Source organism: Mytilus trossulus, chromosome 7 (assembly GCF_036588685.1).
Source record: "Mytilus trossulus isolate FHL-02 chromosome 7, PNRI_Mtr1.1.1.hap1, whole genome shotgun sequence".
In the NCBI taxonomy this organism is placed as follows: domain Eukaryota; kingdom Metazoa; phylum Mollusca; class Bivalvia; order Mytilida; family Mytilidae; genus Mytilus; species Mytilus trossulus.
In genome coordinates, this window is record NC_086379.1 from 40675205 (window position 1) to 40747293 (window position 72089).

The 72089-nt window shown below is 31.3% G+C and overlaps 2 protein-coding genes across 2 annotated transcripts in view; both read right to left on the bottom strand.

The window, feature by feature from the left end:
- Positions 1–11369: 11369 nt before the first annotated feature.
- On the bottom strand, positions 11370–45121 carry LOC134726401 (protein draper-like). Its single transcript, XM_063590801.1, has 13 exons — positions 45115–45121; positions 44818–44829; positions 43892–44023; positions 42448–42594; positions 40819–40932; positions 39938–39993; positions 22088–22154; positions 20704–20838; positions 18237–18383; positions 16439–16582; positions 14351–14497; positions 12751–12876; positions 11370–12050 (listed from the first exon to the last, which is right to left on the bottom strand). Exons 1-13 carry the CDS (start codon positions 45119–45121, stop codon positions 11968–11970), a joined length of 1317 nt encoding a protein of 438 aa, XP_063446871.1. The 3' UTR covers positions 11370–11967.
- Positions 45122–66694: 21573 nt separating this feature from the next.
- LOC134726402 (slit homolog 1 protein-like) overlaps positions 66695–72089 on the bottom strand; it is a 6744-nt gene continuing 1349 nt past the window's right edge. The window contains exons 3-5 of the mRNA XM_063590802.1: positions 69502–69648; positions 67772–67903; positions 66695–66855 (exon numbers count right to left, since the gene is read on the bottom strand). Coding sequence (XP_063446872.1) covers positions 66773–66855; positions 67772–67903; positions 69502–69648 — 362 coding nt within the window. The 3' untranslated portion in view covers positions 66695–66772. The remainder of the gene's footprint in view (positions 66856–67771; positions 67904–69501; positions 69649–72089) is intronic.

The following is a 72089-nucleotide window of genomic DNA, read 5'->3' on the forward strand; positions in this document are numbered from 1 at the left end:
AAGAATTTTTCCTCAAAATTAAATAATTGAGATTGTTGTTTCTTTTGTTACTTTTCAAGATTCCTTGTGTTCCGTTTCTTTTTTAAGAAATCTGAGAAATATTCAAACTGATAATTGTATAGTTTAAGTGAACTTTTGATAAGCACATGCTCAACATAAATACATACTAGCATCTCTTATCCATAACGATAAACATTTGATTAAGGGCAAAAACGTAACGGAAATGCTCCTCATGGCTATAAATAACTTTTATATCTTATAACTGGACCAGGTTGTACTAGAAAAATGCATTTATATTTTTAAGTTATCGGCAAAACAAACATATCAAAATAAATACAACTGCTTCCTTGTGAGTGATTTATTGTTTGCATTTTATTATCTTATTCTTTTTGTTAAACTCCTATATTTATGAATAAATTTGAAATGCTAGTGACCTCCTACCACGTTATATTTAGTCAGATAAAACAATACCTTTTATATCTGATAACTGGACCAGGTTGTACTAGAGAAATGCATTCATATATCAGTTATCTTTCAAACAAATATATCGAAATAAATACAACTACTTCCTTGTGAGCGACGTATTTTGTGCATTTTATAATCTTATTCTTCTTGAACTCCTGTATTTATAAATGATTAATAATGCTAATAACCTCATACCACGTTATATTTTGTCAGATCAAACAAAAGTGGATCTTCACTTATCTTTGAACTGTGTCGTCAATTGTAAACTTCCATCTTCTCTTGACAAAAATAAATATTAAAGTTTGAAATGTACACATTTTATGTCAATTAATCTAATATCTTTACGATTTATCCTATTTAAATTTGATCATATGAATTGATCATATATACAAAAGAATTAATCAAAGTGGACATGGATATGTCAAAGATACAACTAAAAATGATAACTTTTTTATAACAAAAAGGTTACTGTAATTAAACCGATACTTTATTTAATGTTAAGCGCTTTCTTACTAATTTCGCGGCGTATTATTTATTGAACTTCAAATTAACTTGATTAAGTTGGATTAGGAAAGATTCAAAATGTTTGCGATAATTCATATTCACTTCATTTTTCTACTCGCGAAAGTTACAAATATCAAGCGCTAGCGGCTTGCAGTATTGTTTGTTTAACCCTCAACGGTGGGAGTATGATAATCGAATACTTCTAATTTCTAGCAAATTCTTATGAATTTACTATTCAAAGAAAGTGCATCGCCAAATATATAGAGCAAGGTAAAACTACATTACTTCGTTTATTCCACAATTTTTTATTTGTTATAAAACCAGCGAATGATCTGTTCCCTTTGAGTCACAGAGATAATCCACAATATTGAGTCCAACGCGCCATTAGTTTTAATCGGAATGCGGGTGATCGTTTGAGGGGATATGACAGGTGAAATAAATTTAGTTGTATTGTTCATATATAGTATACGTTGATGTTTTTACAGTGTTTGGTACGGGTTAATGTGTGAGCACGTCTGCATATGTTTTTTTAGTTTGAAGATAAGAAGATATATCAATCTATTTAAAGCTATTGTCAATAATCTGTTCTGTTTTTTTCGAAATTATTATATTTGTTTGAGTTGAACGTTTTGTAATCTTTCATTTTTTTACATCAATGATCAAAGGAATCGAGAATATTTTTTTTTTATTTGAAACGAAGGATTTATTTCGTGACAGTCTGGATAGTTAACTACTAAAGATATGATATGCATAAGGGAGAAAAGCATTAAGAATTAAAAACACTCGTTCCAAATCATAATGACCAATAAGTTACACAAATTAAACATTATTTTGTTCAACATGTCGAAATGATATTTGAAAAGCTTTCAAAAAATGACATGCATTCAATATGTTTTATACGTGTTGGTCTTTATTAGATCGATTGTGTAATTCTACGTTAGTATTGGCGCATTACTATAAAACAATATAGACTAGCATACACCCGTCACATTTAATGTTCCTATCCTAAGTCAGGAACCTCGTTAATTTAGTAGTTGTAAATCATATCTTTAATTGCAGAATATGCTTTAAATAAACTCATCATAGATACTATTATTAAAACATATGTTAGGTTTATATTAAATTGTTCCTGACCTGTTTTATCGTGTCAATAGTGTAGTCATGCTTGCATTGTCTATTTACATTGAGAATTTTTTATTTTAATTATTTCTATGTATTTGTCTGTGACAATCACATACATATAGGCTTATATAGCTCAACATGCAGACTTCTTATAGGTTCAGGTATTTCACATTCAATTTTTTATGGAAATATTCTTTATAACGCACAAAGGTGTCAGTATTCACCTCAGAAACTAACAAAACCTTTGAATAGACTTATTAAGAAGTGATATAGTTACGATACTGTTGTCAAGTCATTAATGATTGCATATGTTAGCGTAAATATTGATTCACTGATAAGGTCTTTGCATCGGAAGTAAACACATTTATTCTAAAACAGTTGTTGGCATGACACGGGTTATGTTCTTCTCATATATGTTATGATGGTATGATACTAAACCCATAACGGGAAGGATTGTGCCTAATGTTCATATGATAAAATCATAATACATCAGTCAGTTTAATTGAAGTCTGGAGCTGGCATGTCAGTTAACTGCTAGTAGTCTGTTGTTATTTATGTATTATTGTCATTTTGTTTATTTTCTTTGGTTACATCTTCTGACATCAGACTCGGACTTCTCTTGAACTGAATTTTAATGTGCGTATTGTAATGCGTTTACTTTTCTACATTGGCTAGAGGTATAGGGGGAGGGTTGAGATCTCACAAACATGTTCAACCCAGCCGCATTTTTGCGCCTGTCCCAAGTCAGGAGTCTCTGGCCTTTGTGAGTCTTGTATTATTTTAATTTTAGTTTCTTGAGTTCAATTTGGAAATAGTTTCTTGAGTTCAATTTGTAAATTAGTATGGCGTTCATTATCACTGAACTTCAATATATGTGATTAGGGGCCAGCTGAAGGACGACTCCGGGTGCGGGAATTTCTCGCTACATTGAAGACCTGTTGGTGACCTTCTGCTGTTGTTTTTTTTCATTTGGTCGGGTTGTTGTCTCTTTCCATTCTAAATTTTATTTGGTTAAAAAGAAATTAACAAATGAAAAGGAATTTGCTAAATAAATTTTTGTCAAAATAACCAATATTCTTGCAAATCCTGTTTATTTTCAACGAAGAATATCCAAATTTCCAAATTCTCTTCTGGATACGACCCCATTTGTAAATTATACTGTAAATATGCATGTAAAAACAACCCTCCCATACACATATAAAAACTTTTTATTTATATAATCAAAACATCGATTACCTTATTTTGCTTTTCATTTTTTGTTAATTCTGAAAATGAATAGAAGTTTGTTTCGTTGTATTTTTGACTTATAGATTGATGAAATAAGAAATTATGTTACATTTAAATAGAATTTTCTGAAAATTAAAGTTCAGTATCTAAAAAGGTCAAATATCATGAATATGGAACAAGCATTTGATTATGAAGTATTTAGCACTCAAATGTATCGGAAATGAACCTCAAAAATAAAAGATAAAATATTTTAAATTTGATAACGTGTCCACATTGTATAACAGTGATGTATGCACTTTTTAAAATGTTTTTGGTCTCTAAAAGACAGGCACTTCCTTGTTAGTGATTAATGGTCTGCATTTATCAAAAACGTTCAAAACATTCAAAATTCTGTCTTCGTACAAAGCATAATAAGTGTGGAAAAATTTAGTAGATTCGGAAGCCCTTTCTAATATATCTACTGTATATCATGTTATGACAAATATCACAAACGTCCTGCGTCATTACATAATCTTGTTTTGATATTTTTGACAAAAAGACAAATGTTAGGATTTGAAATTAATACACTGTGTCTCCTTTATCTGTAATATCCTGAGGATTTTTATTTTTTTTAAATCTTTCATATGACATAGAATGAATTAAGTAATTAATGATATACCATAAATGCAACTTAATAAACTACGTTAGAAAAATAATAAACCATAACTTTTTACACAGTGTAATAAACGGATTTAAATACAGAAATAAACAGCTATAGTTCACAGTACGGCCTTCAACAATGAGCAAAGCCAAAACCGCATAGTCAACTATAAGAGGCCTCGAAATGGTAATGTAAAACAATTCACACAAGAATTTATGTGTTTCTAGCTTTCTTTGTATAAATATTTTTTGCGTTTAAGATTTATCTAAGATTTAAATAAGGTTCTCCTCAATTCATTTGAATAATACAGGTTGTTCGACTGAGGGGTTCATCGTGGTTCAACCTAAGATATATACCTGGCATATATTGTCATATATTATACTCTCCGAAATCAAACTTTAAGGTTAAAAAATATTGAAACCCTTATGAATCATATTCTTGTAGTGAAAATATTTAAATAACATTAACGGTACCAATTTTCCTGCACCAGATGCGCATTTCGACAATACATGACTCTTCTGAGATGATCGAGGCCAAAATATTTGAAATCCAAAGCTAATATAAGAAAAGAAGAGCTATATAAATCCAAAAGGTCCAAAAAGTATAGCCAAATCCGTTAAATCTGCAAACTGCAATCCAATTTACTTATTGTGTTTTAAAAGATGACACTTGCAATCGAAAAATTTGCTTCTTGTATTAGTTAGTCGATATGTTGATAGTTAAACGTTCGAAAACTAGCAATGAAGTAAATAGCTCAGAGTTCATTTAATAAACATGATACAGGAAAATATTCTTACTTTTAATCTTGGCTTGGCAAATCTTCTTTGATTCTTTTTTTCTTTTTTCAAGTAACGATTTAAGGTTATTTTAAACACGCGTGCAAGTTAGGTGCTATAAAATCGTGGGTTGCAACATTTTAAAGCAATTTATGTATGATCGTCTCTGCTGATTTTGGAATAATTGTACACGGATTGTCTATACGGACATATTTGCAATTATGCAATGTTACATCTTTTTCATTCGTTCATAATATACGCTTGATAATACTTATGATTCAACATTTTTAATAATGTTTACTTTGCACTGTCGAGAATTTGTCCCGTGTAATTAACCTTCCAACCACTTGGTTTGGATAATACTATAAGGACTGTAGACCCAGAATCACAGTTGTGCTAATTGGCGTATAAGGTCATATGCTTCATCTATTATGCGTGAGCTTTAACGATAAATGTATCGTCAATAGTCTTCTGTCACCACGAAACAATAAACAAATATATTACCATAGACAATGATTCCTCAAGAATCTCATGGAATGCTCAACAGATGACTTTTAAGTTATATGATTATTCAAAGTCACCGGTCGAATCATATGAGTGGTGCGTTTTATAGTTATTGGTTTGAACGAAAACGAAATTAAAACAAAATGGGGCAATTCATCATGCTCCATGATATTGGTATTTGATCGGTTTTACAGTGACTTGAATTTTAATGTTACTATCAACCAATTGCAACTTATTCAACATTTTGACCAAATTGCAATTTGTTTGATTAAAGCAAATTGTTCAACTGGTCAGACATGTGAACCGATTGCTGTAGAAAACCACAATCAAGTCGTGAAAGTGGAAGGTGATAAAATAGCAATTAAAAATAACAAGTTCACCTTAAGCATGGTAATGACTATAATAAACATGTACCTATACAAACTGATAGACTGAATTTGTCACAACATCATAAAAGTGGAGTTAAAGTCTTATAGGATTGTAAGTGTGTTTTATTTATCACATTACACTTTCACATTTTGACTAAACAATGTGTTCAATATTCTGACCTGTACAACAATTTGGTTTAATAAAACAAATTGCAATATGGTCAAAATTTTGAATGAGTTGCAATTGGTGGATAGCAACACTTACAGTCAAGTCACTGTAAATATTCAGCGTATCAATTTGAAGCGAGATTATAAATTTCAAAAAAAAAATTGCATTGAAAATATGTAAAAAAACGTTCTCTGTTTTCGAGCTTTTAAGAAACGATGACACAAATTTTGGAAGTAATTGTTACCTGAAGTTCATTCAAATCGAAAACTAGACGGGTTTCATGTATTGGATATATGAAGTACGCGTGATTAAGTGACATGACAATAATGACAGCAACATAAATCAAAAAAGTCAAAATCCTTTCATCTTGGACTATATACAGCTAGTTCAGGTAATTAAGTCGATTTCACAGAGCTAATAACCGTAAATCAGTAAGCTGTTTAATACATGGTGGTTCAGACATGACGAAACCTCTTAATATTTCGACTACGCTAGGCATATCACTCTTAGTCACCTAAGTTATAGCATCGATCCAATTACTTGAAGTAGAATTTATAACTTTAGGATGCAATATCATGCTAATACATTGTATAAAAATAATTGATTTGGATATATACAACACTCAACTACGACAGTTAAAATGCAATGTAACAACGTAAAACATATTTGTTTGTTATCACTGTGTTCATCGATTTATTGCTTATTGATTAGCGTTTAATTCTTCTGCATATTAAGACTGTACAATGATTTGACAATATAATAGTCACGTTTGTTCTTAAATAAATTGCTCTTTTGCAAAGGAAGCGGATTTTCATATTTTCAACTTTAGATGTAGAGCTGGTTAATCTTTTTGTCTGGCACATATCGATTATTCACCTATGTCTTAAACTTGTACAATTAAAATGCCTACTAGTTTGACAGTAAAAATGAAATGAATTAAATTAATTGTTTTAATAGAAATGTAACAAAATTGGATGTTGAATTTATATCGACAACAATCTTCGTTGATACATAACTGGCTTGCAAGACAGGAATCTGACCTCATTCAGATCAATATACATGTCATGTTGCAGATTTCATACGGCTTGGCAATTTGATTTTTTCAAAAGAATGAATTCCTGTAAAATGAAAGCTAAGGTCAAACATAAAAACCGATCGGAGAGAAGATCACGCTTATACAGGTCACAAGAAGAAATATGATGTACATATAATTTGCTTTTTTTCAAAGATATTATATCAAACAGAAATACTTCTTTTCAACTTTGGTGCATCTGCCGTCTGTCGTATCTAATGCATTCTACTGACTGTTTCATTCACTTTTATACAGTATATTTCAACAGAGACATTTTTGACAGTGTCTGTTGATGAGGCTGTTAGTTATTAAGTATTACAATTAATCGACCAACATGAGTATTTTCCGCCAAAATGGGTGATGTTTGTCAAAGAACTTATAAAACATTTTTATGTCATTTAGGCTTGGTAAATATATCCACGAAACTAGTATTCATTGACTGTAAGGGTTATTCATGTCTGTTGTTACCGTATAGTTGGTCAATATATTTTTTGTTCGTCTTCAAAGATATAACAATCAGCAAATGTGATTGTTGATATTTTCAGAGGACAGTGATCAAAGGCATCAGCAGAAGTTATCAATAACGCATTTAAAATATATTTACCGATATTTTCCTATTGTCGATGTCGCGTTATTGGTCTTGAGTTCTTAGATTATGATATTTGTAAACGTATTTTAACTTGCCATAATGCATTATGTTGATAGTTTTGATAATAGTTCTTCTTTCAATGAAGTTAAAATGTCCAATTACTAGCCTCTGTCTCGGTGTTACACAGATGATTCAAGAGCAGAGGAAATAACTCAGAGAGGAAGAAGATAATATAAGACACTGTTGATTTAACATTTCTATGTGGTACTAGTATTTCTTTTCACTTTGAAAGCTACCAGTCAAGTTCTGTCTCTGTGTGATACAGGTTCTTACAGAATGGAGAAAGTAACAAAGAGAAGACAATCTAGACCTCTCTGATGATTTAAAACATTTCTTTCTAGTATATATATGTTCGAGTAATGCGAGTTTTGTCACTGTGTGACACGGAAGCTACGAGAAAAGAGGAATTTACACAGTGAATAAGAAATCAAATGAATGATTAAACATATCTATTCCAGTTTGTTATATTTCTTCTTTTTTGTTAATTGGTTTGAATTGGCAGTGGGCTTGGTTCTGATAAATTCAAGACAAATTGGATACAGAAATATTAACTATAGAATTGAGAGAGGAAATGGGGAATGTGTCAAAGCGACAGCAACCCGGCCATAGAGCCGCATGCTTACAAAACATAGACAGTAAGAAAACAGCTACGTATTTGTATTTGTAGTTTAATTATTTTAGCTACCTACACTTATTCAAGCAATCACTTTATGAATCTATAAAATTATATAATACTTTAGACGGTCGTCGACTCGGAACTAAAGCTAGATTCTTCGTGTTTGTTATATTTCTTTTTATTTCGTGGTGCGAGTCTGATAAATCAAGTGATGCAAGTTGTAATAAGTGATAATGGTTGGGTTGAAAAGTTGACTGTATGTCGAGTCGTCATAAATTCATGAAAATTAAATACAAATTAATTACCGCTTCATTTCAAAACGTAGCCTGTAAGGAACCAGCTACGAAACTTTATTGTGATTTTAATACATTACGGTACGCTATATAAAGCAATTAGTATATGAAGATGTAAAGTATATCACGTAAATACACTATTTATTATTGTATATTACTTTAGACGATCGTCGGCTCGGAGAAAAACTTGCTGAAAATATTTGGTCTTCAAATTTAATAAAATACTAGTAGATAAATTATTTTGTGACAACAGGCTCGTCATGTCAACAATATTTTGAGATAATATTGAAGGGTCATTGAATATTACAATTAAGATTACTCTTGTTCTTTTTGGATACAGAAGACAACCATCCAAATTTTTTTTATTTTCAAATTTAGTATAAAGATTACTTATATCTCAATTACCAGTACCTGCAAACCATTAAACTATGAACAAACAAACATTAATTAGGCCTAATTAACCTAACCTTTGAAAGCTAACTATGCTGTATGGGCTTTGTTTATGGTTGAACGCTGTACGGTCACGTGTGTCTGTTAATGTCTGTGTCATAGTGTTTCGTATGGAGTGTTGTCTCATTGGCTATACTGCCACACCTACTTTTCTAATAAAGGCAAATTCATATAATTGTAAGGCAACAATAGATATAATTGTTCTTTGCATGCGACAACGACTCAACAACAAAATTAAGAAAATGTTATGATACGAAAATGATCCGTAGAAACACTTAGTTCACTAATACAATTACATTTGTAGAAGCATACGTATATGCATGCATTGTTTTGTACGTTTATGCTCCTGTACTTCGCAAGTTGAAAGTAATGTATTTTTTTGTGTGGTTGTTTGAACAAAGAAACATGGTTTGACTCCAAAAAGATATTGCTAGTACAAGTAAATATTTTGAAAAACATAAGGAGAGATAACTCTGATTTTATAAAGATCTATTAATATGGCTCAATTTTTAAAGGGCATAATGTACATGTAACTATAACTTGTTAAGTATTACTCAAAGACTTGTAACGAAAATACATTAACATTGAGATGTGTTTTTGTTCATTTGTTTAGTCTTAAATTTCCGGGTTTGACTATTTTGAAACAGGAAATAACAATTTTTGTAAAATAATGAAGATAAAGTTACCTTGCTTTACTAACAAAGTTATTTTAAATGAATAGCTAGAGCTTCTTCGTATACATACCGAAGTTGATGAATTGTCTCTTTTTAGTCAATATTTATAATCATATAGCACTCATCAATATACATCATTTTTGTAAATGAGAAATATACGCACTTAGCCATTTATGTACCTAGTTTAAATGGTCGTTTTTGGTAACTTTCAATTTTGTGTCATCTTACCTTGACCTCATTTTTATGGTTCAGTGGTTACAGTTTAAATTTATGTTTTGGTCTGTTTCTTTTAAATACTGTATGCAATAGGTCAGCTATACTTTGTGTATGAACATATTTTACGATTTACATGTCAGTTTTGTATGCGTTTTATTTGATAAAATTGAGAAAGGAAATGGTGAATATGTCAAAGCGACAACCACCCGACCATAGAGCAAACAACAGCCGAAGGCAACCAATGGGTCTTCAATGTAGCGAGAATTCCCGCACCCGTAGGTGTCCTTCAGCTGGCCCCTAAAATATGCATAATAGTACAGTGATAATGGACGTCATACTAAACTCCGAATTATACACAAGAAACTAAAATTTAAAATCATACACGACTGACAAAGGCCAGAGGCTCCTGACTTGGGACAGGCGCAAAATTGCAGCGGGGTTAAACATGTTTATGAGATACCAACCCTCCCCCTATACCTCTAGCCAATGTAGAAAACCATGACCATGACCTCATTTATTGTTCATTGCTCAATGTTAAATATTTGTTTTTTGAATGTTTTCCTTATGCTGCTACCAATATGTCAATAAAATTTGGTGTCTGGAATGGCTTAAGAGTGTATGTGTCTGTCTGGCAATTACTATCTGACCAGGACCTCATTTTCATGGTTCATTGGTCAATATTAAGAGTTCCTAGTTTAGTTAGTTTAAATATGCCATATGCAAAAGGTCAACTATATTCAAAACATGTAATATTGTAATTAGCGTACATGTCTGTCTGGCAGTGTTCATCTGACATTGGCCTAAGTTTCAAAGTTCTATGATCAATGGTAATTTTACCTGGTTTACTTTGTTTTGTTGATGTACAATAAGTCAACTATATTTAAAGCATTATTAGTGTATTGAATGTACGTGTATTTCCAGTTTGGTGTGTCTGACCTGCAGCTCATTCTGTTGGACTATATTTACTGTAGAAAAGCTTCACATTTAGGACTATCAAAGTAATATAAATGGTGTAGTAAAGAGGGCGAGATATTTCAACTTCTGCGCACTTGTTCTTTACATTATTTTTTTTTCTTCGGTAGTATATGTAACATGGTTACGCCATCCGAACAGAGAAGTTGTGATTTATCAATTAATTATAGAATGAACGATACATAGAAATGATAATGACAATGAACGAACGGGATCGAGAGAGCGTATCATACTAAAGAAACTACATAAGCCCCCTTTTTTCCTCCGACAACATAAAATACACAGTGATACGTTGAAAAATCAACAGAAATACAAAGGCATAAAATGTGTAATAAAACTAGCAACACAACAGGTGTTACTTGTAAAGCAGAATCTGCTTTCCATTCTGGAACTCCCAGTTAATGGCGGGATACGTGTTTCTCAGTCTTCTATGTTAGGTGTGTGTACTATTGTTTGTCCGTTGGTATTTTTCTCTTTTACCATTGCATTGTTAATATATTATTGACTTATAAGTTTTAATTACTTTTTAGTACTTTCGGCTGTCTTTTACTCGGTGCCATTATGTTGAACAGAAATTATTTGGTAACTATGCTATGATGTAGTCAATCTTTATTATATGTGTAGATAAAATCTAATATTAGTCATCGTTTAATGTTACAACCTTCATTTATGTTTATTCCACTCTATTATGTTGTTCTTTTAAATACAAACAAGATCTGTTATGCTTATTTCAATAACTTTAGTGATATAACTGGGAAATCCTGGCCTTTCATTGGAGCGTCTTTGTCTTGAATAGAAGCATCATTAATCAAAGAATTTTTTCTTACTTTTTGTTGATTTCGTCAAGTTTCTACTAATATCTTGATTTTATTCTTTTTTAACTTTTGATTATGTTATGATATATTTCTGATGTTTATTTCTACTATGAATGTTAACCCTTTTTAATTAATGAACGCATAAAAAAGGTAAAATAACGTTTTAAATATGTTTATTACGTAGTCGTATGTACATCAAGTTGTATTGCTATAACAACCTTCATTCACATACGGCATGTAAATTAGTCGAGTATGAATAATTATTTGAATGTTTCACCAAGTTAAACATTATGTATTAACCTTTACCGAGAATTTGCAAACGCGGTTTAAATTGTCAGAAAGTCAAAACTTCGCTTTCTAAATTGAAAAAATAATCCATAAAACTTTCAAAGATGAACATTATAAAGTCTCATCAAATATCGAAAAACAAGACATTCAACGTAGAAGCAACAGCATTGATACAAGGCTGGGTACCAGGTACATGTATGGCTGAGTTATGATTTTGACAACACCACTACCTGCAAAAAAATATACCACAGAAGTTGAATTAAGATTAGATTGTACAATTTTTTTTCTATCTGATTAAATGTAATTTTGATCACGTAAATGCTTAAACGGACTTTACATTATTGATTCTTTTTTAAATATCGGAATTTGCGAGATTTTATTTTATTTTTGAACGAATAGGATACGTGTGTAGAAAACCTTTAAAAATTCATAACTACTCAACAAATAGAACATTAAGGTACATAAAGACATAAACATCATTGTATGGTCGTTGATAGTAACGGAAATAAACGTCAAATAAACAAAACACTACAACCTTAGTTGTAGCGGAGTTTGCTGCTATTTTTTTTTAAAAGCATTCGATTGAATTGTGTTTGTGTGTTTTAAAAAAATGTTAGAAAAAAGGACGGCATAAACTTGGAGTACAAAGGAAGCAAAGACTTTTAAACACTCATTCAATACATCAGTGTTAGCATTTTGTATACGCGCGTTTTGTATACATCAGTCTTATCAGAGACGCTAAAAAAAAACTAGCGGAAGCGATGTATGATATTGAGAATCGCCTTCTTGGAATTTTGCTAACTTGCTTACTTTAAATTACACTTAACTTACAGATCATAGAAATGAAATGGTTTAGTCCTAAATGTGCCGGTGATATCGACGAGTTGTTATCTAATGTTACCAAAGCATTACATTTTAACTTAAACTTACACATGGTAGGACTGATTGTTGGTGATGGATCGTAACCGGCATCACAAACACATTTACTAGTATCAGTGTCACAGGAAGCATGGGCTACACATTCACCTGACCCACAACTGACTTTTGGACTTTTTCCTGTAATAAAACACCAAAAACATATTAGGAATAGGTCATTGTGACAGTTCTCAAATACAGAGACGACTAATATTCAATTTCGATATTTGATTATAAACACTAGAACGGTGACATTATAGTACGCCAAGCTATCAATAGAGAATCGTCTACAATAGTCCATTTTCCAATAACCGATTTGATTCTGTTATTACACACTTTTAAAACAAATCACTTCCCTTTGTCAATCCTACACTGGTTCCATAGCGGACAAAATTGGCGTTTGCCAATGCAAAGCTTGATGAATTGAAAGGGATGTTTCGGTGGTTTAACTAATCTTTCATGGAAAATAATTGCAGTTGTCAAAAGTTTTAGGCTTACCAACAAATCAATGTAATCAAAAGATTTGTAAACCTTAAAGATTACTCACATTACGCACATGTAAATTTGCCCTTTCTGCTAGCTCTCCATTGTAAGTAAAAATTAATGTACCTCATAAGGGAGACAAATAAAAAAAGATGTATATAGTTACAGGGTCGATAACAGGAATTGGCAAACAGCCTATTCTGAATAGTACGTATTAACAGTGATTATATAAAAGATATATATACTGCAGCTGTCCTATTTGAGCAGTCAAATTGCATTGACAGTATTCATATGTGATATACAGCCACTGACTGTATATCACCTTGTTTATGACGTTGACAATGCGTTTCCGTATAGTTTGATTTATGACGTCAATAAAAAATACGGGTTCGCGGAAATTTTACGTCGTCCGCTTCAAATTAAAAACTGATTGTTTTTACCCTAAATATTTCATTTAGAACACTTATAAGAGTTGTAGTATATAAAGAATAATCATACATTGTCTCGAAATATCAATCGGTTATTTGTACTCGGCTCGAAATAGGTAAAAATGCTCGGCACAGCCTCGCTTTCTACCTGTTTCTACAAATTTAAGCCTCGTACAAATAACATTGATATTTCGAGACAATGTATGGTTATTCTATATGTATTATTCCCTCCTAATTCTCGAAAACAAATATAACACCGCTAAATGGACATGAAATAACCTTCTGAACAGGTTCAAAACCTGGAGGGCACAAATATAAATGACAGATTCAATTTCAAATCTCAAATTTGGATGAAACAACAATTACTGACTTTTACTTGAGGACTAAAACATCAATTTTAAAAATATCAGTATGCAGTTTAATATCCGCTGAATAATTACACAGTATCAGTATATCAACACATAATTAATAATCTACATAAAATTATAACAAAATGACAATAAAAAGAACGCGGCTTAAAATTGTTCTTTCCTTATAATATGCCACTAGAATCATAAAAGCATTTGTAAGCAGTCGGTTATCAAAGATATTTCAGAAAAAAAGCAGTAAAAAACGCACCTCTTGGTAGAGCTAGAATATATTCGTCATTTTATATTGATACACTCGTAATGAGTTACAAAATTAGTTAATATGTCTAGCCTTACTGATTGTACAAGCTGCTACATTCACATAATGGGTGACTTTACATTGACATTTAGCAGTTCCATCAGTTCTACATTCCGCGTTGTCTACAGCACATTGATCTGGAGCAGGTTCCGAGACGACGCATGTGTCATTCAAGGCAGCAATCTCTGCAATTTAGGAATGATATTTACAAGTATTTTCTATTAAGTGTTACAATAATTAGAAATTCTAATAATAAATAATTAATTCAAACGTGCAATTTTTAAAAATATATCAGTAATATACCTAGTACGTACAATAAATATTTACACCTTACCAAGTAAACTGCTGACAGATAGACTTACGACTCTAAACGATCCATAATTCTGTAATGAGGAGTACCCAAATTATATCCTTGCTTTAGTTCACACCCTTACGATTTGAATAACAGATGCTTTGTTTTATCTCTTCAAGTATTAAGACCAATTTGACATAAGTCAATGCTAATAAAAAAATGTACTTAGTATTGATTTTCAATTGATGATTATTTTGTGAACATTATACTGACATGGGTCCGTAGGTTTTACTTGTTAAGGGATTGATACATCAGCGGAGTTTTAATGTGACGTTTCGTGTATATTTAGATACATTCACGTACATTTAAAGACGTACATAATGTCAAATCATGACTCAGAATACAAATTGCTTTGTCTCAAATAGAAATTGTAAAATTTCCGCAATTATTTTTGTTGAAAACGTGTCAACAGTAAATTCACAAAAAAATACTCCGAGGAAAATTCAAAACGGAAATTCACCAATCAAATGGCAAAATCAAAAGCTTAAACACATCAAACGAATGAATGACAATAGGGTAATCGCATCAATTTGTGTGCTTTGACGTTATGAATTAGTATTGCAAACAATTTGTCATCAGTTTATGGTCGTTCTTCTGCAAATGTATTCTGTATCGAAATCACAGCTTACTCATGTTATTTTGTCAGTAAAATCATTTATTCAAATCGTTTAAGAGCTTCGTAATTCGTAAATGACTCAGTAACGTTTAATCGGAATTAAGCTTGCCGTTATTAGCGCACATTTATATAAACTGCTTGTGAGCCAAATAATCGGCAAGGGAGATATTTTATCGTTTTTTTAATTCATTTCACGTAAAACTTTTGAATATTTACCGGACAAGTGTAAGAATGTAAGCCTTAAGTTTGGCTAAGTAGGTACTAAAATGAAATAAAACTGTCTCAACAACTTCTTAATAGTTTGGCTTTATCCCGGCAAACAAATTTATTGAAGAATGACACGTTTTTAGAGATTATTGTTCGTTGCTGCAAACGCAACACTTAAGGAATAACAGTACTGCAGTTGAAGAGTTGCCACCGTCAATTGTAGATTTGACGGTCGCAAATGCAGTTTTACTGGCGACGCGGAGCGGAGACAGTAAAACGGAGATTTGAGACCGTCAAATCAAAATTGACGGTGGCAACTCTTCAACTACAGTACTGTTATTCCGATTCTAATGCATTACAAAAAGAAAAAAATACGATAAAACTTAAAAAAATGTCTAAATTTGTCAAATAAAAAAAATCAGCGAAACTTCATGAATAATTTTGGCACAAAGACGTCATGGTTAAACGTGACGTCATACAAACGAAAACTTACAAACTGGAGGTTATTTCGTTACCTGTACGCTTCAAATTTGGATAAAATTACATTAAAACGGCAAATTCGAGGTAGGTATTGTTTTATATTGGATTATATAGTAGTAATCGAACATTTGTTGATTCATTAATTCAAAATGGCGGGTCTCTCCTTAGTTACGCCTGGTCAACGGTGGATTTGACGGTAACTGTTAGCCAATGAAAAAAATTGTTACATCCAAATTGCATTAGAATTTCGGTTTAACTTATGAAATTCCCAGACTGCATCCTTGCATCAATGTAATTTCATATTTTATTAACCATACTAGACAATAATATGGTCGCATTGAATACTTTTAGAAAATCAAAAAGACCAACATATTAACCTCAAGACATAGCCCATAATAAATATAAAGTCAAATTCATCAACGTTTTTTTTTTTATTTATTCTGTCCAAATGTTAATTAACCAAAGTCTTACGTTTAGCACATGTTCCGTCTTTTTTTTCAAAGTTACCGGTTTTACATAAGCATTTAAATCCGCTATTATCTTTGCATTCTGCAAGAGTGTCTTTACACTGACCAGCCGGTAGTCCATTGGTACATGCTGAGTTAAGCGCTTTTTCTAAATTAAAAAAAAATCTGTATAACATTTTTTAGACACTTTCAACTTTAAAATGTGTATGATGTTGTATCAAATTTTATAAGGAGACGACATTCAATGGAATACGAATAGAGAGTCGATGCTTGCTACGGTCACAAACATAGGAATATGTCTATGTAAAACATGTTTGCGGTCATAATCCTTAACAGATTGTAACAGCAGAACAAAAGAAGAACTGACGATTGTCAATTGTGTTTTTTTCTGATTTATCGTCAAAGATTGATTCGAATTGATAATGAATATTGATTATTATGCAATAATATTAGAATGTTTAATCGATTCCGTTTAATATGTTTACGATTTCTGATGACAAAACTGATATCGGTATTTGTTTTTACAATATTTTTTATATGTTTGCTTGCTTTGAAAAAAAATCTAGTAATGTTTAATTGTGTAACTTGTAAAATGATGTTTTAACTTTATCTTTATACAAGTCGAAGAATACATTAGCATTTTCATAGTATTGTGCCTTCAGACCTGTAAATAGCAGTAAATAAATTAACATTTTCAAACACAAAAACAAAATACACATTTACACTTAGAGAATAAAATATTGTATTATTATTTAGAAGACATATTAATTTGACAACAGTTCAACAAACTGTTTTAACATTTAGTTTTCCATATTAGTCTTAAACAGTTTATATGTTGATAACATAAGTACCCTATCTAATTATTATTTTCATACTATTTAAAATCTTAATGTTTGAAAATGTTATAATATTATGCCCTTTTAAGTCATGTGTGTAAAGGAAGTTAAACATCCATGCTTTTACATAGTTGACTATAAACGTTCTAAATAAATTCCAGATATCCGCTTCAGACGCAAGAAATTCATTTGGTGTTATTTTAGTTTTGGGACACATGGTTTCAAATACACATGTGAGACAACATAGATTTCACTTTTTAACGATTGGTTTGCAGTGACATCGCAGATTTTATATAATTGACTCTAACGGTAAGTGTTTGGTAAATTTGAATAATTCATGAACACTCATAGTTGTTTTAATTTTTGTACATCCACAATAATTTAAGACGTCCGCTGAATTTTTACTGAAAATAATCATGTGTTAATACCAAATGTATAATTCAGTCAAGTTTAAGGCGAGTTCAAAAAGAGGAAGATCATAAAAACTGACAAATTGAAAAGCTATAAATCAAAATATGTAGAGCTATATGGTCAAATTGGGTTATGTGGAATAACCATTTCTTTACGTATAGATATAAAATTAGATTTGTTCTGTTCATGTTTTTAAGTAAAAAAGGAAAAAGAAAATTATATTTTTCATGGCTATATCGGATATTCTCCATAAAAATTCAATACGTATTTGTTAAAGCAGTTTAATTTTAGTTAAATAAGAATACATAATACTACCTGTAATAACTGTTGATTATAATATTGCCATCATAGAAAAGAGGCTAATTCAAAAATATTATTCAGAAAATATTGCATTAAAAAACAATCAGCATTTTCAGTAGTCAGATTTCAAATTCATTTCGGTAAAGCATGTCTAACAAATACAACTCTTAGAAGAGCAAAACCGAAAGGTATTGAATAATCTTTAAATCTACACGAGTATTAATTTGCAACAAAATAATTATATTCTAGTCTTACGAAGTACGCATGCGCCTCCATCTTCATAGTAAGTAGTTTCACAGAGACATTTATCAGTTCCTGAATCATCTCTACATTCAGATAGGGCTATACTACATTGATCTGAGGAAGTCTGTGCGGCTTCGCAATTTTGATTTAATGCAACCCCTATAATTTGTAAATATAATTAAAACAAATTATGAGAATATGCAGTTGAATCTAGGCTAACAAAGTCCCCTTATTTCAATAAATATTTCAAATATGTTCTTTTTGAAAAGTAGATAGTGGAACACAATCAGTAAAAAAACGTAGGACTTCTGATTCTCTACCTTTCATGTGCAGTTTATTATATCTCAAAGCTTAAACAAAGGAACTAATACAATTATAGTATATGATTTAAAAAACTGGTATCATTGATGGGTCAACTTATCTGTATTCTTGATTGTTGGAAACATATGATTTTTTTCACATGTTTTAACAGATGTACGCTAAGGATCAATATCATTTATATCTCCATTCACGACCAAAAATTAGTCCTGACAAATGTCATAAACAAATGCGATTGTCATTAGGGGCATGTTTCATTTCAAAATTTAATGAAAATGACAAACAACAAAGTATAGGTCATTAGTACTGCATATTAAAACAAAACATTTACTCCTACTATGCATTAGCAATTGTGAAAAGCCTCACTGCAGTACGGTTACTGCATAGATGATAATTTGGAGGAGATTTTTACGGTTTGTGTTTCTGTTTAAACTTTGTTAGACGTTAACCCTGAATCTCTATCGGTATCATCTGCTTAAGGGTTAAATAAGTCACGACTGGTAAATCATTATTATTATTTTTTTTATCGATAAAAAAAAATTGCGAATGAATATGAATGTTCCAAGCAATACGACATGAGCAATCAAGAAAGCAGTTTTATAGAATCCAACTAAAAATTATGAGGATATCCTTTTTTAAATTTGTTTGCAGAAATATCAGGGAAGAAAATGATGCCTGTGTGATAGTTCGAATTCTTTAATAAATGAAAAACTGCGCACTCATGCAAGGGACAAACTCAGTACTTCTGATCAATCACAAAAGGTCACATTCCAATAGGTCAATTTATATTTAGAATAGCTAAAGATAGTACCGAAAACAATGGCAGTTGTGTTTTTCTTCAAAGGGATTCTTTTGTTCAAAGAAAATATTTAGTTTACAAAACTGTACATGTTTGCACATCGCTAACGGTCGTACGATAACCTGTTTATGGTTACATTGTACATCTTTGTCATTTTATCTCAGAATTATAAAACATTTTCTGATTTGTTTTATTTTCATTTAAACAATTTTGCAATTGGTGAAGAAAATTTATTGAAATCTGTGTTATCTTGAAACGAATGTTACTGTTTTGTTGTAATTCACCACGGCACCAGTTTTTAAAAATTTGTTTGAATGCCTGATGTCAAAGTAATTATATTTTATTTACATCTAAAATAAGTTTATGCCAATCAGAGGTGATTTACACGGATAACAACATAAAAAATCCTGTCTTTACTAATGAGACAAAAATAGCTAACTTGACACCAAAAATAGTAAGGTACCTAGAAGCCTTACTTCTTAAAACTATCTATCTAATTATTTTCTAGTAAAATGTTAACTGAATTTATGAATTTACGAAGCGATCAAAACGGGTCTAGTTTTTTTTTTCTTCCTCCGAAAATCAATGAATGAATGCGGATTGATACAAGTCAAATTACATAGCCAGGTGGTAAAACTGTCAACAAATGAAACTCGAGTGTGGTGGGATTGTTCTCCTATTTGTCATACCATTAAGGTGTCTTGTCTTTTTATATAGACAATTTTTAATGTAATGTAATAATATCGAAATCCAAGAACACAACAGCAAGATGGTTTATATGAGAAGTTATCAAATTTGCGATAATTATATTTTGCCATTTTTTTTTTTCAAGATATTTATAGCACTCGTAATATTTGTTAATAGCTTGATTTACCAGTCTTTAGCTTCAATTGTAGGTATCATGAAATTGTTGGTGATATGTACCTACTAGTGTTTTAAACGCTTAGCCTATGAAATTTGACAGTGGTGATTATTGCACGTTTTTACCTGACTTTATCCTCAGTCGCCTGAACATATTATATTCATAGCGAAACATGGAAATATAAAATACGTTCTGGTTTAATATATATCTTCAGGCTATTGTGATTTGTCTTATTCATCTGAATAATTTACTTATAAAATTTATTTTTATGCGTGATTTTTTTTTTCTTTTTTTTTCTTTAACATTGATCTTTTTTGTTTGGTTTCGTTCAATTTCGTAATAACAGCTATTTATAACAGATATTGGTGACATTATGCATGCCTTTAAAATAGTTAATCGTCCAGAAGTTCAATTTAAAAAAAAAACACTATTACTGACCCAAGAGGGACATATGTCCATGAGACAGCTAGCAACTAGCATATTAAAATAATAACTCTTACGTGCGGCACACTCTGCAGCAGAAGTTTTTCGGAAAAACCCTGTATTACATATGCAGAGATCAGTTTTACCAGTATCACATATATTATTTGTGTCATCACAGGCTGCACTTGAACAATCTTCACCGTAAGCCGCTCCTAAAAAAATAGCATGGAGGGTTTTAATTTTGTTCATTATCACGAATCCTTGTTATTAAAAAAAATAATAACAAAAATGGGACAGCAAAGATATTGCCCCGGACAATATAGTTTACTTAAAATCGTCAAAAATCATATAATTTAAAATGCTTGTAAGCACACGTTTTCATACATTATCTGTACATGAAATAGAAGAAAACTCCCTCAATGCATCATGACTTCTGTCAGCGGTAAAAATTGCACACGAGTTTTATGTATGTTTGAATGTACATGTATGTCATATATGATTGGTTTGCAAATGTCCAATAACAAAAAGAACATTGAAAATAAAATCTTCTGCACCTGATTTTTTTTTAATTTAGAATGTTTATGAATACAGTGGTGGTAACGAACAAGGGTAATGATTTATGAGTAGTTGGTTGCTGTTTTGATTTGGTCAAATGAAATCAGTCTTAAGTATAACAAAATAATTTATAAACAATTAAAGGCAGGTTTCACAGTTATTGTGCATCTACCTTTGCGAGAGGGGTTATGAATCACTAAGTGGATACTACTTTCGCTCCTCTTTTAGAAAGACAACTAACATAGTTAGTCCTGCTTTGTTTTGAAAAAGAACAATGGCCAACGTTGATACAAGTATGCTTGTTTTCTGGATTGATAACATATTTGTAGAAAGCAGGTTATGGAGAATCATCGCATTAACCTTGCTTTGCAAAAGTCCAACTAATGACCAACAGTGTATTGTTTCCAGAGGTCTGACTTTCACGCGTGCATAGTGCTTGGCACTCCCACTCACAAGCCAACGGGGTAAATGTTCCACTTCGACCGAATGTGCATGCGTATTTATAGATCCCCAATAGACACGTTTCTGACAGTTTTGCTCCGCTCATTATCCTCTCAATGGTTACTTGAAAGACTCATGTGCGGAACGATAAGTCTTTTAACAAATATAGTACGTAAAAGTCTTACATTTATACCTCAATATCATCTAACTTGCAGTTGAGGAAAAAACACGTTACTTGTTTGGCTTTATACCTATTTTGATCTGAGTATCACTGATGAGTCTTATGGAGACGAAACGCGCATCTGGTGTATTAAATTATAAGCCTGGTAATTTTTGATAACTATAAGCATACAAGAAATATGATTATAACAAGAACAAGTATGGAGCAAAATCATATGTCAACTAACTTAAATTATTTCAATTTGTTTTACACAACCTATAGCTGTATCGACGATCAAAACATACCTTCAACACCTGCTGCAATATAAACAACAAACACAAGACAGATGCCAACGAACCGAGCTGTGAGGTCCTGTAAGAAACAAAAGAGTGTCATGAAAATTTAATCTACTGCATGTATGAAAGAGTTGTTTCCTCACACTAATCTGGTTTCAAAAGTACAGCAAGATTAATTCTAATGTTGTCGCTGGTAGAAGATATCTGTTTCCTCCTGTAAATCTCTTCTCTATCGGGAGAACATGATATATTTAACACTATGGTACGCACTTTAATAAGTCTATTTTTAACGCGATACCAACACAGATTTTGGTTAAGTAGTTAATCATGTCTTTAATGTATAGTAAGTTAATTGTAGTTAAAACAACCAAGACTAGTTTCATAATCACGAACGTTTTTGAAAAGATAAAAGAGACGGTTTATTTACAATCAGTATGAGTTTAATGGATAACAATACGAATACTTAATAAGACATAGATATATGTTGGTTTAGTCACGGACTCGCTGGTGTGTTCTAGTATTTTTTAACTCATAACAACCAAATAAGAAGACGCGTTACATCCAAAATTAAATTATTTTTGTTTGTTTGAAAAAAAAGGCATTTTAAGGGGAGGTAACTTTTAAAACAGTGCATTTTCTAAAGGATTCTACATGGAATTTTCCTATTTTGTATTCTAGCCGAAAAAAAACGTACGGTGACCCTATCTTTTTTTTTGCTATTTTCAAAGCATTGTCTGAAAGCTATCTTTTCCTTAAGTATTTAACAATTCTATCAATTTCATTAGTTTCTAATTACAAAATGGTGTTATTTTCTGTATAATCCATACAAAATGTGTCATTTTGTCACGCCCTGTAGCTTGATAAAATGTGCGGTGACCTATCATTTTTATTATATTTTTCAACATATATCAATAGATACTACACTTTGGCAAAGTATGAATAAATTCTTTCATTTTTTTTAAACTCCCATACCACCTTAAATCACGAGTTATATTGGTTTTAATTATTTGTCTTTTACACATCTAACCGTATTTTAAAATTTATAAAACCTAAATCGTTTGAAATTGAATTTATTATACAAATTGTACGATATTTGTCATCATGTAACTATGCAGATCCTTTGGTTATGGTTAGAAGTATTTCAACCTTTAAACATCCCGTTTCCTTTATTAATCAAAAGAAACCCATAATTTGCAATGTCAGACCGATAATGGTTCATAGAGAACAATACATGGCAAAATCCGTATCATTTCTGTCAATCATACATAACACCTGTGTTCACTATTACTATAAGTATGACCTCCCTGACAATCATAAGGCATGTCTTTTTAATTTTTTGTATTGTACAACTATTTGATAACGAATAGTATAATAAACAAAGTAAAAAAGGTAAATTGATGAGATAACATGATTTATACAAGAACAGAAATTATAGTTAAACCAAAACCATTGTACTATAAACAAACATTGCATGACCTTGATTTAGAACAATACCCAGAAAACCCTGTACATTGTGACTGTTCTCACTCGCCTTATATTAACATATCCTCTTGCAATGTTATTACTGCAGATCTAAACATAAATCAAAACGAACACCAACAAAAGGTGATATACCATTGGTCCTAAGTTTAGAGATCAAAAATGCATCGATTGGAACCATAGGTTCAAAATATTTATAGTAGATTCCAAGACTATGCAAAACGAGTAGAAGTTGAATGGGACACTTTGTAAAAATAGGGTTAAAACAATCAGTTCTCTTACAAAACGTCGCATTTATAAGTTGAAAAACTATGTGACAAGTAAAATAACAAAAACATCGAACTCTCAGGAAAATTAGAAACGGAAAGAGCAGAATCAAAAGCTCAAACACATAAAATGAATGGATAGCAACTATCATATTGCTAACTTGGTACATATATTTTTTTATGCAGGAAATGGAGGATTAAACCTGTTTTATAGCTAGATTGATCTCTCATGTGTATGAGAGTCGAATAACATGCATTATATCAACAACGATGTGTGAACAAAACAAAGAGACATAATTGGTAAAAAAAAAAAGTCAAAATATGGGTACAGCAGTCAACATTATGTTGTAATCTTACTTTTGAAAAAACAAGTGGAACGTATAAAGGGAGTTAGACTTTGACCAAAGTGTTTTAATCTAATTGATTTACTTATTTGTCTGTCACAATTTCTTGGATGACACTAGCTCATATTTCAGTAATCTCAAACTGTTAGGTCTAGTGATAATGAATATGAGCAAATACAAATTTAATCATTCATTTAAAAGTTTATTAAATTTTCAATTGATCTTAATACCTGTTAATTGGGTATAGCTAAGCCGTGGATATTTAGATTCACGGAATCTCTTTGACTTGTATTATAATCAATTTAAATGGATTGAATAACATATAAAAAAAGTTTACAAATTTTGTCAATTTGTCTTTATGTATGTTTAAAACCATTTTAATTATTATCAAATCATTAGTATGACAGATTTGTAAACACTCACTAGTACCGTAACTGCACTGTGTGCATTAATAACGTCGCCGAAAATTCGGAATTTACTCTTTAATTCAAAATATTCAAAGGATATAGGTACTTCTGTCCGTCAGATATGACAATTGTGTCGTATGGACGAACAGACAAACAATTATATGGCAGTATACACCCCATTCCTTGCGTGGAATTTTTTTTTACAAAGGAGGACAGCAACAATTCATAACTGCATTACACATAAGAATTGCTTTAAAAAAATGCATAACAAAGCTTCATCATTTCAGGAAAAAGTATAGAATGTATTGCATCATATGTTAATTGAGACAATAAAAGCTGGGGGGCAAAAAGTTTTGTAAAAACTATCTAAAAAAAACAAAAAGGCACCAACATGTGACAAAACCTGATAATAAACATGAGAGGAATATGAAATATAGCATTATACCATTAAATCGATAACTGTTTTGCAAACAAATACAAATATTTCACACTATTTTATCTCTTTCTAAATAAATATAGAATTAGTGCAATATATTACTTACCATTGTTTAGAGAGACCTGTAATCTCAAAATCTGAATCAGTTATATTGCATTTTGTATTTATATGACAATGTGACCAAAAACGTTTCCAGGTGAGGAAAAAAACACACGTGACATTGCATAGTCGGCACGTTGAATTTATATTAAAAAATATAACACTAATAAACTATGTGCGTCTACAGCGCCTGTCTTGATTTACCTTCAATATAACAATTGGTGTTATTATACTATTAGACTTATATAGAAAACTATCAAAATGCCATGCTATTTATAACATAATTTCAAACACAAACTCGCTAAGGGCATCTTAATAAAAACAGATTTTGGTGTACAATTTACAGATCATACGGCATTGCGCTAAATTTGAGATATGTATATACATGTAAAGTGTTGTGAAAGCCTTTTATAACAACAGGTCAAATTTGTAATTTCAATCTAACGTTGTATAAGTTTAGTGTTGACACCTTAAATGTAGCTAGTCAATCTGATTAAATGTATATGCCTCTTACTGAAATAACCAAGCGGCTAGTATATTTGAAATCAAGAAGATGTTCTATGATTGCTAATGAGACACCTCCCAAACAAAGATCAAATTACATAGAAGTTTTTTAACTGTAGGTCACTGTATGTTCTCAAATAAAGAGCAAACGCCATACCGCGTAGTCTGCTATATAAAGTCTTCGAAAAGACAAATGAGTAAAACAACCTCTTAAAATACATATACGGTATCCGACAAATACAAAATATAATCACGGCTTCATGATGTATTTAAACGAAGGAATTCAGAACTTGAAGACAGGCAGATTCAAACGATGAAAAAATAACAGAAGTTAAAGACATACAATACTATACACTATTTAACGGACGATTCAGGATCTGATTAAATGCTGAATCTGCCAGGGATTGTATAATACATACCAGTTTGACAAGATAATGACTATCTTTAAAGCATATAGAATATATTTCTTACGATAGTTCCGAAAAAAAGATTTCGTCTGGTGCAATATGTTTTTAATTTTAAAATTCAATGGTCAAGAATACAAGTTATCTACACACTTTTGGTATTTACTTGTAAGAAGGCACAGATAATTCTTTCCGTGCATTTCATATTTGAATTTGGTACAAATAATGAAACCATGATCAAAGAACGTGCACCTAGTTATAACCTTATTGTCAATAACGAACCAATGTCAATAGTTTTCCTTCAGATTAGGTACTAGTAATAAAATGCAATTGTTGAATGCAGTGTCATATACAAATATTTGCATATTGTGAAATGCCATATACAAATATTTGCAGATTTTACCAAATACAACAAACAAGGATATTTCTTTTTTTCATATAACTTATATCTAAAACACCTTTATTGTTATCATCTAGGTTAGTTATGTTGAAATGGACTAATGAAAATTTATATATTAGATACTCTTTTAACAAAGAGCTATGATTGGTTAACAAACATCTCTATGCAAAGTCTGTAACTGAAAATTGAGTTAATATAAGAACCTGACAAAACAAAACAAATTTCATCTTTTATTTCGTATTTGTATGTTCTAAATTAATCAAAGTCTTCTACAATATAATACATGTTCATGTATACGTGCACTTGCATGTGATCGATTGAATCCTACTCAGCTCATATAATGAACATTTCTAATTCCATAGTTACACTTAATAACCATTAAAGAGTAAACACAATAAATACCATTACAGGGATAAAATTTGATTTACCTATACATTAAATTAAGATCAAACAGATTTTAAGAATACAGTTTGATATTGTTTATACTTGATTGGTTTCGCTCAAAGTATATTAGTTAATTTACAAAAAGTAAAATCACAACAATACTAAACTCCGAGGAATGTCAAAACGGAAGGTCATTAATCAAATGGCAAAATTAAAAGATCAAACCCAAAAAACTAATAGATAACAACTGTCATATTTCATTCAAAACCGTTCTTACAAAAGATTTTAATTGCAATTAATATAGCAAACAATGATACTTTAATTGATTTTGAAATAGACTCCATATTATTTTTGAAAAACAATGGCAATATTTAATACGGGTTTGCTTTTTTTGTGTAAATTATAGTTTTTTTTATTTAGAATAATTATTTTGTATTATATTGGACAGGTGAATAGAAGTGATTTGAATTGTGCATTCTTATTTTACATTTTAACGTTTGTTCTGCTCTTATGATGCAAAATAATTTAAATTTAGAAAGTTTTACGTCATTTAGATAAATTTCATTATAATATTACTCTTGTATGTGACAAATCTATGAAAAGGCAAATATATCTTACATCCATATACTTTTAGATATTGTTAAGTGTATGCATGAGTTAGTGTCTCTTTTTTAAAATCTCTTCGGTATACTCTCATTGAATCTTGAATGTCATTTTGTTTATTTGTTTTCAATCGTGCAACATTTCTTTATTGTACTTTTATTGACTTTGGTCGTGCACATTTTTTCTTTGTTTACTATATTATAGTGCAGTTATGAAAAAAAAATGGTAAACTATAGTTCTCGAAATTTTTTTAATTTTTGTCAGTCTAATTGTTTCAACGATACAACAGCAAACCCTTAAGTGCAACAAAAAAAACGACAATGCAACTATAAGATAACAACTACAATATTTCCGACTTGGTACAGGACATTTAAAGGAAAAGAAAAAAATGTTGATCCAGAAGTTTTGGCTCACTAAATCTCAAGCGCTATGACAATGTTAAATATACCACTAAAATGAAAACATTACATGATATGAATACAGTATGAAACAATATACAAGAGCAGGATAGTTGATTTACTAAATTCTGTGATCGATTCATTAATTAGTTTATTGCTTTTTGGAATGATTATTGAACTGGTTGATTAATTCATGGAATAATTGATTGATTCATGAATGGATTGATTGGTTTATGAACTGGTTGATTGATTTAGAAAATTTATTGATTAGTTAATAAACTGGTTGCTTGATAAATGAAATTGATGTTTCAATTATTGATTGTTGGTGGGAGCACATAAATACATGTAAAAGACATAAAAAGATCGGCTGTTATAATTGATGATTGCATGTTTTTTAACGTTCAATCGCAAATATTTTAGAAATATAAGGATATTTATGACTTCCATAAGACTTCCATTAAAAATGTGCAGAAAATTCCTCTCGTAGGAAATTACAAACCAATATAACAATGTGAGCATATATTAAAGAAGTGATTTCATTAACAAAGAAGTACAAAGTTTCGCAGAAACTTCAATGTTTAATGAATGCTATATATGTTCAATAAATGAAGCAAACTATAATGTGTGTACAGTTTGGTTAACGTTCTCGTTTACGACTTATAAATTAATTAAACAACTTTAATTCACATTTCGATTCCTAATTGATAAAGTTATCACATATCTTAGTAATGCAGATTGGTTAAAGTATCATAAAAATGAAATGCAACGATTTTCTATTAAAATAGTTGCAAAAGCAAAAAGTTTTCGGAATGCTGTAAATTTCGATGGTTACTGTGCAATTTATTAGCTTTATGTATCAAGCAATTGTTTGATCTTTTTTGCATTATCATAACCAAAAAGATAAACGACAAAAATAATTGCAAATAAATGTCATGATTTAAATGTGTTTACCTTGTCTTGTATTCCCTTTTTTCAATTATAGGTTATCTAGAAGTGTCATAGATTTTGTGATATTCGTTTATTGCTTTTATGGTTCTTTTTGGCTAAAAAAAAGTTCTTGACCCGAAATACAATGAACATTTGAGTTCCTTTATACGATATTCCAGGGACTGTAGTGCCTAACATGATTTTTAAGAGGATTTCTGCTCACAAGGAACCTAATAAACCAAACGGTCAAAGTTCCAAACCATCCCATCCTTTTAATTTCGCCATTACAAGTTAATTGCCCGTTATAATATATCCGTTTCACAGTTGATAGCGGATATGTTCCGAATTTCGGAACGACAATACCGTTTTATTTTAACAAATGTGAACTACCGAGTTAAAATTATTACGGGTTTTTACTACATGAGTAAGACGACGGTGCATCATTCGCTAACCCTTCGGAGATCTGCTAAGACATTTTTAAAATAAAATATTATATCGACTAGAGACCCTTAAAAGTCTTTGTTTTTAATTTCGAAAAGAACCCACTGTGCATCAAGTATTAGGAGCAAGTTGAATATAATGGATGGGTTTAATGTCTCCTAGTTTATTACTAGTATCCAAAGGAATTGAGCAAAATTGTTTAATAAATTTGATACAAATAGTTTACTACTTCATAGTGATAAGAGTTTAAAAGCAACCGAAGTTTATGCATAAGCGCGAGAGCATAAAGAACTAAAACACTCGCCCGATTTCAATTCGATTAATAAGTTTCACAAAAACAAACATTATTTGTTTAACATGTCGGATTGTTTCGTATCGATTGCGTAATACTGAATTCGTAATATCGCATCAGTATTAAAAACAATATAGACTAAGGTACACCCGTCACACGTAAGGTGTCTGTCTTAAGTCTGGAATGTCATGAGCTTTTATCGTATCTCATGTTTTAACTTGTAAAAAAATGAAACACTTTGAATAATGTCTTGTGTTCGAGCGCCTTTTTTGGGTTTATATTCATCAGGAACGATCAAAGGCAAACATTTAAAATCCGAAGATGTATAAGTACCGAAACTGTTGAAGAACTACATACATATATGTCAAAGATACGTCAAATAAATAGCCAAACTCATCTAAAGCCAAGTTTACCTGAGGTATTTGAAACCTTAGTTTCTTAATAATTTCAAAATTTATAAACGGACAATTTTAGTAAAGTTTGCAACGTAAGATTCAGGCAGTCATAGATGCAAGAGATGGTCGAAAAGGGTTTTGACATGTTAACTTGAATTTTGTACATGCACTGCTCAAATTGTTCGAAAATGAGAAAACTTGTTAATGCTCTCTTCGAAATGATGAAACAGACTAATCGATAAGCTTATTGTTATATTATTTTGGTTTTTAGTTATCTAGATGATCCTACAGACAAATTGGTATAGTGTATGAAGACCATAGCACTTCAGCGTTATCTCTTTGGTTCAGAGTATAATCGCAATTCCCAGTACACATTTATACTAGTATATGCATTTCAAACAACCCTCCCACACACTTATAACTACTTGCATGTGTTTGCATGATCAAACTATCGGTTCCTCCATTTCTATTTTTTTTTAGTAATGTCTCAATTGAACAGAAATGAGTTTCAAATTAGTTTGACTATTAAATTCAAATTGAAATTATATAAAAACAGAATTTGCCGGAAATATAGTCTGTATTTCAAAAGGTATCATATAGGACAAGTATTTGATTGTTTACTTTATATGACTTGTATCGGAAAAGATCCTCAAATTTAATAGATAGACCTCTTAAATTTGATAACTGGTCCACATTGTATTATGTTGATGTTTGCATTTTTCAGTTGGGAAATATAATCGCTTTCATGTTACTGATATATACTCTGTATATTTTTTTCCGTAAAAGAAAAGTTTGAACTCTTTTTAATTCTAGTTACAAAACATTATAAGAAAGACAGATCCCGTACCATTTATGATCATGTTGTGACAGTAATCAATACGCCCAGTGCGGTTGTATTCTCTTAGTTTGATTTTATTGACAGAAAATAAATATTAGGATTTCAAATTAATATATGAATGTCTTTTATCCGTAATATATTAAGGTTTTGTTTGATTTTAATCTTTCATATCACAGACGAATGAATTAAAGGATCATAGATATGCTATAAATGCAACTAAATAAAACACGTTAGAAAATTTATTTAAACCATATAATTGTTTATGTAAACAAAAAGGTTATCGTTTATTTAAGCTTTCTTTGTAAAATATTTATTATGATATCTTATGTACTTAAGTTGTTTCGTCTATTCAAGCTCTAGAATTATGTCCCCCTCAAATCATTTGAAGAATCAATATTGAAAGACTATGCCGTTCATCGCAGTTCAACGTAAGATATGACCGTAAACAATATTATTCTGGGGACAATTTGAATGTACCCTTACCTTATAGGTATTGTCATAACTCGTGCTCTTCGAACTCAAACATCCATGTTTCAAAATATCATAACCCTTAATCGTAAGCATGTGGTATAAATATTTAAATATGCCATGAAGTAAAACTGCTAGAACATCTAACTTAATAGCGTTAGATTTCAAAAGAAGATACTTGCCATCTAAATATTTGCTTATTGTATTTGTTTTCAATATCTTAGAAGTTAAGTGTTTACAAATTACTAAAGAAGATTTGAATTTACAAATATAGGAAGATCCATGGAGAGGTATTTTTTACATTTCATCTAACCTAATTTTGTTTATTTAATTTGTTTCGCGTAATGAATTTAGCTTATTTCAAACAGGTACATGTTGGGCGCTTTAAAATCTCTGTAGCGTGTTTCAGGAACTTTTATTTGGTCATCTCTGCTGCTTGTAACTGGGCGCTTTGAAATCTCTGTAGCTTGTTTCCGCAACTTTTTGTTGTCCTCTCTGCTGCTTGTAACTAGTATCCGAAGAGAGCATCTGCCTTGTAGACGGGTTTTCTGTACGAACAATATCGAAATTGTGCGTTGTAATCTATTTTCTTTCATTCATCATACAAATGTGTTATTACTTACACTACACCATTTCTAACACATGTTTACCTTTAACAGTTTGTCATGTTGTATAAAGCGGGATTTGTTTTGCTGTTTTGCACATTGGTCTCGATCATAATCATAGGATGGTAACCACAGAACACATTTGTGCCAACCGACGTATAAGTAAATAAACGTTAATTTGTTATTAGTGAGCCTTTACAATAAACGTATTTTCAACTGACAACTTTAACCAAGAATCATTTTTAGCATAGTTATGGAAAATGAGTTCACAAAAATGTCTTTGAATGATCAACAGATGACTTTTAAGTTATATATTAGAATTTAAATTTATGTGCAGAATACTGTTAGTCGTCTGTGGTTACTGAAATTGATAACTTTTGTGTTATCGAGTTTTTGGCTTAGACAAATAAGAGAAAAAAAAACGCGGAATGGCCGGATACGGCCACAATGACATAATATTTTATTCGTTTTTGAATAAATTGATATTTGAAGTGAGATATTAATTGCAAAGAAAAAATATATTGACAAATTGTAATAAGCGATTTCAGATCCCGTGCGAAACGCCGAGGCAACTTTTGTTTATCTTAAGAAAGTAATTTTTACCTGGAGTTCATTACACTCGATAACTAAACGGCTGTTATGTATTGCATACATGAAGTACGGGTGATTAAGTTACACTTCAATAATGACAGTGACGTAAATCAAGCAATTCAAAATCCTTTCATCTAGTACTAGTTAATGAAATGCTGTCACTTCCAGCCAGTAACCTAAAATCCTAAATCAGTAGCTATTTCATAACGGGGGTCCACCATGCCAAAACCTCTTAATATATTCTCATATGCACCCCATATCACTCCAAGTCACCTAAGTGATAGCATCGGTTCAATCTTATGAAGTGGGATTTATAATTGAAGGATTCGATATGATCCTAATACATTGTATAAAAATAAATGATTTGGATATTTACAACAAAAATCTGCGACAGTTGGAATGCAACGTAACGAAGTAAAACATATTCATTTGTCATCACAGTGTTCAGCGATTTATTGCTTTGAGATAATTGTTAAATTCTTTAGTGTTTTATTACCACCGCATATAAAAAAATTGAAACAATGAGTTGGCATTAAAATCATTATGTATCTTTATAGGTTCCAATGAAAAAAGTGGTGTATATTCACATTGCTCTTCCTCATGTATATATGTCATGAAGAGGTACGCCTGTTTTCCTGTTTAATCTTTTTTTTTTCAATGTAGGCTATTATGATAAAATTTTCTTTGCGAGTCTTTGATATCACTTTTTTGTTCGTGTCAAAGCGAAATATAATGTAGCTTAAACTTTGACAGTGAACATTGTGTCATGTGTACTATTGTTTTTCTGTTTGTCTTTTTCATTTGTAGCCATGACTTTGTCAGTTTGTTTTAGATTTATGAGTTTGACTGTCCCCTTGGTATCTTTCGTTCCTCTTTTGAAATGATTCAAAATGCTTGGTTTTAAACTTCTATACAAATTGAATAATTCGTTGTGTTTTATCATGTCAAAATAAAAAATCGTCAGTGTACAGTTTACACGGTTACCGTTTTCTCAATATACGATATAAAAAAAATCACCCAAAATACTCAGAGGAAAATTCAATCAAAAAGTCCCTAAACAAACGGCAAAACCAACAGCTAAATTTCATCAAACGAATGAATATCAACTGCCATATTCCTGTCTTGCAAGCAGCATTTTCTTATGTAGAAATGGGTGGATTAAATCTAGTTTAAAGCTAGCTAACCCTCCCACTAACACGAAAGACGTATCATTTTCACTATATTGACAACGATGTGTGATAAAAATAAACAGACACAATTGGTAAATTATATCATCAGTCAACTTTTTACTAGGCCTTCTTTATCTTTTTTTGTAATGTGCAACCAAAAACCACAATACACATATTAAAAGAATGAGAAGAAATACAAATTCTGTTGAAAAATTTTGATACGAGGAATTCATCAAATGCACACAAAACATTGAACTATATTTGTCAAATATTTGTATATGGTATTTTTGATGTTAGAAAACTGTATTGTACAAAATGAGATATAATTTGGTATTAAATATCATTTCTATTCGAGTCGATGCGTGACAAATAGTTATCAAAGGTACCAGGATTATAATTTAATACACCAAACGCGCGTTTCGTCTACATAAGACTCTTCAGTGACGCCTAGATCAAAATAGTTAGAAAGCCAAACAAGAACAAAGTCACAGATACATGAAACTTTGGTTTTTTTTAATCGGATAATGAAACCTATACATGTGGATTTTTTTTACTGTCCATCTGTTTTGAATCAAGTACCATATAAAAATGCAGTTTATGTAGAGCATACCACTGATGACATCTTTTTCTTCTTTTTTTTAACTTCAAATTGTGTACTTGTTTTTGATGTTTTTGACAACAACAAAATCTCTCTTTTATTTCTCATTCCTATTTAGTTTTTATCTTTAAAATTTGACTATAGCAATTATCAAAACATAGACAAATTAGTTAGCAGCAGAAAAGTCAAAACTGTTCTTCAGAATAGTAGTTTGAATAATTGTTAAACATAACCTAATTAAAATTATCTGACATTGTACTATCTGCACTGTAAAGAAAAAAATATATAACTTTATATATTATCATGACTATGCATGATGTGTTTGGAAAATAATGATAAAAATATTTTTAAAAAGTACTGACACAATCGCTTCCGAAAGGTATTTTGCAAGTTGTATGCCACTACAAATTATTATAGAAGAATATAGACCTTATCAGGCTTACAACTGGTTTAAAAATAATATTGGATTTTGTTTTGTCTAAACAAAAACCCTATGAGTGAATTAAAAATACAAAATGTAATACAACAGAATTCTAGCTATATCCCTTCTGAATAAATTTGATAAGAGGCTTGGTTAGCTTGTTAAGGTCCATGACGATATGCGTGTGTGTGTGCTTAGAATATAGCCATAAAAGACGGTGTAAGACACCTGAACGTATGAAATGTCAACACTATCATTTATATTTATGATATTGTTAATGGGATATCGATTTTAAGATCCAAGAAAGTGCACTGTGCATTAAATGCGTTAGCTTCCACCTACAAGATACAATATTAAATTCTCATTTTTGAAAACAAGGTCTATTCTATTGCTTCACAAAAATTTCAACAAAAGGTTCATATAACAGCTGGATTTTTTTTTACTGATATCTATCTCATCTTTGTTCTGCTATTCCTATTTTCTCCTAACCTTTGTATCAACGGTAATCAAATAATTGGATAATATTAACATGTGATGAAGTCTCTTTCACTGTTATTATATACCTATATGGAGTTATTTTCTTTCAGAACGTCAGGTCATTCTTTTTCAGAATCAACCCGGACGATACCATGTTTCAATGGTATATGCTCCAAGGCATAAAATAGTGACCTGTGTTAGGTCATTATTTTCATTGATACGCATGCAATCTGTGATTTACTTCAAACTTTTATTCGTCTGATAGTTTTTTGTTGCCGATGTGGGAAATTTATTTTCTAAAGTTCAACCAATGATAGATGTAAAAGAAACCGTCATTGTAATGCCGCAATTTAATTTTGGAAAAAAAATCGTGAAGTTTTGTTGATTTATCGCTATAATAAAGAAACATTATCATATAGGTCAGAAGAATTTTAATGTAGACTTTCATAAAATAAATCCAGATTTAACATATTCGTGTGTAAGATTATGAAAATCTTATTGAGTCACACTGAATAGGTTGATAACTTAACGTCCAGTGGCAAATATTTCATGCATGTTCAGAACGATACACACTGAACAGGAAATCATACTGTGACCTACATGTATTTATTTTCGTCTTTGTGTCAGTTCGTAACTTTTTTAAATTTATGTATACCTTTTACTCTATCAAATGATCAACTAATAAAATAATCTTATATTCTATTGAATAACATTAACGTAACTCGCGAAAGGGTCGGGTGCGGAGGGTATATAATTTTATCCTGATTATCTTTTAATCAAATGTATTGCAATTCGAAAGACAATCTTTCTGAATTTTTCATTCGATTCAAGTAAAATTGTAAGATAAATAACAACTTTTCCGCGATAGAAATAACATAACAAAACGAAAAAAAAAACATACCCCCTCCCCCTTTTTCATAAGCTAAGTGATACAATAAATAACTAACTTACATTGTGTCTTGTATTTGTCATACACCGTTATCGGATGGTAACAATACATTTGTGTCTTACTTCATGCAGTAACAGTAATATTTGTATTGTGCATGGATAACAATTTTTGAATGGTTTATATCTAAATTATTTAGTGAGTTTTATTTCACATTTTAAATGAGCCACAGGGCGTATTAAAACCTGAACGCATTAGAAAGGAATATCCCAATTTAGTGTTGTCGGTAAAAAAGGATACTAAATTTTACAAATCTTTATAAAATTAATATTTTTTGACGGTATATAAGTCAGATAATGCATATTTTAAGGTTTTTCTAGTCGTAGAACACACCTCGGTTGTCAGGATTGTTCAAAGAAAGACCTCCCTCCGGTCGGTCTTTCATATGATCAATCCTGACACCCCTCGGTGTGTTCTACGACCAGAAAAACCTTAAAATATGCATTATCTATAACATATTTCTATCAAAACTTTAGATTTTCAAACCCTGTATAGGGATACATTCATTTAAACATTTCCAATTGACTTTTAGAAACTTTCATGAAGTACAAATGTAGCCCTATCTTTTGCAACGATAAAAGCATAGGGTCAAGCGGAATTTTAGGCATTCACATGACATTGTTTACAAACACTGTAGATTCGAACTTTATTTCTTTACATATCCCTATTACTTTTTACCCCTGAAAAAAATATAATAGTACATTCAGCATTTTTTTAACTCTAGTTTGGATTCATCTATGAAAAATATTGATTACAATATAATCTTCAAATCAGAAGAGGACAGGCTTTGAGTATTATACAGAAAGGTCACCCCAAAATGGGTGGTCCCTAATGACGTATATTTATTTACTGAATTCACCCCTATACCATAATTCCTAATGTAAAATTTTAAAAGGTTGTCAAAAAGAAATGATAACAATGATTTTCAACATACAAATGGTAGCATACTCTATTAATTGATTACTTTGGGATACAAAACGGTATAGTTTGTAAATATTGAATAAAAGAGTAAAACATGCTACACCAGGGTTATCATGGTTATGTCAAATAGTTCTGTTATTTTTCTAATGATAAGTTAAGCGGAAGATGTCAAGACTTTGTTGATAAATATTCCGTATCAACTTCACAAATAATACACGACTGTCTTAAAGTATAGATTCCAGGTATTGAAGTTGTTGTTCATCTAAATTACGTGTTATATGATTCTTTTGTTTGTCTTTGTATATTAATTATCTGCATTTTTAGTCTATATACATTTTTACTAATAAGGCTTGTCTGAACGCCTTTGCGGTTTACTTTGTTAAACTTGGTTCGTTTTTGTAGTGATTAAGATTATAACAAAATGTTGTTTGCTGCACTCCTTTTTTTGATATTTTAACCTAGTATGTATTTTTGTTTTGTTCACAAATCATTGTCAATGTCATTGAATTTGATGGGACTATCATACAAGTGCGAGATTTAGCTAACTATAAACACATGTTTAATCCATCGTTTCCTACCCAAGAAAATGTCTGTACCAAGTCATAAATATCTGTTGTTATTCATTTGTTTGATTAGGGACTTTACGTGTTGATTTTACCTCAGAGTTCGGTTTATTTATTTTTTATTTTTCCTATAATAATTTTCTTGGTAGAGGTTTGCTACTCACATGGAATCTAAAAACCAACAGACCAACAGCTACAACTACTAAAGTTAGTAATTAAACTAGTAATTTGTTTGTAATTTTGGGTCCTTAATGCTCTTGAACATTATTCTTGTTTGACCTTCTCACTTTTTTATCTGAGCGTCACTGATTAGTCTTATGAAGATGAAACGCGCGTCTGACGTATTAGATTATAAGCTTAGTATCTTTGGTAACTATTATAGCAAATATGTTCCAAATGGCGTTACTACAATACAATTTATCCGATTGTGAACTACCGAATAAGAAATATAACCGGGTATGTACTAAAATGAGCAACACAACGGAAACCACATTTGAATGATGATCTACTTGCCCTTCCACAGCACATGAAAACACCCAACATTTCTGGTGGGATTTTTTATTCTCAGTCTTTTCTATATCATGTTTTGTACTATATTTTTTGTTTGGTGGCATTTTTTTTTTGTTGAACATAGGGTGTTTAGTTTGTTTTTTTAATTATTGATTTGAATGTTCCTTTGGTATCTTACGACTCTCTTTCATAACGTGTCATTATATTGAAAAATGTATTGCTTTTGTTCTGATATTGTTTATTATTTTCCAAATGGGCATGTAGTGTGGGTTTTTTATCAGAAAATATGCATCAGACAATTCATGACGTAGATTTTAGTAATTATAAGTCATCGTACAGTTACAAAAATCTTTTAAAGTTTGGTTTAATCCCACTTCAAATGTTTTTTTTATACATGCTTTTATTCAAACAAAATACATGTATGTCATGATTGTTTTAATGACTTGCGCGAACTATCTCTGGAAGAAATACTTTTTATCGTAGTGTATTTTCTTTTTAATCGGAGTATCACTTATACAAATACAACTGATTATCCTCCTACATTTTGTTGATTTCGTCAAGTTTCTTTGTATTGTCTTTGTATTGATGTTTTTATACCCCCGCTTTAAAAAAAATGTGGGTATACTGTTTTACCTCTGTCTGTCATTCCGTCAGTCCGTCAGTCAGTCCGTCCGTCCCATGAATATTTTTCGTCGCATTTTTCTCAGGAACTACAATACAAGGATTTCTGAAATTAGGTTTCAGGGTTTATCTAAGTCAGCTATACCGTGTGATGCGTTTTCAGATTGATCACTCCACAACTTCCTGATTACCGAACACTTGCATATTTTTACAATATTAATATTATCCACTTGCGGCGGGGGTATCATTAGTGAGCAGAAGCTCGCAGTTTCATTTGTTGTTTTGTGTCTTTGTCGTTCGAACATGGGATTAGTCTTCTTCAAGTACTTTTGGTGAGAATTGTCATCCTTTTTTATTCTAGAAATCGGTTTATGAAACTAACTAATACCAAATCTTCAACTATTTCTTAAGTACTATATTTCATACAAAAAAGGTAAGAAATGTTTTATTTTTTATTTTGATATTACTGAAACGTATGTTCATCAAGTTGCATTGCAATTACAACCTTCATTAACATGCGTACATAACTTATATATATACAAAAACGAAAATCTTCTAAATATAACACCTTTCATATGCTACTATACTTGTTATTTAGCTCTAGAGACATTGACAATGAGTACTTCAAACAGAGAAAAAGACACATATTAGATAAAAGGTTATGTTTGCCAGGACTATGCCTTTTGATCAATATACAGTAAGCAAACATATATTATAGCTTATAAGCTTAAAAGTAGCATAAATCAGTATTACTATTAAATGCAGACATACACAAATGAGTTTTCTGAAAACAAAATATAAATACCAGAAAAAAAACAAGCAAATATGTACATCAATGTACTGGACGAATAATATTTGCTTTTCGCTGCCAAATAAACTTCGTCAGTTATTCTAATACCTTAGAACTTTTAACAGTCAGACAAAATGTCTTTCAGTATACTTACACTTTTGTTGAAAGCGAAATTATTTATTTACAAATAAATCCAACAATAACACGAACAGATATGAATTCAATATATTAATATACTTTTTTTATGATTTTTAAATATATTCAATTTCTCTTAACATAGTGATAATTGTTTGAACTGGAATTATACAATATAAATCATTCAAATAATGTATATTAAAATAGATTCTCAAGTTTTTTTAAGAAAAGAAATAAAAGAAATAAAAAAAAGCAAATACCAACAACAATAAAAACAAACAATAGGGTACCATTATGCACCGAACAGATTGTTTAAATGCTACAACGTATGATATAGATACCATAAAGAAAATTCAAATACCACAAAACGAAAATACATATACACTATACAAATAAACATTTATCGTAGAACAGACATCATGGATACAAAAATAGGTACCACCAACACGTACGACAGAGTTGCGACTTTAATAACACCACTACCTGAAAAACAATAATAAGACCGTAACTTAGAAAGCAGCTTAACACAATATTTTTTTCTAACTCATATGATACCATATCAATACAGAAAATGCTACAATGGATTAATGTTTTGTGTCATTGACAACATTTGCGAAACAAAAAATGTTATTTGTAATTTGTTTATACACTTGCCAAGTGTGCATAAAACCGTAAGTTTGTTCATGAATCGCAAACAATCAAGATTACAACGAGGATAATTTTAGACATAGTCACAACCTTTTCTATACTTATTTCGTGAGATTAATACAATAAAAACCTGCATAGACTTGCACTAAAATTACAAAAATACTGAACTCCGTGGAAAATTCAAAACGGAAAGTATCTTATCAAATGACAAAATCAAAGCTCAAACAAATCAACCGAATGGATAGCAAATGCCATAATCATGACTTGGTAAAGACTTTTCTGATGTAGAAAATGGTGAAATGAACCTACTTAACAGGAAGCTAAATCTCTCATTGGTTAATGGTCGTATTGAATTCCAAGTAAACATAAGTCGTAAAAAAAATTTCGCAATTCATGCGTTCTGTCTATTTTATACTCGTCAATTATGTGCGAAAGAAACAGTTAGGTGTTTTCTTCTATGCACTTGTGTAGCTTTTCCCCGAAGTGTCTTATTGTAATTATCAGGCTTGAATTATTTCAGAAACTCATTCTAGAAACTTGCATGTCGGCTACTTTGATGTTAATGATGAACTACGGATCATAGAAATTCAAAGACAAAATGACAAATGGAATGGGGCCATTGTCTAGTATTTCCAATTTTGCTATATAACTTAAACTTACACGTGGTAGGTGTCGCAGTAAAACTTGCATCACATTTACATTTATTCGAAGTAGTGTTACAAGTTGCATGGGTGACACACTGACCTGCAGCACAGCTGACACCTGGAACAATTCCTGCAGTAAATAATGAAGAAAACAAAATTTAGTCAAGGACACTCAATCGGTACATATATAGTACGTCAATCTGACAATCGAGCAGAGTGTTTCCTATGTAAATAAAACAAATAAGACGTGAGTTTATCAAAGATATTTCACAACTAATTCCTATTCTCAAAAACCAACCAACACCAATGAGATGAACTAGAATAAACCATTAATTAGCTTCATTTCTTGAAACAGGATCACATATAAAAGACTCAATATTTTCATATCGAAAAGAGAAAATCTGGAACAGACAAGTAAAATTGAGAATGGAAATGGGGAATGTGTCAAAGAGACAACAACCCGACCAAAATAAAAAAAACACAACACAAGATATACATGTATCGGTATGAAAAAAAAAGAATAAAAGTAAATGCAATACATTGATCGCATAACTTTACAACATGAGGTCTAAAACATGTGGACATAGAATGTTTTTGAATGTGTTGTATTTGATGCGGGTTTTTTTTATTGGCAGGCTGACAAGAAATATACCATACATATTAAACGCCAATGGAGTATTGATTTTATTTTTAGGCTATTTTGTGGCGGTCAGTCTTATAAGTGGAGGAAGACGGAGTGCCCGAAGAAAACCTCCGACCTGCGATAGAAACTGACTATCCTGGTCAATTGAGATTGGAGTCGAATGCATCGGCATGAGCGGTGTTCGAACTCACAACATCAGTGCTGACTTGTTACTGATTACAGTAGTAACTACTTAGACCACTCGGCAGCCGAGCCCCTGCCAATGAAGTTATAAACCTATCCAATTACATGAAGAGCTATTAGATCAAAAGGGCATACCATAATAATAGTAAAATAAGATATAAATCAAGATTTAAGTATTAATTAAACCAGTTTAGCCCTTAACTGTTTTAAACAGTATGTCTGTCAATTACATGCATGTACCCAAATACTCAATGTATATAATTTTATTCAAAATAAAGTCACTACTTCAAACACAAAAACTACCGTATAATCATACAAGTATATCACAAACAAAATCTCAGTCACAGGGATGCGCCTGAAACAAGAAATATTTTAAGACATTGAAAAAGGTCCATTAGCATTTAAATGAGTCGGTTTTCAAAACTTGTTTAATAAAACAGCCGATTGCAACTTTTGGTGCAGCAGAACGAAAAGTACGGATAAGTAGATGCCTGATGAAATTGTAAAAGAAAAACAGTAGATGTCAAAGTACGGTCTTCAACACAGAGCCTTGGCTCTCAACGAACAGCAAGTTCTAAAGAGCACAAAAAATGACTAGTCTAAGAGTAAAACCATTCGAACAGGAATACCAAGGGTCTAATATATATACCAAAAAAAGAAGAACGAGAAACAAAAAACAACTACTGAGAATCCGGACAGATGCAAACAAATGCAGCGGGCTTCATCCTTACCCGAAACAATTTAGTTTAATAAGCCTTTTAGGATTGATACAATACACAATTATTGTTTACAAACATATGTTTATATTCCTAATCTTACTCGGCTTGCAAGCTGACGACGATTCATAGTGGCTGGCTTTGCACAAACATTTCTTAGCACCATTACCATCATCCTTGCATTCCGTATCGGCTACACATTGATCTGGGGAAGTCTCTGTGATAACACAGGTTGCTTTTAATGCAAGTCCTGTAATTTGTAAATATTATCAAAAATAAGTCATGAGTTTCTACAATTGTATCGAGGAAAACAGTATTTTCAGAAAATGATTTAACAACTATTCAATCGGGTGGGGGGGGGGGGGGGGGCACTTAAAAACAAACAGTTTCAAATAAACTCATTAATAATATGATTCCTTGTCTGCCATGCTCGGTGATTTGATGATAAAATTGATAATGAAAATGAAGATTGTGTTAAAGAGACAACAATCCGACCAAAGATCTAGAGAAGATAACAGCCGAAGGACACCAATGGTCCTTTAACACAGCGAAAACATCCTGCACCCGGGGGCGTGCTTTACCTAGACGGTTTTGAAGACAAAGCCATGGTTCACTTCGAACAACAAGCTATAAAGGGATCTGAAAATGGCTAATATAAAACCTTTCAAACGGGACAACCAACAGTCTAATCTATATAAAATACGAGAAACACTTATAAACCACATAAACAACGACATCTACTGATCATCAGATTCTTGACTTGGGACAGGTGCCAAAAAATGCAGCGAGTTAAAAGTTTTGATAGGTACCAACCTTCACCCTAATCTGTTCCAAACAGTTGTTAACCTTTCGTTCAGTATTTGCGTGAATTTGTTTCCTACTCTACCTTAACGCCCTAATAACAGAATAAGAAGCGAATGTGTCAGTCAAATCTTAACAGAAAGTTGTGATAATAGTTGTTATCCAAATAAAGGCAACAGTAGTATACCGCTGTTCAAAATTCATAAATCGATAGAGAAAAAACAATTCTGGGTTACAAACTAAAACTGAGGAAAACGTATCAAATAAGAGGAGAACTACGACACAACACATACACAACACCGAAATGAAACACACACTGAAACGAACTATAATGTAACAATGGCCATTTTCCTGACTTGGTACAAAACGGAAAAAACGGACAAAAATGTCAAAATATGCAGTGTTTAATAGAATATTTATTTTGGTTCGTTGAGGCAAACATGTGCTCTGTATTGTGTCTTATACTGAAAGAGGCATCTCATTTTAAAAACAAATGTATTGTGTAAACCGAATAAATCTGATTCATAATTCCCCGTCGCATTTTCAGCTTAAAAGCTATATTATGTACATTTGTTATACCATTATGATCTTTACAACCAATTCTTAATTTGTATATTTGTATTTATATTGTAAGGTGTGAAAATTGAAAGTAACTTAAACTACAGGGAAACAAGAGATGACCAGGGACACATGTCAATTATACAGTTAAACTGACGAACATTGCAAGATTGATAAACAATTCTTACTTGTTGCACATTCTGTTCCACCTTTTCGGAAAGAACCGGCTGTACATTTACAGGTGGTTTCACACATTGTATTAGTTTTGTCTGTGCAATCTCCAGTCCCAGAACCTGTACAAGCGGCACCATAATCAACTCCTGAAAAAACATTAGCATATGATGTTTCTCAAAACATTTTGAATCATTTTATCACTTCAAACAAGACAATTTAATTAAAATTGTCAAATATCTCATTATAATGCCGTTTATTGGATAAAAGTTATTGCAGGGAATGTACAAATTTTAGATGTATTCAGGAATAATGGATGTCGATTTTTGAGTGAATGAGGTTGTTGTTGTTATATATCAATGAATGTGCAATTTGATTTATTTAAATCTTAACTCCGATTGAACATTATTATAATATGTCAATTCCGAACAAAGTACTTTGCATATCGATCCTTTTTTACGCAATGCTTTAGACATTTTCCGCCGCTCATTACGACCTCAATTCACCCCTGAATAACTAACTTGCAAGGAAAAAATAATGTTTGAACCACGTTACACGAAAGTCTAACATGATTAAGTGTTTGACAAACTCTGTTAAAGACCCGTTTGTGGTCTATGGCTGTTTCCTGCTTTTTTGGTCGGATAGGTGTCTTTGACACATTTCCGGTTGTCATTCTTAAACTTAAAGTTTGGCAATTAACATAATAAAAGCAAAAAATATACTCTTCTATTTTAATTTCCCTCGGATTTTACTTTTCATATGCGTAAAAACCATAGTCTTGCGAAAAAAACCTATCGCTTATTTTGTATTTTTATCCTATAACGTCAAAACGATTTTGAGAAAGTTTATGTATACGTCTTTTAAATTAAAATTCATATTCTGAAGGAAATTCGGAAACCTTACACTTAGTTGAGCTTAAGCTGTATCAATAATCAGAACATACCTTCAACATCTACTGCAATATAAACAAAACATAAGATACAGATACCAACAAACCGAAGTACGAGGTCCTGCAATAAAAACAACACATATCACGTATCATGAAATCGGAAAACTTATTAGACCATGTGTGCATAACAATTTTACTTAATGTTTGTTTCTTTGTGTTCTGGAATCAATAATACTTACACAGAAGACAAATGAAAGCCATTGATGTATCTAAAGTAAATGAAAGCTAAGCACACCAATATCAAAGAACCAAAGACAATGTGTTATGAAGTTCTGTTTAACGCTATCTCACATAACATTGCGAGGCTACTAGTTTCAGACGGTAAACAGGTTATCTGTGAAATTTTGCTTAAAAAACAGATTTTCTTGTCGGTGTGACTACGATTCTATTGATTTGAGTGAGTTATAAAATTGATAACTTATTAGTAGCCGTAGAAAATGTTTAAATATACTAATGTTCTGCCGGTATGGGTATTCGAGGGTTGATAGATGCATTATGTTGCTAAAATACACTCAATATTGTCAAATAAAATATTGAGCCAAATATCATTCGAAATATCAAAAAACGGTACCAAAAATGACATTTTTCATGATTTTATACGAAGCATTGGATTTCTTGTACTAATATTTACATTTGTGTTTGTTATGTCGCAATGTTAGAACATGTGATTCCTCAAATTCGTCAGCAACCAAACCTAACGGACATTGACTTATGATATATGATCAGCTAACTTTAACAACTTTAAAATTACAAATGATATCGAATTATTTTGCAATTAAGTTCAAATATCTGCCAACAATAGCTTTTAAATATTGTGTTGGGAACATGTGCAGAAAGATATCAATTTTTTGTAATCAAATGCACGAAAATACACGAACTTTATATTTTTACGATATCGTTGACCTGTCCTTTCAAAAGTAGTATTCTTATCTAACAGAATCAATGGTATCATCACTTTGTTTGTCGGTCTGTTTTTTCGTCTTTAACCTTCGGTACATATTCCGTTACATTAAATTATGATGTCGAAAACAAATCATGCCGTTTATGGTCAAGCTTCTAATTATGAAGATATTTTATGGAATTTATAAAATGCACTGATTCGTGCTGTTGTTTTACTGATCGAGCCTACTAGGGTAGGGTTCGAACCACATCAACAAGCGACGTTCATTGAACAACACACTTCTGACTTAGGACAGGCGTATAAATTAAATCGTTCAACCAACTCGTGATGGCGTCCGTAAAATTTAACGAAAGGACGCTTGTTAAAAGCATTCAAACATTACAAAATAAAACATGCATTAAAGACTAAAATCAGTTTAAACACATCCTATGGATTAAGTGTTTTTACATCGTTTACAGTCTAAAAAGACATGACTTGTGCAATGACAAAACAAAAGTATATGTAGGATTTAAAAACAAAAATAAAACAAAAAAACCGAACGCCGAGGATATTTCAAAACAGAAAGTCCCTATTCAAATGGCAAAATCAAAATCTCAACCACATCAAACGAATTTATCACAATTTTGATATTTCTCATTTAACCTTATAATAAATTTGTTTCAAGTTATCTTTAGATAATTAGATAATAATTAACGTCGTTGAACAATTCATCCATGAAAAAAACTTACAAAAAAATGCAAATTTGGCTATGTTTGAATTAGTGGCTAACATATGCAAATATTAACAATATTTAAAGACCTTCTTATAACATTAATTAAGTAACCTTAACTAATAATTGTGTTTACAGGTTCGAAGAGTTCACGTGGATCACGTAATGATTTTCGTGGTTTAAGAACAATAATTCAAGTGTGAAAGACCGTTTTTAAATAGTTTTTTTACAAAAACAGTCAAGTTTACAAATGAAATCTTGGAATCAAAGAACAAAAAGTAAATATTTGAAAAAAAATAATTGTAACGAAATTCCTGACTTGACAATTCAGAAGTGATGCTTATGTTAGTTGAAAAATATGACACAATTACAAACACTTAAGATATTAAGGTGAATTTGTAGACTTATCAATCTGTATTTAGTGCTGTTAAACAATTCGTTTGCAAACATTCAGTAATGTTCAGTAGCTATTCAAAAAATGCATTATTTTGTTAATATGCATGGGTTACTAACAACATAGAGTTTACCGCAGTCCACATGTCTGAAAATTTTAGTGGATGAATACAAATGTCCCAATAGTTCATTATTATGTTGAAAGATAGATATTAAGACCCAAATTCGTTTACCAATTAAGCTTTGCTAAATTTTCCATTTAATTTCATAATATTCATAATTGCTTTTCTGCGTTTTAAAAAACATAACACAAATTGCCGCGTGTTTGGGTTTTAGAAAAAAAAGTATGCAAACAACTACTGGTGCTTAATGTAGATGAACTACCATAACATTTATCTTAAAATCAGTAATAAATATGGGTGCATTCAATAAAATATTATCAAAGTGATAGTTTAGTTAAAACATATTTATCTATAGTGGATTGGGAAACAACTTTATTTTAATCCCTTTCCACTTTGTGGGTGCGAGAACTGCCTTGTAGCGGCATTAGCCTTCTCTTTTTTTCGAAATCTACAAGGGTGTCTTGAAAGTGCAAGAGATATGGCTCTCTCTCTTAACACGGGCCATCCATTTATTGTCCCCTTCCGAATGACCATCATCGTTTCCTCAAGACCATACTCGCGAATGGTGTCAAGGGAGAGCCGAAAATTGAGTTCCTGAAATTTTCATTCCGAACGGGAATCAACCAGGAACCTTTGTGTTAGTAGTCCGATGCAAAACCACTAGACCACGGCTCTCAAAAGCGATAGTCAGGAATTATATCTAATTCCAACGAGGAAAGTACATTTGAGTGATGTCTTTCTAAGCAATATTAAAACTCTTGTTGTTAATTCATGAACAAAATTGTACCATAAACTTACATGTATAGAACACAAAATTTTAAATAACAATTTCGTCATCAAAAAGAGAGGTGTGAAAATGTGATGTAATCCATTTATTTACTATTTGATATTAATTTTTCTATATTTCACAATCCTTAAGCTTGCGTTTAGCAATTAATGTGAAAGACAATAACTTAGATGACACGAATTTCCTATCAGTTATTCTGCAATCCCTTCAAACAAGCTGCAAGTAAAGAGACACTGCATCTGGACAGATCAGAATTATATTATTGGTTCTAATATGACGTACTTCCTTCGCTTTATAAACAACACCGTGATAAAATTCTTCATTTATCTATACTTTGCACAGACTCAGAGATATACATAATTATGGCTGTTACTATATACTTACCACGTTAATCCACATGTATTGGAACCTATTTGCAAACCATTTGTCGATTTAATTGTTTTAAGAATTCCAGTTAAAAAACACAAAATGAGTTTTATTCTTATTCGGGTGCATAATAAAAAGAAGTAATGCATAAGAGCTCGAAGAAATCAACAAAATTAAAATAAAATTAAAATTCCGCGAAACTATTTTCATGTTTTTGACGCATTTAAGTCATTTCAAAACATGACGTCATATAAATGAAAACGCTACAGTTGAACGTTTTCTGATACGTGAACCACTGTTTCAGCATGTTGTTGCATTTTAAAAATCTTGCATCAGAAAATAGAAGTTACTTTATTTACTTAAGCTTACAGATGTATTTGCAATTTGTTGTGAATTACATTACCTATATAATTTAAGAAAATCCAAAAAAAAAATGTATAGTTTCAAATTTTCTCTATTTTACTGCACGATACGCATACCAAAAACTAATACTTGTCTCCAAGTAAAAGTAAAGCTAAAAATAAAATACAAAAAGGAACACAAATGTTACAACACCTGGAAGTAAAGAAGCATGAGAGAAATGTGTAATGTAGCTCTACAAGCTTAAAATATATTACTTTTTTTTAAGCAAACACACAAATTTCATAATAGCATGAATATCTAATTTACTTTTTAATTATGTGCAGTAATTCAATACATTGCACTTACCATAGTTCAAAGACAACCAGCAAACTCAAAATCTTAAATGGTTATATTAGGTTTTGTTTTTATATAATAATGTTATCACGTTTCCAGGTGAGAGAGAAAAAACACAAATGACGTAGCATTATCGTTATGTTGATCTCTATCTTCAAAAATACAAATCTGCATTTTCAACAATCTACTAGCCACTATACGTCATGTGCTTTGCTACATTCCTGGATAATAATGACCTGTAAAAGTATTATTCAATTAACAACAGCTAAAATTGTATATACATGCGATGGCCGATTACAAAGTGTTTTCACTATGTATCAGAAGCAGGAATTCGAATCCCACTATGAGAAGTACACAAATGTACTAAATTTTCAGATCTAACATTATTGGTCTAATTTTGAGAAGTATATTGATATACTAAAACACACTTGAACTAATTTACGTATTATTTTTAACCTAAATTTTCAGTATTCATATCATCATCTGATGAAGTCATGCCGACAACTATTTTATATGGTATATAGTTTTCCTGCTTTCAAAATCCTTCGGTTTGAAACAGTTCTGGTGTTATTACTACAATCTGAAACTACAAGTGACATATACTGTTGGTATCGATATCGGATTCGACCCGAATCTTGTTTACTATAGTGTGTGATAACATTGTGTGAGATCATTCAACGTTTGCTGTACCACTGTTCACTCCAGCACAATTTATGACAATACCACTTCATCAATCAGAATGATTTTTTTGGCAGTGATTTAAGAAATGACTTTACTTTGTTGTTGCGTATTATTTGTGAAGCATTCAATGTTTTAAAAGGGCAAATTTTCTGTATAAAGTCAATGATTATGTTGACTTTTGAAGGCCAAACTTTCTACAGCCTTAAATACGCAAATAAAAGAGTCAAAAACTATACCAATATATAACGACATGTTTAGGACATTATAGCAAATCTATTGGTTAACAAATTTTTATTTGTTACTGCAAAATAATAATGATAAAATATTTGACATTTTCTCCCTACCCAATTTACCCCTATACATTTTTATGATGTGGACTGGTCATTGTTATTGAATCGTAGGCAATTTGATTGAATTAAGTTGTTATTAGTTTACCTTCAAATTTGTTTATGCTTTTCATGCACGACTGTTGATTAATTAGAACGTGCATGAATGTGTACGGTAACTAAAATGAACTTCAAACTGGACACTGGACAAGTTAATATTATGTTTTATCAATGAAAGTTAAGGTATGAAAGGTAAGACTTGCCACTTCTTCTATTTCATAAATTTTTCGGAATAAACAGTTGAAAGATTATTTTTTACGAGCCTATTGTGGAGACAGAACAGAAAGTTTACAAATAAGACGTTTTGTTCCATTAAACAAGTAATTTTCTTAAGAGAAATGCCGAACTATTTTTTACGCATGACTACGGCAGGTAAAAATATTATTTATCATAACAAAAAAAAGATATTTTCAGTCTGATTGGAATATGTTAATTACAATTAATCCCAAACTTAAGAAGTAAGTAAATAAATGCAAAATATCTTCGATCTGCCTATTTCTGGACATCAATAGTCGATACGATCGTTTTAAAGTCAATTTCGTATACCTCACAAAATCTTGTTAGGCACTTTATTGGTTATGTAGTAAATATGTGGTTAACAAAAGGGCCATGGATAGTGTAATATTAAATCAACTCTATTGTTATATATTAGGTTTAGTTTTAGTGGAATTCTTTTATTTATAATTCAAAGCAGCAAATATATTATATAAATATTTAAACATCTAAATGTGGCAAAACCCATACCACGAAGTAAGTTATAAAAAGCACAGAAATGACGAATGTAAAAACAAGGCTTTATAATGCATTTGTCTGTAATGTATATATCTATGTCTAAATAAATATAGAAGTCAAAACTTAAAGCCTCGATCACACCTTACCGGATAGCACGAACGGACGCCTAACGGATGAAAATAAAAGTTGTCCGTTGACAAAATTATTATCCGTTGGGAGTCCGATGATGTACTGACCTAATAAAACGGACGTGTAACGAATGCATAGCGGACACACACCGGATATGTAACGTACGAGAAACGAGAAACGGACACGTACCGGACAGAACGGATGTCGAACTTTCATCCAACGGAAGAGTAACGCATACAACGAACACCTAACGGAAGCGTACTGGATAAAACGGACGAACAAGATATACGGAAAAATCAAAGGCGACAATAAATGTTAAGAATTGCGCTAATATTAACGTACCTTTTTGCCGTACGGCCGCTATCTTTGTGACGTCGCGTAATTGTTATACTTTGTTGTATTGAATAGAAACGTATAATGGCAGACGTAGTTCTATCTTTATCGCCTTAAATTTAGTTAACTTACGATCAAATACACAACGCAACGCAATAATCTACATTGGTGCCGTGACCGTGGCTAGGAGATCTAATTTGATACAGATCTACACCAAGGATTATGTTGTCCGATAATGCAACAACATTCAAGGCAGCCGCCGAAAAGATTACAAGATCAAGCAAAGACAACCGAATACAAGAAAAACTTGCCGATCAAGGAACTGAGTGGAAATTCATACCCAACCGAGCACCGTGGTTTGGAGGCTTTTAGGAACGCTTAATTGGACTCACGAAAAAGTCTATTAAAGCAATACTGGGAAAGTCATGTGTAACTACGGAAATGTTGAATACAATTGTAATCGAAATCGAGGGAACTCTAAACAATCTTCCTATAACTGACATTTCTACTGATATCAAAGATCCCGAACCGCTGATGCCAGCGCACCTTTTATATGGTCGTCGACTTGACAACCCATCGGATCATAATATTAACAGTGTTACTTCCGAAGATTTGCACGTGAAACTGAATAAAAATTCTACAGAGAAATAATGAACTAATCAACCATTTTCGCTCAAGATGGAAACACGAATAAATGACGTCACTCCGTGAATTCCACCGTACATCTGGAAGAAACGAACAAACAATACAAATAGGTGACATTGTACAAGTACACAATGACACAAATCGTATAATGTGGAAATTAGCAGTTGTACAAGATTTAGTTCGTGGAAAGGATGGACTCATTCGATCAGCTGTTATCAAGACCGACACAGGAATCACCAACCGTCCGATTGTGAAGCTCAATCCGTTGGAAATACGCAGTACACATGATGACACTGAATGAACTGTTCTGCCCTGGAGAAATTAGTGGATGTATAGACTGTTCAATTAACTACGGTTATTATATAAACTTGTAAAAGTGTTAAATTATTCAGACGTGAACAGTTAAAAAACCATTGAGAGACTTTAACTATGATTTTATTTCATTTTATGTCACAATTTACGAATTTTTCATATTGTATTTCAAATTTAAGTTAAATCTCATTTTCTGTGGCCCCAGAATGTTAAGAATTGCGCTAATATTAACGTACCTTTTTGCGGTACGGCCGCTATCTTTGTGACGTCGCGTAATTGTTATACTTTGTTGTATTGAAAAGAAACGTATAATGGTAGACGTAGTTCTATCTTTATCGCCTTAGACTTAGTTAACTTACGATCAAATACACAACGCAACGCAATAATCTACAAAAATAATACATGTAAATCGCATAAATATTCAAATTGTTTCTGTGTAACTTGTTTTGGTTTGTTCTTCAAAATGCCGCAAAAGGGCAGTGTCTTGCCTGAATAAGAGCTTCAAGATTGCGAAGACATGCCCTTACTTTATGATCGATTATGAAAATTAATGATAGATAGTTTATTCTCATAAAGTACAAAGGTTACAGAGAAGTTTAAAAAAAAATATACATAAAAATAAAAATGAATTAAAAATGCATACAATTTCTAAATTTCGGATGAGAAAACATATATAATAATATATATACAGTCAAATATAAAAGTTAAAACTGTATAAAGACATACTTTTCATAAGTATAAATATGGTAAATAAATCATGGTTGTTATTAATACATCTTATAAAATTGCAGAGGTTTCGTGGTGTCTTTTTTTTAATTAATAAGAAGTCATGAACCTTACGAAATCTAGATCTATATAATTGGCATTTGTGACGCGAAATTTTCAATTGGCATTAATCCGTTTCAGATCCGTTCATCATCCGTTTTATCCGTTATACGTCCGGTAGAAGTCCGTTTCACATTCGTTCAACATCCGTTGGACGTTCGTTCAAAGTTTTGAACATGCTCAAAGTTTTCCACCGGACAGAACGGACGTCGACGTATAAAACGTACGCATAACGGACATGCATCGGATATGGACGGACGTCTAACGGATAAGAACGGACGTTTAACGGACATGAACGGATCCGTTTGGCGTCCGTTCGAGCTATCCGGTAAGGTGTGACCGAGGCTTTAAGAATATCAGATGCAAACTTGGCCAAACAAAAAAGGAGGTAGAGACAAACAACACTCCAATGTATCTAACGGATGATTTATGATAAGATCTTATGCTGAAATTGCTAGCAACTGTATGATACATCATATTTGAGAGCATAATGACTATTTCCAAAGCATACACGATATATTTCTTCGATAGTTTGATAGTTTCGAAAAGAAGAGTTCGTCCATTACAACATTTTTTTGTATTTGGAAGTTCATTGGTTCTAAATTCAAATAATCGACAAAATTTGGGTACTTAATAGTAAGAGGGCACAAGGAACTATTTTCCATGCGTGTTATATTTTAATTTGATCAACATAGTTAAACAAAGATCAACGAAATGCACCCAGTTTTATCATCTTACTGTCAATAACAAAACAGTGTTAATTGTTTTCTTTTAGATTAGGTGCTAATAATAAAATAAAAGTGTTGAATGCAAATTCATATACAAATATTTGCAGTCTGTGCAATGCCATAAACAAATATTTGCAGATTTCACCACACATAGCCAACCGGATTTTATTTCCTTTTATATAAGATATATATAAATCTATATAAATATAGAGGGAACGAGGTTGTGCAAATATATACCAATACGTCTGTTTAGCTATTGTGTGTTAGTAAAATCTCTATGCAAAGTCTCTAACTGTTTGAAAATTAAGTTCATATAAGAACCCTACAAAACAGAACAAATTCATCTTTTATTTCGTATTTGAATGTTCTAAAATAAATCAAAGTCTTATCTAATATTAAACATGTACTTGTGCATACGTGCACGAGGTCGATTCTATCCGACGCAGCTCATCTTAAGATTAATGCCGATTCTATAGTTACACTTAATAACCATTAAAGACCAAACACAATAAATCTCGTCACAGGTATAACAATTGATTTACTGATCAATTAACTTACGAACAAACATTATTTTAGAATACGACTTGATATTGGTTATGCTTGAAATTTTCTTGCAAAGTCGACTTTTACATTAGTTTACCAATCTATCATGTTGGTTTTAATTCCAATTAAAATAACAATAAATTGTACTTGTTATTGATGTAGACAAAAACAACTATCATTTTGGAAAAACAATAACAGGTCAAATATTTTAGTCTTTTTTTCGAAAAAAACCTCATCATATATACCAAGATAAATGACTCATCAGTTATGCTCGAATCCCAAAAGGTAAAAAAATAATAAAGTATGAAATTGAAAAGCATTGAGAACCAAAATTCCGAAACGTTTTACCAAATTCAGCTACGGTTATTTATCTCTAAGGTAGAAAAACCTTAGTATTTTAAAATGTTTTGTAAACACTCAATTTATAAATATGACCATATCAATGATAATTCATGTCAGCACAGAATTGCTGACTACTGGGCTGGTAATGCCCTCGGGAAAGTAAAACTTTACCATCAGTGACATCGACCAATTATAGTATTTTATTGTTCGGTTTTCTTGGGACGTTACACTTGTCAACAAAATCAAGTAATCAACAAAAAAATACACCAGTGACGAGCATATCAAAATATTTATAAAGCCAAACAAGTACAAAGTTGAAGAGCATTGAGTATTCAAAATTCCAAAAAGTTATGCCAAATACGGCTTAGGTAATTTATGCTTGGGATAAGAAAATCCTAAGTTAAAAACATGGCACAAAATACTCTATTTATTTATATCTTCTATATACAGTGAATTTAGAGAGGTTAAGCGCTGTAAAACCAGGTTTAATCCACCGTTTTCTACATTCACAAATACCTGTACAGAGTCAGTTGTTTTCCATTCGTTTGATGTGTTTTATTATTTGATTTTGCCATTTGATTCGGTCTTTCCGTTTTGAATTTTCATCGGAGTTTTGTGATTTTACTTTTTTTATATGGTAAAGTTGTTTAACTAAATCTGTAAATCCCGTGTTTGATTCGTGGCTTGGTTAATTGGTTCATGGAATAATTACAAAAAATGTAATCATTAATGGAATGACTGATTGGTTCTTGGACTGGTAGACTGATTCATTGAGTAATTGATTAATTCATGAACTGATTGATTGATTTATGAAATTGGTTGATTAGTTTATGAACTGGTTGCTTTGTTAAAGAACTGATCGATTGATTCGTGAAATTGATAATTCAATTATTGAGTGTTGGTGGGGGCATATTAAGGCATGTTAAATATTAAAGTATGTTAAGCATCTATCTCGTACATGTAGGGAAAGCCTAACCAACAGGACAACATTTTTAACTAGAGTACTAAGTTCTAAATGTTCAATCTTTCTATAACTTAAAAATGTTGCAAACTTGTGTGTAGGTTGGTTAACATTCTCATGTGCGACTTTTTGTGTTAACCTATCAATTAATTGAACACCTTTAAATCTTATTTCGAATCCTCATTGATAAAATTATCACATCTCTAGGTGGTGTGCATTAGTTAAAGTATCATAAAAGTTGAATGCATTGATTATCGATTAAAATAGTTGCAAAAACTATAGTTTTCAGAATGCTGTATATTCCAATGGGTAACTATGCAATTTGTTAGCTACATGCATCAGACAATCGTTTGATCTTTTACGCATTATCATAACCGAAAAGATATACGACAAAAAGGCATTTAAGGTCATCTAGTAGTGTCATCAATTTTGGGATATTCTTTAAATGTTATGATGATTCTTTTTGGCATAACAAAAACTCTTGACCTGAAAATACAATGTTTATTGTTCTTATAAATTCTTGTAAACTTGGTCGCTTGCATATGGAGTATACGTCTCAGTGTAGCCTCTGTATACGATATTCCAGGGATTGTATTGCATAACAAGATTTTTAATAAGAGGGTTTCTGCGGTTGATAGCGGATATGTTCCGAATGTCAGAACGACAATACCGTTTCATTTTCACAAATGTGAACTACCGAGTTAAAATTACCGGGTTTTTACTTCATGAGTAAGATGACGGTGCATCATTTGCAGCTGGATCCGCTTAACCTTCGGAGATCTGCTAAGAATTTTTTAAAATGAAATAATATATTGACTATACACCCTTAAAAGTTTGTCTTTTAAATTTCAGAATGAAATCCGCTGTGCATCAAGTATAAAGTGCAAGGTGAATATAATGGATGGGTTTAATGTCACCTCTAGTTTATCATTAGTATTCAAAGGAATTTATCAAAATTGTTTATTAAATTTGATACGAATAATTTACTACATCAAAGTATGAAGAGTTTAAAAACAACCGAAGTTTATTCATAAGCGTGAAAGCATAAAGAAATTAAACACTCGCCCGAATTCAATGTTACACAAAAACAAACATTATTTGTTTTTAACATGTCGGAATGTATCGTATCGAATACGTAATACTGAATTCGTAATATCGCATCAGTATAAAAAAAAAACAGTTTTGACTTAAGTACACCCGTCACACGTAAGGTGTCTGTGCTTAGTTTGGAATCTCGTGAGCTTTTATCGTATCTCATGTCTTAACTTGTAAAAAATTGAAACACTTTGAATAATGACTTGTGTTTGAAGCGTTTTTTGGGGTTTACATGCAACATGAACGCTCAAAGCCAAACATTATAAATCCGAGAATGTATAAGTACCGAAACTGTTAAATAGCTACATACATATATGTTAAAACATATATGTCAAAGATACGTAAAATAAATAGCCAAATTCATCTAAAGCCAACTTTGCTTGAAGGATTTGATACCTTAGTTTCCAAATTATTTCAAAATCTATAAATGGACAATTTTAGTAAAATTTGCGACGTATGTTTCAGGCAGTCATAAATGCAAGAGAAGAGGGACGAAAGACACCAAAGGGACAGTCAAACTCGTAAATCTAAAACAAACTGACAACGCCATGGCCAAAAATGAAAAAGACAAACAGAAAAACAATAGTACACATGACACAACACAGAAAACTAAAGAATAAACAACACGAACCCCACCAAAAACTAGGGGTGATCTCAGGTGCTCCGGAAGGGTAAGCAGATGAGATAAGAAGATGATGCAAGAGATGGTCATACACGGTATTGACATGTTAACTTGAATTTTGTACATGTACTGCTAAAATTGTCCGAAAATGACAGATATTGTTTCCATAGGAGAAAACGTGCTTATGCTCTCTTTGAAATGATGTAACAAATTATTATATAAGCTTATTATTATATAATTTTTGTTTTTAGTTATTTAGATGATTTAACATACAAATTACGTTTCTTTCTATGCTTAGAATAGTTTATGAAGACCATAGCACTTCAGCGTTATCTCTTTGGTTCAGAGTATGATCGCGATTCCCAGTACACATTTATACTAGTATATGCATTTCATACAACCCTCCCACACACTTATAACTACGTTGTACTTAAATGTGTTTGCATGATCAAAATATCGGTTCCTTCATTTCTAAATTTTTGAGAAATGCCTCAATTGAACAGAAATGAGTTTAAATTTAGTTTGACTATTAAATTTTTCAAATTGAAATTAAATCAAAACAGAATTTGACGGAAATATAGTCTATATTTCAAAAGGTATCATATAGGACAAGTATTTGATTGTTTACTTTATATGACTTGTAGCGGAAAAGATCCTCAAATTTAATAGATAGACCTCTTAAATTTGATAACTGGTCCACATTGTATTATAGTGAAGTTTGCATTTTTCAGTTGCGAAATATAATCGCTTTCATGTTACTGGTATATACTCCGCAAAAAAAGTTTGAAATATTTTTAATTCTAGTCTCCTTACAAAACATTACAGGATAGATAGATCCCGTACTAAATTTTGATCGTGTTGTGACAGTAATCAATACGCTCAATGCCGTTGTATTCTCTTATTTTGATTTTATTGACAGAAAATAAATATTAGGATTTCAAATTAATATACTGAATGTCTTTAATCCGTAATATATTGAGGCTTTATTTGATTTTTATATCTTTCATATCACAGACGAATGAATTAAAGGATCATAGATATGCTATAAATGCAACTAAACAAAACACGTTAGAAAAATTATTTAAACCATATAATTTTGTATGTAAACAAAAAGGTTATCATGTACTTAAGCTTTCTTTGTAAAGATATTTATTATGATATCTTATGTATTTAAGTTGTTTCATCTATTCAAGCTCTAGAATTATGTTCCCCTCAAATCATCTGAAGAATAAATATTGAAAGACTATGCCGTTCATTGCAGTTAATCGTAATATATGACCGTAAACAATATTATTCTGTGGACAATTTGAATGTGCCCTTACCGTACATGTATTGTCATATTTCGTGCTCTTCGAACTCAGACATCCATGTTTCAAATTATCAAAACTATAAATAATCGTATGCATGAAGTAGAAATATTTAAATCTGGCATGAAGTAAAACTGCTAGTACATCTAACTTAATGGCATTAGATTTGTTATATTTCAAAAGAGGATACTTGTCCTCTACATATTTGCTTGTTGTATTTTTTTCAATATCTTGGAAACAAAGCGTTTACAAATTAGCAAAGAAGATCTTAGCTTAGAATTTACAAATATAGGAAGATCCATGTAGAGGTATTTTTTACATTTTATTTAATCTAATTTTGAAATTTTGTTTATTTGTTTGTTTTAGGTTGATTTTTTCGCGTAATGACTTTAGCTTATTTCAAACAGGTACATGTTGGGCGCTTTGAAATCTCTGTAGCGTTTTTCAGCAACTTTCATTTGACCATCCCTGCTGCTTGTAACTAGTATCCGAAGAGATCATCTGCCTTGTAGACAGGTTTTCTGTACGAACAATATTGAAATGATGCGTTGTAATCTCTTATTTTTTCATTCATCATACAATTGTGTTATTACTTACACTACACCATTCCTAACAAATGTATACCTAAAACAGTTTGTCATAATGTATAATGCGGGATTTGTTAGGCTGTTTTGCACATTGCTCTAAAACCTAATCAAAGGATGGTAACCACAAAACACATTTGTGCCAACCGACGTATAAGGTAAATCAACGTTAATTTATTATTAGTGAGCCTTGACAATAAACGTATTTTCAAATGGCAACTTTAACCATGAAACATTTTAGCATAGCTATGGAAAATGAATTCACAAAAATGTCCTTGAATGCTCTACAGATTACTTTTAAATCATATACTTGAATTTAAATTCATGTGCAGAATACTATTAGTCGTCTGTGGTTACTGAAATTGATAAATTTTGCGTTATCGAGATTTTTGCTTAGACAAATAAGAGGAAAAAAACCCGCTGTATGGCCGTATACTGCCACAATGACATAACATTTTATTCATTTTTAAATAACCGGATATTTGAAGTGAGATATTAATTGCAAAGAAAACATATATTGACAAATTGTAATAAGCGATTCCAGATCAAGTGCGAAACGCCGAGGCAACTTTTGTTTATCTTAAGAAAGTAATTGTTTACCTGGAGTTCATTACACTTGCAAACTAAACGGCTGTTATGTATTGCATACATGAAGTACGGGTGATTAAGTTTCACTTCAATAATGACAGTGACGTAAATCAAACAATTCAAACTCCTTTCATCTTGTACTAGTTAATGAAATGCTGTCACTTCCAGCCAGTAACTTAAAATCCTAAATCAGTAGCTATTTCATAACGGGGGTCCACCATGTCAAAACCTCTTAATATATTCTCATACGCAACCCATATCACTCTATGTCAACTTAGTGATAGCATCGGTTCAATCTTGTGAAGTCGGATTTTTAATTTAAGGATTCGATAGAATCCTATTACATTGTATAAAAAAATGATTTGGATATTTACAACAAATAACTGCGACAGTTGGAATGTAACGTAACGAAGTAAAACATATTCATTTGTCATCACAGTGTTCAGCGATTTATTGCTTTGAATTTGAGATAATTGCTTAATTCTTTAGTGATTTACTACCACCGTATAAATAAAATTGTAAGACTGACTTGGCATCACACTCGTAATATGTCTATATAGGTTCGAACGCAAAAAGGAATGTATATTCACATTTTCCGTCCCTCATGAAGATGTGCACTTGTTTTTCCTGTATAACCTTTTGTTTCAATGAAGTCTATTATAATCAAATTTGCGAGCCTTTGTAATCAATGTTTTGTTCGTGTCAAATGAATTTTCAATGTACTGTAGCTACAACTTTTTTCTGTGAACATTTAAAAGATTACAAATATGTTTTGTTTTGTTTCAAACTTTTATAAAAATCAAATTATTCGTTGTGTTTTATCATGAAAAACTGATAATTCGTCAGTTTAAACTTTTGCACGTCTTTTGTCAATGTATATAAGGTAAGCGGTTTCTCGAACTACGATATAAAAACCACAATTTGAAATACTTTTTCTTAACAAACGATCAATATTTAAAGGAAAACTAAATGTGCCCTTTTTTCCCAATTTGTTACTTTATTCATATGAGGATGATTTCATACAGGAACCTCTCGCTATATAAATTATGTTATTTCCCTAAATAATTCAAAATTCTGTGACTGTGTTGGACGAGTCTATCCCAAAGAACTTCGAATTCAAATAAGGAATACAACAGATACAGTAACGTCTTCATCTAGATCTTATCTTGACTAACATCTAGAAATTGACAATTGATACGATATTTTAGAGCTTGAACAACAGGGCCGTAACTACATTGAGGCAAATGAGGCAAATGCCTCATGTTTGAAATTTCAAAAAAAGAAAAAAAAAAGAAAGTTTGTCTTCATATATATATCCAATTGTATTCACTAAAAGTGTCATGCATGAAACAAGTTATATTCACTCTCTCGTGTCGCCCCTGTGCGTTTTTCGTGAACCATGTTTCTATTTTACTTTTAGTTTTCAGAGTTGATGGTCTATTGTTTGTACTTCTGTGTTCCAAGTTTGTGTTTTGTTCATTTATTGTCCAATACTGTATTACTATAGTCTGAGTGTTGACTTTCATTTGTAAACGTCAGATTTTGCAATGTTGCATGTCCACAAATGTCCAGATATTGTGCGAGAAAATATTTTAAGACTATACGATGCTACTGATGACTGGACACAGAATAAAAATGGTCGTTTCTTCATGGGGAATTGAATTTGATTTCAAAGAATACAAAACTGGCTTTTTGGTAGATAAGACTAGATAGGTGACATGGTTTAAATTAAAGTAAGGTCACCCAATTCCTGGTATCAAATAATTTAAAAAAAACAAAAAAACAAAGTATTGCCATATGACATTTTACATTGAAGGGTTAAACTTGCATTAAGTCGTGTTCATTCCCTTAAAGGAATATGGAGTAAACGTACACAGGCCTAATTCCACAGAAAATCAATGCATATAAAAAATACAAATGATCAATAGTAAAAGTTTTTCAGTATTCCTGTTGTTCATCTTGAAAGTTGCTGAAGGGTCTTCAACAATAAGAATCATTTTTATACCGTTAAACACGGTCAAGATGGTCCCTAGTGTCGATTTAAGCAGTATAAGTACGTAAAGTATAATACTGCAATGTCACTATATTTTAGTTGGTTATTAAAAATCACCAAAATCTAAGCACAAGACAAGAACAGACAGACAGATCTGGTATTAATGTTTATGAAAATTACGAAATTTGCTTCATCCTACATATCGGTCTGTTAATGGTGTCCTTAATCTAAAAGACTTGAATTCTTAAATTACAATGAATCTATGTTTTTGATTTGAGACCAGAATATTGTCGAAAAAATAGCTAAAAATTAATTATGTTTCAATGTAAGATGAAAGAGTCCGGGAAACGCTCAGAATTCACGATTTTTCGTTATTTCGCTCAGAGCTTCTGGGGGCCTTAAGCGGCCCCCAGACCCGGCCCCCAGACCCCTCGCCCAAAATTTTTCGCCTCGCTACGCTCGCCGAATATGTTTTGCTTCACTATTACAAGAGGCTAGTTACGGCCCTGGAACAACTATTCCCTCGCGAAGTGTTATAAGATAATATTAACACATGTAACATGTGATAAAGTCTCAATTTTTCTCTGAAATAATTTCTATCAAAACTTTTAATTTTTAACCCTGAATAAAGGTAAATTCTGTAAAAAAAATCCTATTGACTTTATTTCTATTCTACGTCTGGAATAAAACTTATACCTGTTTTACCATTAGAAATTGTAATCTTTCATATATCTTGCATGAAAGTACAAATGTAACCCTATCTTTTGCAACAATAAAAGCATAGAGTCATGCTAAATTCTTGGGCATTCACATGACCTTGTTAACAAACACTGTATATTCGCACTAAATTCCATTAGTTCATTTTGACGTATATGATACACTAAATTTACCTCTATTCCATCATTCCTTATGTAAAAAAATTAATAGTCGACTAAAAGAAATGATAACTATGGTATTCAAAATGCTAATGGTAGCATACGCTATAATTTATTACTTTGGAATACAAAACGGCACATATTATTTATATTGAACAAAACAGTAAAAAATGCTACACCAAGGGAATGTAAAAAATGTCTGGTCTTTTTTCAAATGAAAAATTCCGCGGAAAATATCAATACTTTGTTGAAAATTATACTTTACAAAAAATACACGATAGTCTTCAAGTATAGATGATAGGTGCAAACGTTGTGTATCATCTTAATAAACAAAAGTTATCAAAGGTACCAGGATTATAATGAAATACGTTAGACGCTCATTTCGTTTACATGAGACTCAGTGATCGCTCAGAAAAAATAGTAATAAAGCCAAACAAGTACAAAGTAAAAAAGCATTGAGGATTAAAAATTCAAAAAAAAGATATGCCAAATACGGCTAAGGTAATCTTTTTGTCTGATTAAAGAAAATACTTAGGATTCGAAAATTCAAAGTTTTGTAAACAGGAAATTTATAAAAAAAAAATACCATATACTAGTAATTGATATTCATGTCATACTACTGGTCTGGTGATATCCTCGGGGACGAAACGTCCACCAGAAGGGGCATCGACCCAGTGGTGTAAAATATTTTGATCTGAGAGTCATTAATGATAGTTATCAAAAGCACCAGGATTATAATTTGATACGCCAGACGCGTGTTTCGTCTACATATATAAAAAAGAAGATGTGGTATGATTGCCAATGAGACAACTATCCACAAAAGACCAAAATGACACAAACATTAACAACTATAGGTCACCGTACGGCCTTCAAAAATGAGCAAAGCCAATACCGCATAGTCAGCTATAAAAGGCCCCGATAAGACAATGTAAAACAATTCAAACGAGAAAACTAACAGCCTTATTTTTGTACAAAAATGAACGAAAAACAAATTTGTAACGCATAAACAGACGACGACCACTGAATTACAGGCTCCTGACTTGGGACAGGCACAAACAAACATAATATGGCGGGGTTAACGTGTTAGCGGGATCCCAAACCTCCCCAACCTGGGAAAGTGGTATAACAGTACAACATAAGAACGAATTATAACAATCAGTTGAAAAAGGCTTAACTCATCAGATATACTTCAGTATGCATACTAAAGAAATGTATTCCGGTGAACTTACTTTAAAGCTAATACTAACAATGACCACTGTCTTTTCCTCGATTTTGATATCTATATCATTAACGGGAAGCTTAATACAAAGTGTTATGATAAAAGAGATGATTTTCATTTCCTATTGTTAATTATCCATTTTTAGATAGTGACGTTCCCTTGTCACCCTCTTATGGTGTTTATATATCTCAACTTGTACGATTACCTCGTGTACGTAACAACGTAATTAATTTTAGTGAGAGAAATTTATGTATTACTGAAAAATTATTACACCAGTTTTTTCGATATCACAAACTGAGTACCTCTTTTTGAAGGTCAGTTATTTTGTTAGAAGTCTTTAAAGGTATGGTGAAAATTGGCATGTAGAATGCTGATACATGTACAATTAAGGATATACCTGGTGTCTGTGAACTCAAGGTAAAATATTTAGAAAGCTGTACAAACTGCAAAATTTGGTTGAACAGATAGGGATTTTTAATTGGTGGTCTGACACCTTTTATATGTTTAGGTATTTCACATCCATTTTTTTTATGGAGACATTCTTTATAAAACACAAAAATGTCAGTATTCATTCACCTCAGAAACTATCAAAACCTTTAAATAGACTTGGCTTTAATATTGATTCACTTATAGGGTCTTTGCATCGGAACTAAAAACACATTTATTTCTATAAAGCAGTTTTTGGCATGACACGGGCTATGTTCGTCTCATATATTTAATGATACTATGATACTAAACCCCTAACGGGAGGGACTGTCCCTGATATTCATATGATGAAGACATAATCTTTCAATCAGTTTAATTGAGGTCTGGAGCTGGCATGTCAGTAAACTGCTAGTAGTCTGTTGTTATTTATGTATTATTGTCATTTTATTTATTTTCTTTTGTTACATTTTTTGACATCGGACTCGGACTTCTCTTGAACTGAATTGTAATGTAAAACTTAAAAAAATTATGCGTTTATTTTCTACATTGGCTAGAGGTATTGAGGGAGGATTGAGATCTCATAAACATGTTTAACCCCGCCGCAATTTTGCGCCTGTCGGAAGTCAGGAACCTCTGGCCTTTGTTAGTCTTGTTTGATTTTTCATTTAAGTTTCTTGTATATAATTCGGAGTTTAGTATGACGTCCATTATCACTGTACTAATACATGTATACATATTTTAAGGGGCCAGCTGAAGGACACCTACGGGTGTGGAAATTCTCGCTACAAGGAAGACCCATTGGTGGCCTTCGGTTGTTGTCTGCTCTATGGTCGGGTTGTTCTCGCTTTGACACATTCACCATTTCCTTTCTCAATTTTACAAGAGTTAAAGAGCATTGAGGACTCAAAAATTCCACAAAGTTATGCCAAATACGGCTGAGGTAATCTATTCCTAGTATAGGAAATCCTTAGATATTCGAAAAATTCAAAGTTTTGTAAACAGTTAATTTTGTTTTGATAACGTAAGATGATTCTTTTTATCTGTCTTTGTGTATTAATACTTTTAATGTGTAGTATATATATTTGGTAATATTCATTTATTCGTTTGACGTGGCTTGATACTTATAAATCCCGGCATTATTTTATTGTGCTATGGTAATTTCTTTTATTCTTGTTTTATGTATTTGCCAATAAGCGTTATCATTACGCCCTTTTATTTTACCTTCTTTTACTTTGTTTGTTGTTATAGTGATGAAGATTATAACAGTATGTTGTCTGCTGTACCCCTAGTTTTAACATTTTACCTATAATGTATGTTTGTTTTGTTCAAAAATCGTTGTCAATATCATAACATTTAATGGGAATATCATACAATTGAAAGATTTAGCTAGCTATAAAACCGTGTTTAATCCAACTCTTTCTACCCAAATACATGACTGGATCAAGTTCTGAATAAATCCGTTTTTATCAATTTGTTTGATAAGGAACTTTCCGTTTTGAATTTTTTTTCGGATTTCGGTATCTTGTTATTTTACTTTTTCCTATCATAATTTTTTGATAGAGGGTTGCTGCTAACAATGAATTTATTAATTCACAACTGGTGAAGTTGAAATCATTCCTTCGTAAATTTTACGGAAACAGTCATAAGCTTTTTTACCGTTCTGGAATATTTGTGTCACAGATGATGGCGTTACTACAATTCCTTTCCCTTTTCCCGAACTTAACCTACCGAATAAGACAAATTAGTGTCCAATTTTTTTTTTTATTCATCATGTTTCTTTGTAGTGTCCTGTTACTGTTGGTGTCTTTTATCTTTATCTTTCTATCATGGTTTTCTACTTTTCGTAAACTGTTCTTAGAATGTTTTATTCTTAACATCAGTAATATGTTACTTAATAACACAAAATCTTCAAACCATTTAAATAATAAGTATATAATACACATTTCATTAAAGCACAAAACCAGTAATATATTTTTTTTATTAGAATATATCATAAACGTATATAAATCAAGTTGCATATCAATTACAACCTTCATAAGCATACGTTCAGAACCTGAAAATAAACAAAACGAGCAGTATTTTAAAACTTCTAATGAATGACACCTTTCATATGCTACTTGACTAGATAGAGAGTTATGTTTTCCAGGACTATTAATTTTGATAATTAAACAATGAGCGAACACATATTATAGCTTGTTAACTTACAAGTAGCATAGAGTGTTCTTCTTTGTATGCACACATACAAAAGTTATATTTTACATAATTATATATAACAAAAACATTGTTTAAATTTATAAAGTATATTCAAATCTCTCTTAAAATGGTGATTACTGTTTGAAATGGCATTATATAATATCAATTCTTGAAATAATGTATATCAAAATGGTTTCTACGGATTTTTAAAGTTGACAAATGAAAAAAACTAGAAAACCAAACACAAACAAAAACTTATAAATAAGAATTAAGTGTATCACTACGCATCAACAAGATTGTCTAACAGCTAAAACGTGTAATATAGAAATTATAAAGAAAATTTAAATTCCACACAATGAAAATTCCTTAACACTTTATCTAATGTTCTTTAAAGTGGCGTTTAACACCAAAAATTAAAGCAACCTAAAAATTAAATCAACCGAATCTAATGAACATTCATCGTATAAGAGACATCATGGATACATATATTGGTACCGCTAACATATACCACAGAGTTGCGACTTTCATTACACCACTGCCTGTAAAGAAATTAAACATACGGTTACTTAAAAGCAGCTAACACAATGTTTTTTTTTTCTTCTAAAGCATGTGATATTATTTTGATAAAGGAAATGCTAAAATGAATTTTTGTTTTGTATACATGACAAAAAGTGCGCAAAAAAAGTCTTCTGTAATTTGTTTATACACTGGCTAAAAGTGTGCATAAAACCTTTAATTTGTTCATGAATCGCACCGATCTCGATCGAGAGGACACTGAGGATAATTTAAAACATAGTCACCATTTTATTTGTCGTTGTTAGTATAAAAATACTCGTCCTATAAATAAAACGTTGTATCACAACGGTAGTCGTAATGTTGTCTCTCCTCAATTTGGCAAAGTAATCAATATCTTTTCGTATACGTATTTGGTAAGATTTATTCAATAAAAAACCAGAATATACTTGTATTAAAATTACAAAAAAAATGAACTCAAAGGAAAATTCAAAACGGAAAGTACCTTATCAAATGACAAAATCAAAGCGCAAACAAATCTACCAAATTAGTAGACTTTTCGTGTGTAGAAAATGGTGGAATGAACCTAGTTTACAGGTAGCTAAACTTTACACTTGTAAATTGTCGCATTAAGTTCCAAATAAATATCAGTCTTAAAATTTGTATGCAAGACATACATAATGTCTATGTTAGACTCGTCAGTGATGTGCGGAAAAAACAGTTATGTGTTTTCTACTATACATGTGTGTAGCTTTTCACCTAAGTGTCTTATTGTAATTATTAGACTTGAAATATTTCCAAAAATCATTATAGAAACTTGCATTTTGGGTATCTTTGTGTTAAAGATACAATACAAATCATAGAAATATAAAGATAAAGTGACAAATTAAACGGCGACATTGAACATTATTTCCAATTTAATGCATTTTAACTTAAGCTTACACATGGTAGGTGTGGTGGCTGGTGTTGCAGTATAACCTGCATTACATTGGCATTTATTAGGATTAGACTTAGTGTTGCAAGTAGCATGAGTAACACACTGTTTTGCAGCACACGTTTCTTCTGGTTTCTTGCCTACAATTAGAAATGAACAAAACATATAGAGTATCAAGTAATGTTTTTATGAAGGCCATTCATTGACCTATAATGGTTTACTTTTTAAAATTTTATTTGGATGGAGAGTTGTCGCATTGGCACTCACACCACCTCTTCTTATATCTATCAGTGAATGTGACAGTGATTCAATACACATTAAGTCCAACATCTGGTAAAGATAATGACATACCATCAGTATTTCTAAAAAAAACACCAATAAGTTGAACTAAAAAGTTCTCAAACTAAAAAAAAAACACAAATATAAACGACCGACTCATTAGCACATACTTACAACTTTTCGTCCAATCAAATTGCTTGAATTTGTCTTCTAACTTTCATATTACATACTTTTTCGTGTACTAAGTAACTACGCACGAATCTTTGGATAAAAAATTAAATGGGTTTGACAATCTAAATTTTCTTTCAATTAAATAATGAGTAACAAATATACATTGTAGTTCATTATAACTTGTACCTGTACCAAGTCAGGAATATGACAGTTCTTGTCCATTCGTTTTTGATGCGTTATGTTATTTGATTTTGCCATGTGATTATGGACTTTCCTAATTGATTTTCCTCTAAGTTCAGTATTTTTGTGATTTTACTTTTTGATTAGAGTACAATGCCATCTAAAATTGTAATCATTTATATCATCTTCCGTGTAATTACTTTGTACACAAAAAATAGATTGAACCATTAAACCTTGTAAAGGGAAATACAAGAAATTTGATATAAATCGTCATGAATGGATTTATTATTGGTAGCTTAGTGTTCAGGGAAAGATATTCCATGCATGTAAACTATTCACTAGACTACCTATGGGTACATACCAGGGGCAGATCTATTCATTTTTAAAGGGGTTCCAACCCAAAATAAAGGGGGAGGGGTTCAACTGTATGTTCTTAGTCAAAGCATCGATCATCCCCCAAATAAGCCTTTTCCACCACCCTCTTTTGGGATCTGCCACTGCAAACTATCTATCATTGTTTTGAAATTTATCATGTATAGTAAAACACAGCTTTTTACAAATATAGTAATAAACATACTTACACCAGCAACTACAATCTTTCATTCTGAAGTCAATATCTTACAATGATGATAGTGAGTAGATTTACAAAACTTTGTAAATGAGCTACAGCTAGTCAGCCAAAACATACCAATAGACTAATTACAGGATTACTAAAGTTGTAAATATGTGCTAAATTGGATATTGTATCTATACAATAACCGAGACTTATTTTAATCCTGAGTGGAAAAGATACAAGTATTTAAAGCATGCACTTTTATTTTCCTTTTCTTAAATTGTACAGTACTACCATATAAACATATTAACAAATATATAAGATCACTCAAAGGATAGCGGCTTGAATACACATTATTATTCAAGCAATGTTATACTAGAATCCAATAAGCATTTGTGTACAGTCTAGTAGTCAGCTTTTTTAGATTATTTCAGTTCAACAGTACATAATTATGTACATCTTTTTATACGACATAACAAAAAAGTTTTGGTTAGTCTATTAAAATTGACACAAAAGTAATTGGATACTACAACATTTTATATTTTCTTTTCTTACTGGTTTGACAAGCGTTTCCATCTGAATAGTGGGTTGCTTTACATAAACATTTACTTTCTGAACCATCAGTTCTACATTCAGTGTTCACTACACTACATTGATCTTTGGCAGAATCGGTGACTATGCAAGTTGCATCCAAGGCAACTTCTGTAATTCATAAATAGTATTTAGTTTTAGTCTAATCAGTTGTTTCTACAATTATAAAATTCAAATAGAGTGATCAATTAAATTTTATTTATTGTAATGTCTATGTCCTCTCTGTCAAGTAAATAAATAAACATACCAAATTCCGAGGAAAATTCAAAACAGAAAATCCATAGTCAAATGGCAAAACTAGAATCTCAAACAAGTAAGGAAAATAATGTAAACGGGGTTAACGGGGTAAAATTGTATGTATACATTTGCTATTAATTTCTTTAACAATTTGATTTATCTGTATACCTCATGTGAAATTCGTAATGGTTTGATTCACTTTCATTAGCTGAAAGCCGATGATAAATAAATACCATATACGCAGTCGCGCTCAAGTCATTCATGGCTCCATGTGATTCAAATGTTTCACGAAAATTATAACACGATATTACAAATTAGTTTCGCGTCTTAGAAAAGGCAAAATTAAAAAAATATGTAACGTTTGATTTTCTTTTTCCTTGTCCTATTCAAACATCATAATCGGTATAGTCTATCCAAATTCTTTTGAAGAGAGACGAAAGATACCAGACGGACAATCAAACTCATAAATCGAAAATAAACTGACAACGCCATGTCTAAAATTGAAAAAGACAAACAGAAAACAATAGTACACACGACATAACATAGAAAACCAAAGAATACGCACATGAACCCCATCAAAAACTATGTTGATCTCAGGTGTTACGGAAGGGTAGGCATATCCTGCTCCACATGTGGCACCCGTCGTGTTGCTAATGTGATAACAAATCCGGTAAATAGTCTTATTCGGTAGGTCTCATTCATGAAAGGGGAGGGAATTGTAGTTACGACGTATTAAAGGAACGTATCCGATATCATTTGTGAAACGGTTATTTCCTAACGGTCAACCAACTCTAGACGGAGGCCATAAAATTTATGAAGGGATGATTTCAACTTCACCATTTAGAACTCTTCCTTGTGAGCAGCAACACTCTGTCAAGAAAATTATGATAGGAAATGCAATCACGTGAATATCGTATTAATTGGGAGATATATACCCCGTATGCAGGTACTGCTGGAAAGTTGGTACTTGGAAATGAAAAATTCACAATTGGAAAGCTGAAATCATTTCTTTTGTTGTAAAGTTTTGTTTTCAACTAGTTTTTAATAGTTCATTTTTGGTGAACTCATTCAAACTGAAATTGAAAATGCAAAAACTAATCAATTTAGAATGTTTTGACCACAATAACTAGGACTCCTATACAACAACTGTGATGTCGCATTTTTACTCTGTTGTATTGATAAAAGGACATATATATGCTTCATACTTGCTTTTGATTTATTTCCTAGTACCAAGAATAAATTAAACCATATGATAACTGATGAAAGATTAACGAGTATACATCAGTATTGAAAACAAAATTACAAGGATATGTACTTCATATTCGTCTGCAGCAACATCACATCGCAAACTAAGAAATACCTAATTTCTTTATACTGTACGAGAGATTCGTGAAGTCAAAATTACTTTATAATATTTAATCCAGGGATAGATGTTCTGTTATGTACACAAATGTATCTATACTGATAATAAAATAGTAAGCCGATTAATCGTCGGCGACAGTTTTGAAGATTGATCAGTTGTACAGGATTTTCCTTGAATAATACGTAATATCTTAAAGTTTTTACCAAAGAGTAAACATGATTCAAGCCTTTGGATAAACTTTTTGGCAAACAAAGACACTGATAAAAAAACAAAACTGTTAGAAAGACAAGGTAATGTATATTTTAGAGACCAGTTTTATTTGGCTCTTTTAGCTGCTTGTTTTCATCAGCTTTTAATTTTTGATATTTGATGTAAAATATCAACGAAATACATTCTAGAAAAAAAACTTATGATGCCATATTATTTTTAAAACTGAATTTTCCTCATGTTAAGTTTGTTCTTAAACAGGAATCCGTCCTTATTTTTATTATTAACTAACACACGTAACGTAAGGGTACCCAAATTGCACCTAGTACCCAAATTGCACCTATTTAGCAAAAATAGCAACGGAAATCTTACAAGATTTCCTAGAGACTAAACAATTTGTATTTTTATGATTTGATAGTATGCACGTCTTTCAACATAGGTAAACATATTTAGATATACACTAAACGTTCACAGTATTTATCAACAGATGAACTGTTTACTGAAAAAGCAAAATGTACGAAAACGTCACCATGCGACGTCATCAAAACGTCATGTTTTTAAAATTAGCAAATACAAAATATTATAAGTATCCATTTCGTAAAATATGAAGAGTCAGCATGGACTAATATTCAATTGTTCAAAATATTTGAAGAAATTAAACAAAAGCTCGGTTATTACACTTTTGACGATGTGAATTTAAGCATGGATGCAATTTGGGTACTCCTCGTTACAGAATCATGGGTAG

Coding starts and splice junctions, on each gene's coding strand:
- LOC134726401 (XM_063590801.1), bottom strand. Junction 20,839..22,087: donor TATTGCAGCAGGTGTTGAAG/GTATGTTTTGAT, acceptor CTATTTTTTTAG/GAGCGGCTTACGGTGAAGAT. Junction 12,051..12,750: donor AACAATCAGTCCTACCATGT/GTAAGTTTAAGT, acceptor ATTTTTTTGCAG/GTAGTGGTGTTGTCAAAATC.